Below are 72089 nucleotides of genomic sequence, written 5' to 3'. Positions count from 1 at the left end.
GGTCACTTGCAGATTTTTGACAGCAACACCGCGGTTGCTTGTTTTAATCATAACTCTTCAAATATTAATCCAAAACTAGCAAACTAGGATTTTCTGGAAACCTTAAAAAGTGTTCTACAACTTTGGTATTGTCATCACAACATGATTCAGCACTTAGCAAGGTCAAAACATGCTAATACAAAAGTGCTGTCCAGATTTTTACAGATTCAGACTTGCAAATTAAAAAATTCACAACTAAAGATTCAGACATCCAAACAGAGTGATCTTAGACTTTCTGGAAAGCTAATTAAATGTTCTTCAAATTATTTATAAACATCCCTAGCTGGTTTAATGTGTATCAAGGCTAAAATACACTATGAAGGCTGTGCGGTCTAGAACTGGACAGATTCAGTCTTCACAATTTAAGCATCCATAACTTAATCTTCAGACCACCAAAAAGAGCAATCCAAGACTTTTTGGAAAGCTTGGCAAAAGAACTACATAACTTTTATAATCACCAAGAAGTGATTCTATGTTGAACTGAATCAAACAATTTAGTTTTCGAAATCTGTTCTATCAGTGGACAGAACACAGCAACCATTTTGTAAAATTCATAACTATTAAACTATCTGACCTATGATTATGAAATCTTAACACAAGCAAGCTAAGAAAAGCATCTACAACTTTCTTATAGTGACCATGAACAGATTGTAACATTAACTTAAGCAAACAAGGCAGTTTCTGAAATCTGTACAGAATTTGGACAGATTCAGTTACTGAATTTGTAAAAAGCATAACTCCTAAACGATCAGATTTATACCTGTCAAATTTTGACACAAGTAAGATAATAGAGTTATCTACAACTTTCTTGTGACCACCAATAACTGATTTCAATATTAACTTAAGAAACCATTGCAATTTCTAAAATCTGTTCAGAAATTCGACAGATTCAGGGGCTGGGCTTGTGAAAAGTACAACTTCTAAATGATCAGGTTTATCTACAAATCTTCTATATGACTTTTCTACAGAAAACAATATTTAGTTCATCAAACATACAGCACGACAAAAACAGTGCGTGCAGCCCAAAACAGCAATTAATAAATTTTCAGCTCCTATATAATTCAAGAATTGCCGCGCTTTAGAGACTTGAATTATTCTAACACTTTACCATTCGTTAGAGTTAAATTAAACAAATGAGGACTAACAAGTAGACTTACAAATTTTTATACAAGTTATTTCGTGCGCTAGAACTACCATACACAATTAATCAACGCATTCACCACAATCATCAAATCCGGCATATATGTATATCGAAACGCTTTTCACCCACTAGTTCGTATTTTAGCTTAGACACCACATGAGCACTACTAATTTTTACTCTTGACCATAACCATGCGCATCTAGACTACAACAAGCATTTCATCGTGATTACGAGCTTAACCAAACTATCTAACAATTCGGCTAACTAGAGCAATGACATAGCCCGCTAAATAACATACACGTCGGCTTGCCTATTATTATCGCAATCCGAGACACAACATATACATATAACAATCACTTAACGCAATCGACTCCTACTTAATATGAGTTGGCTAATCACAACATAAGACTTAGCAAACCATTTTAGACATTACGACTCAAAACATGGGTGGGAGCAGAATAATTAGTGTTTCTTAACCATTGCTCAACTTAAATTAGTTAACCCACAAGTCACCTAAAATAGCACATTTTAGGGGGTCTAACATAGAGGCATTAACACATGACATAAAACTCCATAAGACTTACATTGGCTACTGAGGGACCTAAAGCACTTATGTGCATATCTTATTGGATTGTTTTTCAATTTTAACAAGGACTGACTTATGAACGCTACCCGCCTCCAATAATTATTGGGCTGCGATCACGCTCATATAAGACCTCTAATCAATCAACAAGATTTTTATTTACCCAATGGGAATGGAATGCAATACTTGACCAAGCAAGGCATCGATCTGCCATACAACAGAAAGCATGACGACATCGATAGATGCTATCAGCTAACTGTTTAAAAATACTAAACTTACTTCTCGCTTTGCCACTATACCACTCCTCAATCACACGACCATCATGAGCATCCTTCACACGATTATATAATAGCGACCTAAGCGTCGTGTTACACAATACATACATCTATCCTCCTCGCGAGTATAACCATATTACGGCATATACCCGCACACCTTAATCAAATATCTTACGCCACCACCACTGTAATACACCACGGCACACACGCACATACGTGTCCCCATATTACGCAGAAGACATCAACCACACCAGTGACTCCAACAGGATTAATCATATTCCCCATTCGCCTCGACTATCACAATCGCCGATCATATGCATAAAACAAATACACTTTTCACGTAGACACATATGGATGTATTCCCCAACACATAATCCACATTTTAAAAAGTTATCCTCACCGCAAACCACACATCAAATACATTATTACCGAAACTTAAAAACATCCGAGCCCTCTTTCTAACTCGTTTTCTTTCGCCACAAACTTCAATCCATACCTATACATTTTTACACATATACATACACATGCACAACATCGACCAAAGCTTAAATAGATTAATCCACAAAATACCAAGTGAACAACCTGGACGAATCGAGATTAGTCACATGGGTTGTCCACATGGCTCGATGTTTCGTTGAACGGGCAAAGCGCGAAGCGCGACGTCGACCACTAGCTGCGAAAACACACAAATTTGTTGGTGGCAGTTCATCGAACATCACACACATCAAAAAATAAACATCGAGGACAGCGAGGGGTTTCTCACCACGGGTTTCGACGGTGTCGCGGATGGGCTGCGCACACCCGGTTGGAGGTCGACGACGAGTGCGACGAGGAAACCCCGCAGCAGTGCTGCTGCACTGGAGAAAGGGCACGAAATCTGGATGGGAATAGGCGCGACGGGCATGAGGAGAGCTCGACCAAGAAGGAGCTCGGCTGGCGAGGCGAGGGAGGATGTCGGCGAGAGATGCTCGCTGCACGCGACCAGCGAGGACAGGCAGCAAGTTTGGATGAGGAGATTTTTGGCGAAGTGGAAGACGCCAGCCGTTTCAAGGCACCATGGGGGCTCCTGCGCCGAACAGAGAGCAGGGAGGAGGGGTGCTTGCGGTAGAGAGAAGAGGAGCAGGGGGCGTCGGCATGGAGCAGGGGCCAGCGCAATGGCTACCAGCGGCCGAGAGCAGAGAGAAAAAGGAAAAAATGGAGCAGGGAGGGGCACCGAGCTAGAGGAGGGCGCCGACATGGGCTCATCCCTGGAGACGAGGGCAGGCCAGGGAACATCTGCGCGCCCCCACCATGGCTAGGGAAAGGAGCTTAGGGAGGCGCTGCCAGGGAGGAGACAACCTATACCAACGTTGAGGGAGTAGGGCGCCATGGTTGGGCTTGGCGGCCAAGGAAGATGAGAGAGCAGAAAGGGGCTTCAGCTGCTGGTTCCCCTGGCCGACATCCTATGCTCCACGGGTCTGCCGGAGTGGAGGGAGGCGACGCCCATGGAGCAGTCCTGCTGCCGAGCGCCATGGAGCAAGGAGGAGAGATGGAGTGGAGAAAAAGTGGAGTTGGTTGGTGGCGGCTAGGGGGGTAGGTAAAAAATAGCCAAGTGCAAGTGAGGGGGTCCGTATTTATAGAGAAACCCTAGGGTTAGGGTTTTTAGTGGGCTGGGCTAGGTTGGGCTGGCCCAAAACACGTAATCGGGTCGCGCTAAATTATTTTCCGGAGTGAAAATGCTCCTGCGGAATTCGTCTCTACGGAGAGCAGAGCGAAATAGAGTTCGGACGAACAGAAGATTGAGCGAGTAACTCAACCAAGAGTTTGATTTGATCTCGCTTGAAAATAATTCCTCGCACTCAATTAGGAACAAAATGAATTGAGACCTATTGGTTTTGGATTCGTGAACGAGGTCAATCGGGTCGGTTAATAAGAATTATTGCCGGTGTTGATTTTTGAATTCGAATCAAACACATAGGTATTAAGCTGAGTCGGATAAGAATTAATTAGAGGGCGACATACGGAGTATCCCGTTTGAGAATACGGACCCGGATAAAATAGTCGAACCTAGATCAAAGTTCGAGGATGTGGCAGAACTGTCCAAATTATTCCAGCTTAAGTGCCTAAGTCACGCCTCAAGGGCCGCAACACACTTAAATCGGAATAACCCGTCAGTCCCTCAGATCTAGTCTGATAAAGCCACCTAACCAGGATCAAATACCACATACTCACTCGAAGGTGAGTCACAGAAGAAATACAATAAAACAGGAAACCTCAAATTTAAGTACTGAATTATTACATAAATCGGAGTTTTTCAAGTTGCTGGTAAGAGTTCATAAAATACGATGCAACGGATAATTGATATCGTCGATAGCGAGGAAATGGGCAAGGCCTAGCCCACTACTCCTCTTGCTCCTCTCCTGCCGGAGCAGTATCCCACTCGACCGTCCAACCCGGTGGTAGGGTGGTAGGCCAAGTCACATCATCAACTATATCCTGAAGCGTACCTGCAAAAATTATGCCACAAGCAAGGCTGAGCATACTAATACTCAGCTAGACTTACCCGGTGTGAGGAAACTACTCCTCTACCTCTAGACCATGCAGCTGTTTGGTTGAGGGGTTTGGTTTGCCAAAAGCACTAGCTGTTTCTAAAATCAATTCTTAGCTTTTCAAATTCTAGTATCATTATCTTAGCTAAGTTTGCTCCTTCTAAGCATACATGGTAACAAGCATTTAGTTCAATCAACAAATTGTCTCATGTAACCACATTTCACTTCTTACTCAATGTAGTACAAGGGGTCAAGCAGTCTCATTAGCTGCGAGAAGCAGACGATTCGAATTGAGTTTTTATCCTTGCAAGGTAAACCTAAACACACGACATGTCAGGGTACTCTGACCCCACACATGTCAACCGTCCCCATCGATTACACGTTCGCGTCCAGGCCTCACCGCCTTGGCATACAATGCTCCACTGACCCCGGCTGCCGCCGTGCAGTGACCGCACTTGTACCCACCATAGCTAGCATGGGAGACCCAGTCTCAGGTCGCATGAGAGATAAAGTCTGCGCCCGGCTTCACTCAGGTACTAGGTTTACCGGTTACCATATTTCCCGACATGTGCTTAGTACGTTCAAAAGCTCGACTCAGGTATCCACACATTAATCCTTAATTCCTTTTTCTCGTCTCATGGACAAGGCATCCTCCCTGGATCCAAGTCTATAGACTAACATAGATCCCGTTATCAAGATGAATACAATCAATTCCTGACCTCGCACGAGTGCTAGAAAAATCACTCGACTTCTACCGAGATCCTGATTAGCAAAGCAGCTACTCGACCTAGCATACTAGTATCCATCTCAAAAAGGAATCCTAAGTTCATGCAACTAGAGGTGTCAAGCAACTCCTACACTTAAGTGCACATTACAATCCTAGAAGCATTAAGTGTAGTAAAGTAGCATATAATAATACGATTATGCATAAACCGGGGCTTGCCTTCAATAGCTAGGGCTGCGGGGAGATCCTCGATGGCAGCCTCGGGAGCTTGCTCCTGTTCTTCTTCTTGGACAGTTCCTTGCTCGGGGATGAGCACGTACTCTCCGTCAGCGAGATTACAATCTAATGAATGTAATGAGTAAGATACATGCATGATATGATATGTGCTTTAGCAATTAAACTTTGATGGTGAATGATCCACTTAAATCAGATAGAGTTTAATCTTGCTACAAAAGATTTTTGGTGGTATACTTAGTAATTTAGATCACACACAGTTAAACTAAGTGGTAAGTCCATTTTGGTGTTCCACTGAATTCTTTTTAAAGCCTTAGCGAGAATTGTCAAGATTTCAAGTTGAACTTATTGGGGCGAGGTTTATCTTTCCTTTCCTTCCCTCTATTTCTTTTATGTTTTTAGAGTGGGTTTGAACTACAAGTTGTCTTAATAAATTTCCAAAAATTATGTAAAAATTACAGTGGCTTCTTACTGGTGTATTATTCTTTGTCCTAAAATTTGGGGCTTAAAAAGTGAATAGTTCTTTCTAGATAAAATTATCAAATGTTAGGGAAGAAGGGTTGTTTTGAACTACAACTACCATTTAACAGTAGGTTATTCTCTAAGACTCATTTTTGCTGGCATTTAGATGTTATAACATGACTTTGCACAAATTTCTAGCCATTAATATCCTTTAGTCATTTTACTATGATCTTCTAAAGTTCCTAGCAAAATGGGTGCTTTCTACTACCACTATATTTGAAAAATATCAAACAACAGATTTCTAATTTTTCCTAGCTTCTTCTTTGTGCAAGAGCAATCATTCTGAAGTTTGGCATCTTTTTGCTTAAAGGAAGGGGTGGTAGGAATTATTTGGATTAAATGGCCTTTTTCATGAAGTATTGGCAATAGGTATTATTTTGCATTTTTCTCTGGTGGCCTATCTCATTATTGATCTAGCAAAATTTTATTTGCCCATTATTGCATTATGCTTGGGTTACTCATGATTTGTTTGAGATATGACTCATTATCAAGTTTTATTTGTTTACCCTACTTAAAATGATGGGCTGGGGTGGTTATCATTTTTGTAGTGGGGATCTAGTGGTTACAAGTCCACTGGATTTTTATTAGCAATTTTGGATTTGCTTTTATAATTCCAATAATTGTTTTCTAGTTGGAATAATGCTAAATAAACATTTCACTTTAATTCTGTTCTGGACTAGTGGTCTTTTTATTTTTCCTAGGTTCTTTGTTACTTAAGTAGGCTAGGAAAAATAATTGCACTGACTGTTCATTAATTCCTAATGCCTTTCTGATTTTTCCTAAGTTTTGGGCAAAAATGGCTTTTAATATATATCCCTACTTAAATTCTCAATACTAGGGTTCCCACTATTTTTAAACAGTGTTTAAATGGGGTTTGAACATCTACAAATTTTCTTAGGTTCAGCACAAAAGCATAACTAATTTTCTTTAATTAAATAAAGTTTGGTCAGTTTCTGTATTTAATTCTAAACTCTAAAATTTAGAACAGAAAGTATGGGGTTCAGTATTTTTAATTGGTAGTCCATAATATTTAGAATCCAGCAAAATTGGTTTGACAATTTTTGGTTAAGTATTTCTCAAGTTATGAATTTCCTAAGTTCTCAGTTCATCAAAAAGATTAAACAGAAATGATTAAAAGGAAAACTACTTTGCAACGGGGTCCCTGGCGGATGTTTTTAAGTTTCCTTACAGACTAGTCCTTAGATCACTATTCAAATGTGTCGCTAACAGTTCAGAAAACCCCCTGGGGTTCCTCTAATCCTAACCCGAGGTCCTTCCCCCAAATTAAACAGTACCCGCGGCGGAGGAAAGGGCAGAGGGGCTTACCGGCGGCGAGACTGCTCCGGTGAGGTGGCTGAGGGTGTAGAGGAGGTCCTGAGGGTCACGGCGATGTGCGGGTCGCCGTCGGGGATGGTCGGAGTCGACCGGTCCACGTGCGCGGGCAGGGGAGCTCGTCGGCGGCGAGGAGTCCGGCCTATCTAGGGCACAATTGATCAATCAAATGGGTCAGAAGGCTTCACCAGGGATCAAGGAAGGTGTGTGCGTGAGGAATTGAAGAACGGCTCACCGGATCGCTCGGTCTACGCGCGCAAGCGGGCGGCCGAAGTCCGGCGAGGACGATCTTGGTTCTCCGGTGAAGTTCTGTCGAGTCTGAGGGCTGGGGAAGCTTCACAAGCTCTTAGCGAAGCTATCCGAGTGGCTGGCGTGGCTTGGAAGCGACTGGAGTGGGCTGGCCACGGTGGTCGAGGCTCGGGTGGCAATGGCGGGCGGAAAAGAGCTCGCCGGAGCTAAGGAGGGGCGTCTGGCCGGCAATGGTGAGCACGAGGTGAGGTAAGGCGTGCTCGGGGAGGCTTTATAGGCGCGGGCGAGCACGGCCGAGGGCGGGGCTCTGACAAGCGCTCGGGGCGTGCGCAGGCGAACGCCAGTGCGCGCTCTAGCGCCTGGCACGGCGTCGAGCATGAGGTAGCGTAGAGAGAGGTCGAGTTCAAGCGTGAATTGGCTCCAAATATGAGATTATGGCCATGATCCTGTTGAGAGATCTCTTCCTCTGACATTCCTTTGTCGTCTATGTGTGGAGGCTTGCAGGTTTTGCTGACTGGATCAAGAGATAGAGAGGGGAGAAATCTGGTTTGTCTCACTGCTGCGCACAGAGAGAAGATCGCGGGTTTGACGTGTCCAAGGAACGCGTCCCGATGCCATCTTCTGACATGAGATAGAGGGGTTAGTTAGGCACAATTTTGTCAATGGGGTCATTAGGAATTGAGCCAGGGATCAAGGTGAACACGCTTGGTCTTTAGCTCAAGGGCTGAAATTGAGAATTCTGAATTCTGAATTTCAGAAATCCCTATTGAACCCTCACTTGAGAAGCTTATTTGGAGTTTTTATTAAACTATTTTGGCCAAGCTTCCATAATCTTTATTGTAGCTTATTTAGTATAATTTAATGTTTATAATTGGCCTAGGCCATGTTTTTATATCTTTCATGGTCTTTTACCCTTTTTCTTCAATTCTACTTAATTAGCTCACTTAGGGTTGGTATTAGGGTTTCAACATTTCTCCCTTTTTGAAAACTTTATTTTCTTGGAACATGATTCTTTAGACATACACTTGGTAGATCTTTTATTCTTAAGTTAATTTGGTGCTCATGCTTAATTTGGCTCACATGAAATGTTAATTCTTGGGTTAGCCCTTAGAGAAACCCTAGGTGACATTGGGTGTCACAGAGGAATTAGACTCGGGCTCAGATCAGAAAAAACCGTCGAGAGTTTGATTTAATGAGCTTCAGATGAGATTTATAATACGAGAATGATTTTCGAATTTGCATTCGTTCCGAGAAATAAAAGTTTTAACATGCTCCAAAATTGGTTGTTTCTCGCGATCGAATAACTCCGACTTCGGTGAGCTTCCATGAATAATCCTAATAAATTGAGATAGACACGATCGAGAAATAAGAAATTTTCACTGAGCATTCAAGTTATGGACAAATCTCCTGAGATACCACGAAACTGACACCTGGGGTGTCACAGCCTTCCCCCCTTAAAAGAATCTCGTCCCGAGATTCGAATGAGGATCTTTAAGGGTGGAGAAGCATGTAACTCCCACGATAGAGGTAGATGCAAATTTATAAGATGGGATCTGACAAGATAATGAAGATAGATTTGGATAGAATATCGCGACATGTTTAGACAAAATGCAGCGATCACTTTGATAGAATGTTCACAAAAGACAGCACATCAGTATTGTCTCGCAATGGATCACGACTATTAACCGCGATACCAGCGCGTGCCGAGCAGCTCAACCATGTGTGCGCGCCCACAGGAGGCTCTCGGTTTCGTCGCGACACCATCAGTCGTTTAGTCATAATACCATTACCAAACGCAACCAATGAGAAATCCACATAGCACATATAGATGGAGCCTATGAGAATACGGCACAGAAAATGTGACTAAAGTTGAAACATAGAATTGTTGGCAAAAAGAGCAATACATGAGAATTTTCTTCAACTCAGAGAACTATTTTATGATCCTCACGGGATTATCCGCCAAAGATTGATACGATATTTGATATGAGGAGGAACCAACCATGAGATCCAGATTTATAGGCTTTTAGAGACATGAGAGATCCAAAGATAACAGCAACATCCATTAATCCACATGGATATGTCGTTCAGAGATAAGTTGATAAAATGACGCCATGATCCTTAGAGAAGGGGGTATGAGAATGACCAGAAATGAGAGATTTAGGCAAGATCAACATCCGATACTTGAGAACGAGTTATAGCAGATAACCAGATTACGGTGCAGAATCATTAAGGGTTCCAGAGATTCGGATGATAAAGCCACAACATGATTCACAAGGAAAGAGATCACCAGATCCATGCGAAAGGAGAGGTAGGCAACAAGATCAGCTGGATGATCAACAGGAATGCTATGAAGTTTTAGGGGCAAGGATTTATGGAAAGAAACATGGCCTTGATAGGGTTTGTGCAACTAGACACCAACAACAAAAAAAATTTGACACTACAAGTGCACAAGGAAGCTTTAGTCGATTTAGGGGTCAAGCTATGGGAATCTACAAGTTGTGTAGGTGTAAATTCAAGTGTAAAACACACAAGGGCTAGAAACACCGAAACAAGCACATGATAATTTTTTTAGGTTTTACTAGTGAACCACTAGGTTGTTTGGAGAAGGGGGTCTTTTATGGGCAAAACAGGCAACAATTTTTATTGGCAAAGAGGGTTGAACAATTACAATACCACCTAGCTAGCAAGACAAGAGAAACACATAGCACGACCTAACAAGACTTACCAATCTGACACGAGGTAAGGCATTTCTAACATAGCAGTACATCACATTATTCACAAGTTTTTATTATTGGAATAAAGGTGAGAGAAGCATGTTGATGCGCAAGAGACAATTATAATGTGACAATCATGATGCATGCTCATTCTAGTTGTCTTCTCAGACCTAACTAATATTTCGGATGCTTCTACAACATCCTTATTAATAGTAGTAGTAGTCTTTATGGCCTATATAAATAGCCACCTAGCTACCCATCTATTTTCCTAAGGCTTCACGTCCTAGGTCTATCCTGATCATCCTGATGATCTATCCAGCATTGGTTTCTAGCAAGTTTTACTTTTAAAAAGTTGGTATTACTGACTTATTGACTTCTCTGTAATGGTATTCGCTCTGATACCAGCTGTGGCAGAACCGCCTGAATTATTCCAGCTTAAGTGCCCAAGTCGCACCTTTAAGGGCAGCAACACACTTAAACAGGAATAACCCGTCAGTCCCTCGGATCTAGTCCGATAAAGCCACTTATCCAGGATCGAATACCACTAGCTCACTCGAAGGTGAGGCACAGAGAAATACAATAAAGCATAATACCACAATTTAAGAAGTACAATTAGTGATTACATTATCGGAGTTTCAGAAATAATAACCATAAATTTTTAATGCAGTAGAAATAACTAACGGAGAAAACTGAGTAACATGGTGAAGCCTGGCCACGCTACTCCTCCTGGTCCTCTCCTGCGAAAGTAGTAACCCACTTGACCGTCTATCCCGGTGGCAGGGATGGAGGCCAAGTCACAACATCAACCAAATCAAGGAGGTACCTGCAAAAATTATGCCACAAGCAAGGCTGAGTATACTAATACTCAGCTAGACTTACCCGGTGTGATGAGTCTACTCGTCTACCTCTAGACATGTAGGAGTTTGGTTGAGGGGTTTGGTTTGCCAAAAGCACTAGCTGAGTCTAAAATCAAGTTTTAGCCTTTCAAGTTTTAGTATGATCCTTTTAAAACTAGATGTGTACCTAGCTATTCATACATGGTATCAAACATTTTATCAATCAACATCTTTTGCCAGTCACCTCATTTCCACTTATTACTCAGTGTAGCAGCATGGATCAAGTAGTCTCATTAGCTGCGAGAAGTAGACGATTCGAATTGAGTTTTAACCTTGCAAGGTAAACCTAAACACACGACATGGCGAGGCACTCCGTCCCCACATACATCAACCGTCTCCATCGATTCCCGTCAATAGAACAGGGCTCACCGCCTTGGCGTACAATGCCTCACTGACCCAGACTGTCGTCGTGCAGTGACCGCACTTGTACCCACCATAACCGGAATGGGAGACCACGTCTCAGGTCGCGTGAGGGGTAAAGTCTGCGGGCAGGTTCACTTATGTACTAGGCTTACCGATTTACCATATTTCTCGGCATGTGCTTAGTACGTTCAAACGCTTGACACACGGTACCACACCTTAATCCTTATTCCGATTTCCGTCTCGTAGACAACCAATCCCCATGGATCGTTGTCCACAGACCATCATCATTACGATATAAAAAAAGATACAACCAATTCCGGACCTCGAGCGAGTGCTAGAAAAATCACTCGACTTCTACCGAGATCCCTAATTAGTAAAGCAGCTACTCGACCTAGCATACTAGTATCCATCTCAAAAGGAATCCTGAGTTCATGCAACTAAGGTTCCAGTCAACTCCTATACTTAAGTGCACAGTACAAGCCTACAAACATTAAGTGCAGTAAAATAGCATATAGAATTGGTTATGCATAAAACCGGGGCTTGCCTTTTCTTTAACACTTAGATAGTGTTTGCTGGGTGGCACTCGCTTGGCGAGCATCCACTGATCTTGTCCATCGTTCTTCAGGTCACCCACCAACTGCATCTTGTGGTTGGCACCACATCACTAGCTCGATCATCATCTCTCGATCCTAAATGAGATGCAAGATGCATATGTATGAATATAATGAAAATATCACAAGATACTTTAAGTACATGCTAGCGAATTAAACACTAAGTAGCGAGACATCATAAGCAACCACACACACTAGCGTTAGCTAACTATCTGTCATCGAGCGCACAAACATTAACACCACTAAAAAGACGACAAACATTTTGTATATTTACGCAACACAAATACGACCTCATAAGTACGAGCATTTATTTAATTTGCTACGACTTTTCATTAGTTCTTTTATTTATCCCACAAAAGCATCCCAAGCACAAGTTCAACAGAGGAGGAATTCCTATCCACAACCAACTACTCAAGCAAGCACATTAATCATGGAACGCATGTTAACCTATGTTTAGACATTACAAGTCTATGTCCGTTAAGTGCTAACTAAGCATTTTTAGCCAAAAGGGTGAACTCAACCATCAAATGTCACTTGCAGATTTTTGGAGAGCAACACATCAGTTGCTTGTTTTAATCATAAGTCTTCAAATATTAACCCAAAACTAGCAAACTAGGATTTTCTGGAAAGCTTAAAAAGTGCTCTACAACTTTGGTATTGTCATCACAACATGATTCAGCACTTAGCGAGGTCAAAACGTGCTAATACAACAGCGCTGTCCAGATTTGGACAGATTCAGACTTGCAAATTAAAAAATTCACAACTAAAGATTCAGACATCCAAACAGAGTGATCTTAGACTTTATGGAAAGCTAATTAAATGTTCTTCAAATTATTTATAAACATCCCTGGCTGGTTTAATATGTATCAAGGGTAAAATACACTATGAAGGCTGTGCTGTCCAGAACTGGACAGATTCAGTCTTCACAGTTTAAACATCCATAACTTAATCTTCAGACCACCAAAAAGAGCGATCCAAGACATTTTGGAAAGCTTGGAAAAAGCACTACATAACTTTTATAATCACCAAGAAGTGATTCTATGTTTAACTGAATCAAACAATTCAGTTTTTGAAATCTATTCTATCAGTGGACAGAACACAGCTTCTAGTTTGTAAAATTCATAACTCTTAAACTATCAGACCTATGGTTATGAAAATTTTAACACAAGTGAGATAAGAAAAGCATCTACAACTTTCTTATAATGACCATGAACAGATTTTAACATTAACATAAGCAAACAAGGCAGTGTCTGAAATCTGTACAGAATTTGGACAGATTCAGTTACTGAATTTGTAAAAAGCATAACTCCTAAACGTTCAGGCTTATGCCTGTCAACTTTTGACACAAGTAAGATAATAGAGTCATCTACAACTTTCTTGTGACCACCAATAACTGATTTCAATATTAACTTAAGCAACCATTGCAATTTCTTAAATCTGTTCAGAAATTCGACAGATTCAGGGACTGGGCTTGTGAAAAGTACAACTTCTAAACGATCAGGTTTATGGTTGTCATATTTTAGTACAAGCAAGATAATAAGGTTATGTACAACTCTTTTATATGACGTTTCTACAGAAAACATGATTTAGTTCATCAAACATACAGCACGACAAAAACAGCGCGTGCAGCCCAAAACTGCAATTAATAAATTTTCAGCTTCTATATAATTCAAGAATTGCCGCGCTTTAGAGACTTGAATTATTTTAACACTTTACCATTCGTTAGAGTTAAATTAATAAAATGAGGACTAACAAGTAGACTTACAAATTTTTATACAAGTTATTTCGTGCGCTAGAACTACCATACACAATTAATCAACGCATTCACCACAATCATCAAATCCGGCATATATGTATATCGAAACGCTTTTCACCCACTAGTTCGCATTTTAGCTTAGACACCACATGAGCACTACTAATTTTTACTCACGACCATAACCATGCGCATCTAGACTACAACAAGCATTTTATCGTAATTACGAGCTTAACCAAACTATCTAACAATTCAGCTAACTAGAGCAATGACATACCCGCTAAATAACATGCACGTCGGCTTGCCTATTATTATCGCAATCCGAGACACAACATATACATATAACAATCACTTAATGCAATCGACTCCTACTTAATATGAGTTGGCTAATCACAGCATAAGACTTAGCAAACCATTTTAGACATTACGACTCAAAACATGGGTGGGAGCAGAATAATTAGTGTTTCTTAACCATTGCTCAACTTAAATTAGTTAACCCACAAGTCACCTAAAATAGCACATTTTAGGGGGTCTAACATAGAGGCATTAACACATGACATAAAACTCCATAAGACTTACATTGGCTACTGAGGGACCTAAAGCACTTATGTGCATATCTTATCGGATTGTTTTTCAATTTTAACAAGGACCGACTTATGAACATTACCCGACTCCAATAATTATTGGGCTGCGATCACACTCATATAAGACCTCTAATCAATCAATAAGATATTTATTTACCCAATGGGAATGGAATGCAATACTTGACCAAGCAAGGCATCGATCGGTCATACAACAGAAAGCATGACGACACCGATAGATGCTATCAGCTAACCGTTTAAAAATACTAAACTTACTTCTCGCTTTGCCACTACACCACTCCTCAATCACACGACCATCATGAGCATCCTTCACACAATTATATAATAGCGACCTAAGCGTCGTGTTACACAATACATACATCTTTCCTCGTCGTGAGTATAACCATATTACGGCATATACCCGCACACCTTAATCAAATATCTTACGCCACCACCACTATAATACACCAAGGCACACACGCACATACGTGTCCCCATATTACGCAGAAGACATCAACCACACCAGTGACTCCAACAGGATTAATCATATTCCCCATTCACCTCGACTATCACAATCGCCGATCATATGCATAAAACAAATACACTTTTCACGTAGACACCTATCGATGCATTCCCCAACACATAATCCGCATTTTAAAAATTTATCCTCGCCGCAAACCACACATCAAATACATTATTACCGAAACTTAAAAACATCCGAGCCCTCTTTCTAACTCGTTTTCTTTCGCCACAAACTTCATTCCATACCAATACATTTTTTACACATATACATACACATGCACAACATCGACCATAGCTTAAATAGATTAATCCACAAAATACCAAGTGAACAACCTGGACGAATCGAGATTAGTCACATGGGTTGTCCACACGGCTCGGCGTTTTGTTGAACGGGCAAAGCGCGAAGCGCGACGTCGAACACTAGCTGCCAAAACACACAAATTTGTTGGCGGCAGTTCATCGAACATCACACACATCGGAAAATAATCATCGAGGACAGTGGGGGTTTCTCACCACGGGTTTCGACGGCGTCGTGGATGGGCTGCACACACCCGGTTGGAGGCCGACGACGAGTGTGACACCCCAGTATCACCTAGGGTTTCTTCCTTAAGCTAACCCAAACCATTATCACATCTGAACCAAATGAAGGGATGAACATAAAAAAATTTAATAACAAAGGTTGAAGTAAGTCTTTTTATCTGAAGAAATTCTCCTTAATCATGTCATGAACCTCAAGGTAAGAAGAACTCTCAAACCCTAATTAACCATAAGTGGACCATTTAAGCACATAAAGGGCATTTGGGAAAAGACTTGGGAGAAAAATACAAATTTTGGTAAAAAACCAAATAACAAAGTTTTAATACACTAAATAACCAACAAAATATAGTAAGAAAGTTTTGCCATTTGAACTTTTCAAAATCCCTAAATTAGCCCCTGAACTAATGCACTTGGGAAAAATTCAGAAATTCAGAAATCTGAATTTCAGCCCCTTTCCAAAGATCGACTGCGTTCTCTGTTTTTCAAAACATAAATCAAACAAGTCCAAATAGCAAAGTGGCGCCAAATTTCCTGGAACCCACCATGACAAAGTTTGGAAACCTCTCTCCACCATTTGACACGATCTTGACATGGATTTACCTCGGGACTCGACCTTGTGACACTGCCACCTTAGCGACACGACAACTCTCTATACACAGCCCCAAACCGCTCGACTTCCACACATAAATGACAAAGCTCTGTCGGGAGAGCAAATCTTGTGCAGTGATCATGCCCAAATACGCGAAGATCTCCAACCTATGAGCGTTTAAACTCGGGCAGAAGCAAAGAGCCACGTGCTCGACGCCGTGTCAGGCCAGCCGAGCGCGGACTGGCTGCGGTAGCGCGCGCCCCGTGCGTCTGCACCTCGCCCTCGCCTATAAATTCCCCCAGAGGCCTTAGCCGTTTGCACTCGCGCAACCAAAGTCCCGCTCGAGCCAGAAATCACCGGAGTTCGCCGTGGAAAGCAAGCACCACTGCCCGCCATCACTGCCCGAGCACGGCCGTTGTGGCCAGCCCCTTCTGTTGACCCCCAGCCTTGCCCCAGCCCCTGGACCACTTCCCCGTGAAGCCATGAAGCTTCTCCAAGCTTGAGCCGAGGCATTGCCTCACCGGAGAGGCGGATTCACCCTCGCCGGACTTTGGTAGCCTGCCGCTGTGGCAGAACCGCCCGAATTATTCCAGCTTAAGTGCCTCAGTCATGCCTCAAGGGCCGTAACACACTTCAATCGGAATAACCCGTCAGTCCCTCAGATCTAGTCTAATAAAAGCCACTTAACCAGGATCAAATACCACATACTCACTCGATGGTGAGTCACAGAAGAAATACAATAAAACAGGAAAACCTCAAATTAAAGTACTGAATTATTACATAAATCAGAGTTTTCAAGTAAACTGAGATAGTTCATAAGATAAAATGCAGCGGATAATCGATGTCGTCGGTAGCGAGGAATTGGGCAAGGCCTAGCCCACTACTCCTCTTGCTCCTCTCCTACTGGAGCAGCATCCCACTCGACCGTCCAACCCGGTGGCAGAGTGGTAGGCCAAGTCACACCATCAACCATATCCTGAAGCGTACCTGCAAAAATTATGCCACTAGCAAGGCTGAGTATACTAATATTCAGCTAGACTTACCCGGTGTGAGGAATCTACTCCTCTACCTCTATACCATGCAGCTGTTTGGCTGAGGGTTTTGGTTTGCCAAAAGCACTAGCTGTTTCTAAAATCAATTCTTAGCTTTTCAAATTCTAGTATCATTATCTTAGCTAAGTTTGCTCCTTCTAAGCATACATGGTAACAAGCATTTAGTTCAATCAACAAATTGTCTCATGTAACCTCATTTCACTTCTTACTCAATGTAGTACAAGGGGTCAAGCAGTCTCATTAGCCGCGAGAAGCGGACGATTCGAATCGAGTTTTTATCCTTGCAAGGTAAACCTAAACACATGACATGTCAGGGTACTCCGACCCCACACATGTCAACCGTCCCCATCGATTCCCCGTTCACGTCCAGGCCTTATCGCCTTGGCATACAATGCTCCACTGACCCCGGCTGCCGTCGTGCAGTGACCGCACTTGTACCCACCATAGCTAGCATGGGAGACCCAGTCTCAGGTCTCGTGAGGGATAAAGTCCGCGCCCAGCTTCACTCAGGTACTAGGTTTACCGGTTACCATATTTCCCGACATGTGCTTAGTACGTTCAAAAGCTTGACTCAGGTATCCACACATTAATCCTTAATTCCTTTTTCCCGTCTTATGGACAAGGAATCCTCCCTGGATCTGAGTCCATAGATTAACATAGATCCCGTTATCGAGATGAATACAATCAATTCCTGACCTCGCGTGAGTCTTAGAAAAATCACTCGACTTCTACCGAGATCCTGATTAGCAAAGCAGCTACTCGACCTGGCATACTAGTATCCATCAAAAAGGAATCCTAAGTTCATGCAACTAGAGGTTTCAAGCAACTCCTACACTTAAGTGCACATTACAATCCTACAAGCATTAAGTGTAGTAAAGTAGCATATATAATTGGTTATGCATAAAACCAGGGCTTGCCTTCAATAGCTGGGGCTTCGGGTAGATCCTAGATGGCAGTCTCGGGAGCTTGCTCCTAGTCTTCCTCGTGGACAGCTCCTTGCTCGGGGATGAGCACGTACTCTCCATCAGCGAGATTACAATCTAATAAATGCAATGAGTAAGATATGTGCATGGTATGATATGCAATTCAACAATTAAACTTGGATGGTGAATGATCATTTTAATAAGTTAGGGCTAAATCTTGCTACTCGAAGATCCTTAGGGCATATTTTAGCAATTTAGGGTCAAGCTTAGTTAAACTAAGTGGTAAATATATTTTGGTGTTCCACTGAATTACTTTTAATGTCTTAGTGAGAATTTATCAAGATTTCTGGTTGAACTTATTGGAGCGAGGTTTTTTCTTTCATTTCTTTCCTTCTATTTCGCTTATGCTTTTAAGGTGGGTTTGAACTACAAATTAACTTAATAAATTTCCAAAAATTCTGCAAAAATTACAGGGGCTTCTTACTGGTGTATAACTCCCTATCCCAAAATTTGGGGTTCAAAAAGTGAGGGGTTCTCACTATATAAAATTATCAAATATTAGGGCAGCAGGGGGTGTTTTGAACTACAACTCTTTTTTAACAGAGGGTTATTCTCTAAGACATATTTTTGCTGGCATCTAGATGTTATAATATGACCTTGTACAAATTTCTAGCCACTAATACTTATTTGTTATTTTGCCATGATTTTCTAAAGTTTCTAGCCAAAGGGGTGCTTTCTACTACCACTATACATGAAAAACATCAAACAACAGATTTCTAATTTTTCCTATCTTCTTTGTGCAAGAGCAACCATTCTGAAGTTTGGCATCTTTTTGCTTAAGGGAAGGGTGGTAGGAATTATTTGGATTAAATGGCCTTTTTCATGAAGTATTGACAATGGATATTATTTTGCAACTTTTAATTGGGTTTTGTACTTTTCTCTGGTGGCCTATCTCATTATTGATCTAGTAAAATTTTATTTGCCCATCATTGTACTATTTTTGGATTGCTCATGATTTATTTAAAATAGGACCCAATATCCAATTCTATTTGTTTACCCTAATTAAAATGATGGGCTGGGGTGGTTATCATTTTTGTAGTGGTGTCTTAGTGGTTACAATGTCCACTAAATTTTTATTAACAATTTTGAAATTGTTTTCATAATTCTAATAATTGTTTTTCTGGTTTGATTAATGCCTAATAAAACATTTCACTTTGAATCTGTTCTGGACTAGAGGTCCATTTATTTTTTCTAGGTTCTCTGTTACTTAAGTAGACTAGGAAAAATAATTGCATTCACTGTTCACTATTTTCTAATGCCTTTCTGATTTTCCTAAGTTTTGGGCTAAAATGGCCTTTAATAGATATCCCTACTTAAATCTTCAATACTGGGGTGATTATTATTTTTAAACAGTGCCTAAATGGGGTTTGAACATCTACAAATTTTCTTAAGCCTAGCACAGAAGCATAACAAATTTTTTTAATTAAATAAGGTTTGGTCAGTTTCTCTAATTAATTTCAAACTCTGAAATTTAAAACAGAAAGCATGGGGTTTAGTATTTTTAATTGATAGTCTATAATATTTTGAATCCAGCCAAATTGGTTTGACAACTGTTGGGGGCCTTCGTCCTCCGAAGGTCCTCAAAAACGTGATTTAACAATATCTTCCAAGTGTAACATATGTACAGGTACCGTCGAACTCGGAATAAAACTGTACACAATATGAAAAGCATGGTCGAGATGAAGGATGATGCAGCTCCGAAGTTACGCGCAAGGGAGCTTCGGCTCAGCGGCACGAAAAGGAACCGACTTAAAGGGGAAAGGCTATTTAGTCCTTGCTGGATTGTCCTTAAGTCAATGATAAATGTAAAGGGCATGAATGTAATTTTACACAGGTTGCGCCCTGTGCCTATAAATAGATGAACAGTACCCCCGTACTGTTCACACTGACTTGTATTCACTCGCACGTCACGCCTGTACTTTTACCTTCTATCAAGATAAAGGTAACCTTTGTAATTCAATATTATTTCTGTCTCTCTAAAATAATATAATGAGAATGAATTAATAATGTTTTATGATTGTTTATGTTGTTTCTTATGTTCATATACTTCTACTTAGATTAACATATATTACATTGATGAAGGTATGTCCTTCTTAACCTTCGTCTGAAGATCATTATATCTTAAGGGAAATAATGCTTCGAAGGACGAAGGGCTTTAACCTTTAACATTTTATGTTGCCTTGTTCTTAATTCATAGTATTTGAGAATAAGTTCCCAACATTGGTGCCCACCTCCGGTGAACTCTTTCGACCATCTTCGGCAAGCATTGACCTTCGTCATGCCGCCGAAGAAAGCTTCAGCACCAGGGACCGCTGCACTGCAGCCCCTAACCCAAATCAGGAAACTCTTTCTCTTCGAGAGACTCGAAGCCAGAAGAGGAAAGCCACCAGTCCAACACTCTAGGAGGAGGAGTTGGACCAAGAGATCAGGGACATGGAAATAATCCATCAGCAAGTACAAAGGAAGAAGGAGAAGATGGCGCGGCTGGCTAATCTTCAAAGAAGATCGATGAAGCCACTGAGGAAGTGCATCATCTTGCTCAAGATGAACAGGATCGAAGACCCCAACACAGGGAGCTTCGTCAAGGAGGCTTGTTCAATGAAGATGGATGGTATGATGATTTTAATCATGATGCCTTTACTTTTGATGATGCTTCTCCCTTGGCAGCAGAACTGCAGGCTACCCCATGGCCCCCGTCATACAAGCCACCTCAGCTTCCCATGTTTGATGGGCATTCAGATCCAAAGCAGTTTCTGATGAGCTACGAAGCAACTATATCTTCGTATGGAGGCAATACTACAGTTATGGCGAAGTCCTTCGTCATGGCAGTCCGGAATGTAGCCCAAACATGGTATTCTTCTCTTCGGCCAGGGACTATCACGTCGTGGCAGAAGCTTAAGGACATGTTGGTTACCAGCTTCCAAGGCTTTCAAACGAAGCCGGTCACATCTCAGGCTCTGTTCCAATGCACGCAAGACCACGAAGAATACTTTCAGGCATATGTACGAAGGTTCTTGCGATGGAGGGCACAAGCGCCTACGGTGCCCAATGAGATTGTCATTGAGGGCATGATCAAGGGTCTTCGCCCAGGACCTACTGCCCAATATTTCGCCAGGAAGCCCCCACAAACTCTGGAGAAGCTGCTTCAGAAGATGGATGAATACATCCGGGCTGACAACGACTTCCGCCAAAGAAGGGAGGAAGCTTACAGATTCTCGGAAATGACCAGGGGCTTCGGAGGAAGAATCCACCCGAGGCACGTCAGGTCAATCCATAATTCCACTCAGAGTGACGACAAAGGAAGTCAGCCTCAGAGGTCACAATACACCTCACAATCTTCGGGGCAACAACAGAGCTCTTTCAGACCACCAGCTCCAAGGGGCAGAGGCGCCAGGGGCTTCGGGGGAAGATTTGGGGATCAGCCTCGAAAGATCTACTGCTTATTCTGTGGTGAGGACAAGGGCCATACTACAAGAATGTGCCAAATCACCATTCAGAAGCAAAAGGAGATAGCAGAAGCCGAAGCTCGGCAGAACCAGCCGAAGCAGGTTTTGCACACTACTTCGTGCCACTCTCCCTAAATACCAGAGTATGTGGGCAATCATCCCACAGCTTCTGTGGCTTCGGCTAGTGTCACTCACAGGCTTCTTGGCCACAACTCCCACCCCTGCCACCACTACAGCCGACCTATTCTCGAGGCCAGCCAGAAGGGCGCCAGTACCCTTAGCAGCAACGTGAAGTCTGGGAGGAATCCGAAGCTCGCACAGTCAATAGCACTGTGCCAGAATCAAAGCACATTTATTGAGCGATATCCTTACTTTTGTGTTCTATGTCATTTTGTTTTTTAATAAGGAACAAACAATGCGGAACTAGTTTTAATTTCTTGTAATAGTTTCACTTTTATCAGAATGAAATATATCTTCTTCAAATATTTACGAAGCTAAAAAAACTGAAGCTCAAAAGTCGTTCCTAAGGGAATGCAGAGCTAAAAATCGCAGTGTAAATTTCGCCGAAGCTACAAAAAGTCGTTCCTAAGGAGCGCAGCGTAAGTTTCGCCGAAGCTACAAAAAGTCGTTCCTAAGGGAGCGCAGTGTAAGTTTTCTGCTCAAAAGTCGTTCTAAAGGGAATGCAGAGCCAAATACCGCCGAAATATAAGGCGAAGAAGTTCAAAAGACGTTCCTAAGGGGATGCAGAACTTACACCGAAAAGTCAACGGTGATACCGCCGAAATAAAAGGCGAAGAAGTTCAAAAGCCGTTCCTAAGGGGATGCAGAACTTACACCGAAAAATAAGCGGTGAAGCCGAAAAATAAACGGCAAAGAGACTTCGATCGTTCCTAAGGGGACGTAGAGATGGTGTGTTCCAGAATGGGCGTGTGGGTGCGTATCTTCGACATTAGCATCATTCGCATCATATCGTCACATCATCCCGCATAGCATCACATCATACATCATATTGCACTGATGACATGAATTGAATATGAAGTCGACCTTCGGAGACTGCTTTATAAAAAATGAAAATGTGCTAAGGCACAAAGTTAGCTGAGAAATACAGCTTCGTCAGCTCTATTGCAAAAGAAGGGATCCTTTGTTTACGAAGCTGGGAGGTTCTTACGAAGCATGGATATTTTCACGAAGCACGGATTTTCTTCTTTGTGAAGCATGAAAAGAAGGGAAGGTATTTTTTCGCCGAAGGCTCAAAAATGGTATGTATATAAAGTTTCATGCATCGCAAAGAACTGAGTTACAAATAATTTACACATTAGATTAAAAAATATGCACACCGAATATTACAGTCTTGATATAGCGAAGCTACATTGATCGACTAAAAATGTTTTTACAATATCAGTCCTCTTTCAGGACCTTTTCCGCAATTTCATTCAACAACTTGTTAACAACTTCGTCGGCTATGTTGATGATTTCTATTGCTTTCTTCGTTTCTGGGTCCGCCAGGGGGTCGAACGGCGCCGGTGGAGGAGATAATTCAGCTGCGGTAGAAAAAATCAATCAGTTCGAAGTCACGAAAACAAATGATGAAGCTAAAGGCCATTAAACGATACCTATTCGTCTCTCGCGTTCAGCAACTTCCTCAGCTTTTTCGCTGCTTCTCGAGCGTCATGAATATCTTTTTCACTTTTCTTCATTATTTCATGAGCCATTTCTCGGCCGCCATTTGCCCTGATGTCAGTGTAAAATTTTCCGCCCACTAATCTTGCTTCGGCCAAGGGATCCTTCGTGTCATCCACGGAGAAGGCAGCTTTGGCCTGGGCCAGGGTTTTGACATGATTGCAACCCGCCTTCTCCAAGATGGCTTAAATTCCTCTCGCACCAGAGAACGCGCAGACATCCCCGCGATCACTTAAAATTTCTTAAAAAGCTTCGGCTTCTCCGCTTATCCACTCGATAACACCTTCAGGGTCGCCTCGTATGAAGTTATCTTCGTTTGATTAGGCGCCCACGTTGGCGAAGCTAGCCTTTATCTTCTCCACGCAGCCCAATGATTTTTCAAAACATCTTTCCTTGGATGCGTGAAGTTCTTCAACTATTTTTTCTAAATAGTTTTTCCAATATTCGCTGGCCTCTCGGTTAGCTTCTGCGAGAGCGCATTTTTCTTTGGCCTCTGCCAATTGTTTCTGAAGCTCTTCGATATCATTCTTTTGAATCTCAGCTTGAGCTTTGGAACTAGCTTCATCTTTTTTACTTTGTTTACCAATGAAATTAATATTTTGTCTTTTTCGAGACCTTCGTTCCTTAATTCGATCACCTCTGAACGAAGGTTGTTCAGAGCCATTGTATACCCTTCATCTTCAATGTTTTTCTGTGCTCTAAGGGCATTGCTAAGGATCAAGCCCTGCAAGAGGAAGACAAGATTAAGTATAAACAAATGAAATATTTCGTTTTCAAATACAAAATTGACTTTTATACCTTTATGCTATTATATGCTAAACTGTCAGCCAGTTCATCCTTTGATAATATTGAAAGGCCATCTTCCAACTTCGGAAATCCGAAGCTTCTACCTATCTCCCGGCAGACGGATATCTCTTTATTATCCGGGAGACAGTACAAAAAATCTTCTTCCCCACTGCCATTGAACACTAATGCCCCCTTCGGGTATTTCAATTTTTGGGCATAATGTTGAGCTTCTCGTTCTTCTTCCTGAGAAAGTCTCTTTCCCGAAGCATGGCGGATGATGTAATCAATGCTCTCTTTTAAAGATTCGGGAGCAGGAGTGGCAACCTTTTCAAACGAAATTTGCTCTATGGCCTTTTCTTCTGTTGCCTTTTCTTCAAATTCCGCATGCTTCATCTCAGCAGGCACTGAGGGCCCCGCCTTGGTTGCAGCCTGGGTTGTTGTAGCTTCAATATCTATTTGCTTAGGGTTGCGTTTTGTCAGCTTCAGCAACCTTCCCTTTGGGAGTAAGACTTATGGAGTCGGTTGTTTCCAGTACATCTAATATATTTACCATCCTTCTTCTCCTAGGAGTTATGGCAGAACTCTTTTGTGCCCTCAGCGCTATTGCTTATGTTGAAGGACTTAAAGTCCCTGGAATATTTGTTACCTCTTCAGTTGTTGACCTTTCAGCCTTATCTTTGTCAACCTTCGTTTCAACTAGCTCAACCGAAGGTGCCTTCGGCATTATAGCCGGTTCTTTAGCCCTCTGCCTCGGAGGAGCAGTTTCTCTTGATTCAGCAGCTGAAGAGGCCTCCCCGCCAAACTCAGGCACCACGGCCGGTTCAATATAATGTGGTCGGGTAAGTACCTTCATCTTTTTGCCTGTAGCCTTCGGCACAGGTTCAGCCGAGGTGGCCAGAGCAGTAGCTTTCCTCTTCTTCCCTTACCCCCGCAGCGGGTAGCGGTAGTCGGGGTAGACGAAGCCAATAGCGTCAAAAACTCTATTCAATCTCTTCTTTCCTCGACTTCCGAAGGCTGTGGATAATGCATTATCTTCTGCCTTGGAATATGATCCAAGCACTTCATCACTTGTAACTTCGATGCATTTTAGCCAGTCATCGTTTGGTTCATCGAATTTATCCCCATATCTGAATGTATACTTCAGCCGGACCAGTTCATCTTCGCTAGAATTGGTGATGGTCTCCTTCGGCATTTCCCAGCTCTCTACAAGCGGCCATACTCTAAATGCTATGTGCTCTTGAATTAAATCTCTCGTACCAATAAAGAAGCAGACAGTACCAAATGCCTTCTGGCATGCTTCGGCGGCTTCATCGATTTCAACCTTCGGCTTTCGGAGGCCGAAGCGGGACCATATGGGGCGCATAATAACCTCCTTGATGTCGTCCCTCGTTATCAAGTCATTCTTCACATAAAACCATTCTTCCATCCAATTTCCCGGCCATCTCTTCCGAAATGTTGGCACTGGGTGGCTTGCGTTGGGACAGGCGATAAATCCATAACAACTGAAGTTGTTGTGATATTGTTCTTTCCCCGAGGCCTTCGTCTCATACAGAAGTTCGTGCATGCTGCAGAAGCATTTTGCGCTTGGCTCTATCCCTTGGCTTCTTATTGCCCAAACGAAGACTCCCATCCTTAATATGGCTTCAGGGGTCAATTGATGAAGGAAAATTTGGAAGGTTTTCAACACTTCAACCACAAACCTGCTCAATGGGAACCGAAGCCCAGCCTTGAAGAAGCTTCAGAAAATCACAACTTCCTTCTCCTCAGGTGCAGTAACGTTGTTGTCTCCGCTAGCCCTCACAATAGACATATCCCAAAAGTACCTTCCCCTCATGTTTTCGAGGTGACTTTTCTTGATGGTCGATTTTCTGAAAATTGCATGACTTGGTCTCCAGGGTCGATCCTCGGAATCTTCGCCTCCACTTTCTGCATCATAACTGTCACTAGTATCTTCAGACAGTCCCTCTAGTATCTCTTTAGTAATCTTCTCTGTATTTGATTTTGCCATTGACTCGATAAACCCAGCTATGTAAGGATTCGCAACCTTTTTCTCCTCAAAATGCTTCTCCTCTTCAGTTAGCTTCGTCTCAGCAGCAACCTTCTTGTCTTGAGACATTTTTTCCTTCAGAAGATGGCGAAAATGTGTCTTTCTAACCGAAGCTCAGGAAGCTTGAGAAACTAGCAAGCGTTAGTGAGCAAGAGCTATAAAATTAAGAAAATAAAGCAAATGCCACAAGCAGCATACCAAATGTGGTTGGTGCGAGTTCTTATTTATACGCTCGGCACGCTCCATATCGGGGGGCCCCGTCTGTCATTGACTGTTGCTATTCTAGCAAAGGGAAGGTGTTTTTTCGGACCTTCGGCTTAAGGCCTTCGTCCATGTCGCAGCCTGAATTCGTTATCTTAAACAAATTAATACTGCGAGGGGCTACTGTTGGGGGCCTTCGTCCTCCGAAGGTCCTCAAAAATGTGATTTAACAATATCTTCCAAGTGTAACATATGTACAGGTACCTTCGGACTCAGAATAAAACTGTACACAATATGAAAAGCATGGTCGAGACGAAGGATGATGCAGCTCCGAAGCTACGCGCAAGGGAGCTTCGGCTCAGCAGCAGGAAAAGGAACCGACTTAAAGGGGAAAAGGCTATTTAGTCCTTGCTGGATTGTCCTTAAGTCAATGATAAATATAAAGGGCATGAATGTAATTTTACACAGGCTGCACCCTGTGCCTATAAATAGATGAACAGTACCCACGTACGGTTCACGCTGACTTGTAATCACTCGCACGTCACGCTTGTACTTTTACCTTCTATCAATACAAAGGTAACCTTTGTAATTCAATATTATTTCTGTCTCTCTAAAATAATATAATGAGAATGAATTAATAATGTTTTATGATTGTTTATGTTGTTTCTTATGTTCATATACTTCTACTTATATTAACATATATTGCATTGATGAAGGTATGTCCTTCTTAACCTTCGTATGAAGATCATTATATCTTAAGGGAAATAATGATTCGAAGGACGAAGGGCATTAACCTTTAACATTTTGTGTTGCCTTGTTCTTAATTCATAGTATTTGAGAACAAGTCCTCAACAATAACTTTTGGTTAAAGATTTCTCAAGTTATGAATTTCCTAAGTTCTCTATTCATTAAAAAGAATAAACATAAAATGATTAAATGGAAAAAGACTTTGCAAAGGGGTCCCTGGCGTGTGTTTTCAAATTTTCTTACAGACTAATCCTTGGGTTACTATTCAAATGTGCCACTGACAATTCAAAAAAACCCCTGAGGTTTTACTAAATCTAACCCGAGGTCCTTCCCCCAATTAAACAGTACCCGCGGTGGAGGAAAGGGCGGAGGGGCTTACCGGCGGCGAGACTGCTCTGGTGAGGTGGTCGAGGGTGTAGGGGAGGTCTAAAGGGTCACTAAGATGTGCGGGTCGCCGTCGGGGATGGTCGGAGTCGGCCGGTCCACGTGCGCAGGCGGGGGAGCTCATCGGCGGCGAGGAGTCTGGCCTAACCAGGGCACGATTGTTCAATCAAATGGGTCAGTTAGCTTCACCAGAGATCAAGGAAGGTGTGTGTGCAAGGAATCAGAGAATGACTCACTGGATTGCTCGGTCCACGCGCGCAGGCGGGCGACCGAAGTCCGGCGAGGACGATCTTGGGTCTCCGGTGAAGTTCTGTCGGGTCCGAGCGCTTGGAAAGCTTCACAGGCCACCGGCGAAGCTAACTGAAGGGCAGGCGTGGCTTAGAAGTGACTAGAGTCTGCTGGCCACGGTGGCCGAGGCTTGGGCAGTGATGGCGGGCGGAAGAGAGCTCGTCGGAGCTAAGGAGGGGCGTCTGGCCAGCGAGGGTAAGCACGGGGTGAGGTGAGGCGTGCCCGGGGAGGCTTTAAAGGTGCGGGCGGGCACGACCGAGGGCGAGGGCACGCGGTGGACTTGACCGAACGCTGGGGCGAGTGCGCGTGCGGGTTGGGCGAACACTGGCGTGCCGACCAGGGTCGAACACGTGTGCGCGTTCATTCTGCCCAAGTTCCGGTACGTGTGGTCATTCATCCGAGCCTGCTCTCGCCTTGGTCAGTGCACAAAACCTCTTCTCCTCCCTATAAGCTACTGATCTTGTGTGGGGGTCATAGGGTTTTGCCTACTGGTTTCAAAGATTTGGAGCCCTGAAGTCTGGTCTGTCTCCCTGCCCGAGCCCGAGGCAAATCCTTGGTTTTGTCGTGTCTAGGGCTCATGTCCCAATGCCATCTTCTGGCATGTGACAGAGGGGTTAGTTAGACACGTTTTTGTTAATGGGAGCACTAGGATTAGAGCTAAGGATCAAGGTGAACACACTCGGTTTTGGTTCAAGGGCTGAAAATTTAGAAATCTGAATTTCAGAAATCCCCATTGAACCTCCACTTGAATGGCTTGTTTGGAGTTTTTAATTAACTATTTTGGACAAGCTTTCCTAATCTTTATTCTAGCTTATTTAGTGTATTTCAATGTTTATAATTGGCCTAAGCCATGATTTTATGTTTTTCATGGTCTTTCATCCCTTTTCTTCTTCTCTACTTAAATGGCTTATGGTTGGTATTAGGGTTTCAACATTTCCCCTTTTTGAAAACCTCAATTGTTTTGAACATGATTCTTTTAGATGTAAACTTAGTGGATCTTTTATTCTCAAGTTAATTTGGTGCTTCTTGCTCAAATTTGCTTACATGAAGTGATGGTTCTTGGGTTAGCACTGAGAAAACCCTAAGTGACACTAGGGTGTCACAGCCTTCCCCCCTTAAAGGAATCTTGTCCCGAGATTCAGATTGGAATCCTCCTGGGGTGAAGCGAAGGGTGAGACTTACACGAAGTGGGTGCTTTATTTATTAGGGCAACTACTCTTCGAATGTCATTCTCTTTGCAACTTCACAAGGAAGTCCTTTTTTAACTTTAGTTTTATAATTAACTTACTCTATTTTAAGATCATTTTTCTTAAATTTAGATTCAAAGGGCAGGGGAGGGGTTGGGCATGATCACGTACCAATTTCCTTAGGTAGGCAATCGGGGAAGTTGGAACGCAGGAACTCTTCAGTCTCCCAAGTAGCCTCTTCCTCTAAGTGATTACTCCACTGGACCTTATACATCTTGATCGATTTAGCCCGAGTTGATCTTTCTTTGCAATCCAGAACCTTGGAAGGGTACTCTTGGTACGATAGATCTGGCTCTATCTCCAATTCTGGTTCTGCTATAATCTCTGTCGGCAATCGAAAACACTTCTTCAGCTAGGATACATGGAACACATTGTGGATGGCAAACATTTTTGGAGGTAACTTCAATTTGTATGCCACGGGTCCACATGCTTCTATGATCTCATAAGGTCCAATGTAACGAGGGGCTAACTTGCCTTTGATTCCAAACCTCTACACTCCCTTGGTGGGTGATACCTTCAGATACACGAAATCTCCCACCTCAAACTGGAGAGGTTTCCTCCTCTTATCATGGTAACTCTTCTGTTTGGCCTGAGCAGCTTCTAGATTCTTCCTGATTAGTTTGACCTTCCTTTCGGCTTCAGTCACTAAGTCAGGTCCAAAAACTTTTCTTTCTCCAGGCTGAGACCAATTGAGAGGTGCCATCCTTAGGCTTGATTGATAACTGTTGTTATAAGCAAACTCTGCCAAGGAGAGGTGCTTATCCCAGTTCTTACCATAATCGATTACACAAGCTCTCAGCATATCTTCAAGAATTTGATTTACCCTCTCGGTCTGAACATCAGTCTGTGGGTGGTAAGCTGAACTCCTGATTAGCTTGGTTCCCAAAGACTCTTGCAGTTGTTCCCAAAATCTGGCAACAAATTGGGCTCCTCGGTCAGAAACAATGGTGTGGCTATCATAAATGACCCTTTTGTGTGATAGAAAGGCAGTTGACATTTAGCACTAAACTTTTGGCTAATGAAACTATGAGATGCACCAGAATCAAATAGAATTAAAGTAGGTTGATTATAAAATGAAAAGATACCAGTCATGATGGGGGCTCCCTCAGGTAACTCCTCCAGAGTAGTGAAGTTGAGCTTCCCTTGCCTGACTTGTACCTTCTGCTTTCTTCCCTTGTCTTGATTTGGTGCTGGCATCTGCCTCTGCTGATTTCTTGGGCAATTCTTGGCATAGTGGCCCACATTGCCACAAGTGAAGCACTTGTTCCCATTGCTCTGGCAGAACTGATGCTGCTGCAGAGGCTGATTGTTCCTTGGAGCGAAAGCTGGTAAACGAGTGGGTGCCGGCTGCTGTTGCTGAGGTGGCCTGATCACCCATTTGCCTGCCTGCTGCTGAAATCCCCTGCTCTGATTGTGAGAAACAATACAGAACCTCTGGGCCTGAGCGGATGGTGCTGCCATTGGTGCCTTTCTCTTCTTCTCTGCCTAGTGAGCTACAATACAATCCTCCTGGGAGATGGCCAGGTTGACCAACTCATTGAAGCTATCAGCACAGACAGTGTTTAGACGTTCCCGCAGCTTGGTGTTGAGACCCCTATGAAAGCGGTCTCTCTTCTTCTCATCAGAATCTGCATGATAACCTGCATACTGGCACAGGTCGTTGAAGGCCTGAGCGTACTGCAATACCGTGCGGGTTCCTTGATTGAGTGCCAGAAACTCATTCAACTTGCGATCAAGAATTCCAGCTGGGATGTGGTGCCCTCTGAAGGCAGTCTTGAATTCCTCCCAAGACACTTCACGATCAGCGGGTAACATAGCACGGAAGTGGTCCCACCAAGTCCGAGCAGGGCCACGAAGCTGCTGCACGGCAAAGCGAGCCTTGATCTCATCAGGTCAGTCTCCCGTGAGGAGGGGAAACTTGGACTCAACGACGTGGAGCCACACGTCGGCATCCAACGGATCCTCTTCCTTGGTGAACAAGGGCGGCTGCGTGCTCTGGAACTCCTGGTACATTGCCACTGCCAGAGGTCGCTGCGGCTGGCCTCCACCATACTGCTGAGGGTGGGGCTGGCGCTACAAGAGCTGTCGCAGAATCTCGTTCTACTGGGCCATCAGCTCCTGCACTGTGGGAGCTGGAGGAGGTGGCGGGGGAACTTGCTCGTTTTGCCCACGACGCTGCCTAGCTGCCATCCGAAACCAGAGATTGTCGCCATTGTTATCTCAATTCACAATTTCGAACGATATGCTATGATCTCATATGGAAAGAAATTGCCATAATCCTAATATTCGGTTCGAAAGAAGATAACATGGTTACAAACATCCCATAGATCTCAAAAGTTCTCAAGGGTTACATCAATTAGGGGAAAGTACCCATAAGCCTAGTCCAAAATCTGACATTAACTAAGCTCGCATAGGTTTCTATTCTCCTAAGACGTCAAAATGACTGATCAACCCTGAGCGGTGGAAGCGACACTGGATGCGGGTGAACGGGGCATCGCGGAGGTAGTCTCGTTGGCACCAGGGGCTGGTCCTAACTCCTTGGGAGCCTCTTCTTCCTCGCTTCCGGCCTCATTGGTCTCCATCTCCAAGTGGTGCATGTCCAGGTCATTAGCTTCTTCGAGTTCTCGCTGCACATCGTGGAGCTGGTTCTCCAAGACATCAATAGTGTTGTCTCGGATCTCTACCTGCTGCTCCAAGGTGGTAATGCACTGGCTCAGCCTTTCTACCTGTAGCCAGGGTCAGTGCGGCATTGTATGCCAAGGCGGTGAGCCCTGGCCACGAACGGGGAATCGATGGGGACAATTGACGTCTGTGGGGACGGAGCGCCCTTACATGTCGTGTGTTTAGGTTTACCTTGCAAGGATAAAAACTCGATACGAATCGTCTGCTTCTCGCAGCTAATGAGACTGCTTGACCCCTTGTACTACATTGAGTAAGAAGTGAAATGAGGTTTACTTGAGATAACTTGTTGATTGTACTAAATGCTTGTTACCATGTATGCTTAGAAGGAGCAAACTTAGCTAAGATAATGATGCTAGAAATTGAAAAGCAAAAATTTGATTTTAGACTCAGCTAGTGCTTTTGGCAAACCAAACCCCTCAGCCAAACAACTGCATGGTATAGAGGTAGAGGAGTAGTTTCTTCACACCGGGTAAGTCTAGCTGAGTATGAGTATACTCAGCCTTGCTTGTGGCATAATTTTTGAAGGTACGCTTCAGGATATGGTTGATGGTGTGACTTGGCCTACCACCCTGCCACCGGATTGAACGGTCGAGTGGGATGCTGCTCCGACAGGAATGGAGCAGGAGGAGTAGTGGGCTATGCCTTGCCCATTTCCTCACTTTCGACGATATCGATTATCCGCTGCAACTTATTTTGTGAACTTATATCAGCTACTTGAAAAACTCTGACATATGTAATAATTCAGTACTTTAATTTGAGGTTTTCCTGTTTTATTGTATTTCTTCTGTGACTCGCCTTCGAGTGGGTTTGTGGTATTTGATCCTGGTTAAGTGGCTTAATCAAACTAGATCTGAGGGACTGGCGGGTTATTCCGATTTAAGTGTGTTACGGCCCCTGAGGCGTGACTTGGGCACTTAAACTGGAATAATTCGAGCGGTTCTGCCACAGCTGGTATCGGAGCAAATACCACCATAGAGAAGCACAATAAACCATGAATACCAATTTTCGAAAATCTAAAACTTGCTTAGAAACTAGCATTACTCGTCAGGACAAGACCGCTAGACCTAGGACGAAAGGCCTTAGGAATAGAGGGAGAAATAGGTGGCCAAGTAAGTAGGCCATGTGGGCCAGTCCTTAGCTTTTTAAAGGATGCCCTAGGAGCACACTTTATTTCGGAGAGGAGACGTTATTTTCAGCATGCATGCATTATAAAAACTAAAAGGGATTAGACACTAAAGAAGTAAAAATTTGAGCTAACCCGCTTCCTTTTAAACCATCCGGGCTCTTTTATCTTCTTCCTTCCACCATAATCTTTACATCTGATCCCCTTCCGCAGATGACTTCACCCACCCCCTCCAGTGGAGGAGACACTCGTTTCAGCTCTGACTTCCTATCTCACGATGGCTTTCCTTCCATCTTGTGGGAAGTGCTTAACTCCGCCGGTTACCCTACGCCCCTTTGTACACGGTGCAGCTGTACGAGGAGCATCGGGTACCATGTTGCCGAGTCTGGCTGACTTTGGAGGCTCATCCCCTTCAGCCGGGTTGGCGTTCTCTTGACTCTGAGACGATTGGATTCAGGACGGACGACACCACTGAAGCAGCAGCCATGAAGACTCTAACGACCTTCTGTGGCTACCATCCCCTAGAGGTGGTGATGCACCCCTTGGGACTCTTCCCTGCTGAGAAGAAGGATGACCCCATGTGGTGCAACCATGTGAGCCATGTGAAGGACGTCTGGGCGATGTATCCCAACTTGGTTGGGAGGGTCACTATTCAGGGTATGAGTGCGTTGTACCGCCTTCAGGCTCAGCAGAGCGACGCTATGGCACATCTTGCTAACCTCGCTCAAACCACCAAGCTCCCCCTCGACAGCCGAGAAGACTTTGTGGTCGACTTGTCCTCCGAGTTGGTGGAGAAGGACCTGCGGGTGGAAAGGCTGAGCCAGTGCATCACCACCTGGGAGCAGCAGGTGGAGATCCGAGACAACACTATTAATGTCTTGGAGAACAAGCTCCATGATGTGCAGCGGGAACTTGAAGAAGCTAATGACCACCTTGACATGCATCACCTGGAGATAGAGGCCAATGAGGCCGGAAGCGAGGGAGAAGAGGCTCCTGAGGAGTTAGGACCAGCCCCTGGAACCAATGTGGCTGCCTCCGCGATGCCCCCTTCACCCGCATCTAGTGTCGCTTCCACCGCTCAGGGTTGATCAGTCGCTTAGGCGCCTTAGGCGGACAGAAACCTACGCAAGCTTAGTGATGGCAGATTTTGGACTAGGCTTACGGGTACTTTCCCCTAAATGATGTAATCCTTATGAATTTTTGAGATCTGTGGGATGTTTGTAACCATGTTATCTTCATTCAAACCGAATATTAGGATTATGGCAATTTCTTTCCATATGAGATCATAGCATATCGTTCGAAATTGTGAATTGAGATAACAATGGCGGCAATCTCTGTTTTCAGATGGCAGCTAGGCAGCGTCGCAGGCAAAACGAGCAAGTTCCCCCGCCACCTCCTCCAGCTCCCACAGTGCAGGAGCTGATGGCCCAGCAGAACGAGATTCTGCGACAGCTCTTGTAGCGCCAGCCCCACCCTCAGCAGTATGGTGGAGGCCAGCCGCAGCGACCTCCGGCAGTGGCAACCTACCAGGAGTTCCTGAGTACGCAACCGCCCTTGTTCACCAAGGCAGAGGATCCGTTAGATGCCGACGTGTGGCTACCCGTCATGGAATCCAAGTTTCCCCTCCTCACGGGAGACTGCCCTGATGATACCAAGACTCGCTTCGCCATGTAGCAGCTTCATGGCCCTGCTCAGACTTGGTGGGACCACTTCCGTGCTAAGCTACCTGCTGATCGTGAAGTGTCTTGGGAGGAATTCAAGACTGCTTTCAGAGGACACCATATCCCAGCTGGAATTCTTGATCGCAAGTTGAATGAATTTCTGGCACTCAATCAAGGAACTCACACGGTATTGCAGTATGCTCAGGCCTTCAATGACATGTGCTAGTACGCAGGTTATCATGTTGATTCCGATGAGAAGAAGAGAGACCGCTTCCGCAGGGGTCTCAGCACCAAGCTGCGGGAACATCTCAACATTGTCTGGGCTGATAGCTTCAATGAGTTGGTCAACCTGGCCATCTCCCATAAGGACTGTATTGTAGCTCACCGGGCAGAGAAGAAGAGAAAGGCACCAATGGCAGCACCATCTGCTCAGGCCCAGAGGTTCAGGATTGTTTCTCACAACCAGAGTAGGGGATTTCAGCAGCAGGCAGGCAGATGGGTGATCAGGCCACCTCAGTAGCAGCACCAGCCGACACCCACTCGTTTTCCAGCTCCCGCTCCAAGGAACAATTAGCCTCCGCAGCAGCAGCAGTTCCGCCAGGGCAATGGGAACATGTGCTTCACTTGTGGCAATGTGGGCCACTATGCCAAGAATTGCCCAAGAAATCAGCAGAGGCAGATGCCAGCACCAAATCAAGACAAGGGAAGAAAGCAGAAGGTGCAAGTCAGGCAAGGGAAGCTCAACTTCACTACTCTGGAGGAGTGACATGAGGGAGCCCCCATCATGACTCGTATCTTTTCAGTTTTTAATCACCCTGCATTAATTTTGTTTGATTCTGGTGCATCTCATAGTTTCATTAGCCAGAAGTTCAGTGCTAGATGTCAATTGCCTTTCTATCATACAAAAGGGTCATTTATGATAGCCACACCTAGGGGTAAAATTGCCACCAACCAATTAAACCGAAGTGTGCCTATCTCCATGGGAAGTAGAATCTTCAAAACCACACTCCTGATTTTGGGATTAGAGGGTATGGACATCATTCTCAGAGCCGACTGGATGACTCATCATCGAGTAGTGATGGATGTAGTTGCCAGAGCTCTGGAGATTCGTTCCCCTACATCCGTAGACCTGGTGTTATATCTACCCAGCCAAGATTCTACTCAATCATGTGCTTTTGCTATGATGGAGTCACCTGTGAAGAAGATTCCAGTGGTCTGTGAGTATGCAAATGATTTTCCTGATGAATTACCAGGAATGCCACCAGACCGGGACATCGAATTCGCCATCGAGTTGCAACCGGGAACAACACCTATTTCCAAGAGGCCTTACCAGATGCCACCCGCTGAGTTGGCAGAATTGAAGAAACAATTGCAAGAATTGCTGGACAAGGGTTTTATTCGCCCAAGTAATTCGCCTTGGGAATGTCCAGCCCTGTTTGTAAAAAAGAAGGATGAAAGCTTGAGGTTGTGCATAGATTACCGCCCCCTTAATGCGGTAACTATCAAGAACAAGTATCCTTTGCCTCGTATTGATGTTCTTTTCGATCAGTTGGTCGGAGCCAAAGTGTTCTCCAAGATAGACCTCCGCTCCGGCTATCATCAGATCAAGATATGAGCAAGTGATATTCCGAAGACTGCCTTCTCGACCAGATCTGGGCTGTATGAATTCTTGGTGATGTCATCTAGGCTGACCAATGCACCAGCATATTTCATGTATCTGATGAATTCTGTTTTCATGCCCGAACTAGACAAATTCATAGTGGTTTTCATCGATGATATCCTGGTGTACTCAAAGAACGAAGAAGAGCATGTCGGGCATTTGCATGTAGTGCTTCAACGTCTGCGAGAGCACCGTATTTATGCCAAATTGTCAAAATGTGATTTTTGGCTAAAGGAAATCAAATTCTTGGGTCACACTATCTCTCAGGCAGGCATAGCTGTTGATCCTGATAAGGTGCAAGAGGTGATGAACTGGAAGCCACCAACGACTATCCGTCAGATTCGGAGTTTTCTGGGATTGGCTGGTTATTACTGAAGATTCATTCCGGATTTATCTCGAATTGTGAAGCTCATAACTGAGTTGCTGAAGAAAGAAGCCAAGTTTGTTTGGGGTCAGAAGTGCGAAGTTGTCTTCCATACATTGAGGCAACATCTGACCACCGCACCAGTGTTAGCGCAACCCGACAGCAGCAAGCCATTTGATGTGTATTGTGATGCCTCTGGCACTAAACTGGGTTGTGTCTTGATGCAAGACAACTGAGTCATTGCTTACGCATCAAGAGCCCTCATACCTCATGAGCAGAATTATCCCACTCATGACCTGGAGTTGTCAGCCATGGTCCATGCATTGAAAATGTGGAGACACTATTTGATGGGAACCCACTGCAACATCTTCACTGATCATAAGAGCCTTAAGTATATCTTTACTCAGGATGATATCAACATGAGGCAGAGAAGATGGCTAGAGCTGATCAAGGATTATGACCTGGAGGTACATTATCACCCAAGGAAAGCCAATGTGGTTGCAGATGCCTTGAGTCGGAAATTGCAATGCGACTGTGTTATGATGGATTCTCGCATTAACACCTTGTGTGATGAGTTGAGCAAAATGAAGATCGAAGTGATTCCTTCTGGTGCTTTGTCTCACATTTCTGTTGAGCCAGCTTTGCAAGTCCAGATCATCATGGCCTAGCTCAGTGACAAGGGAGTGCAAATTATTAAGGAGAACCTCCATCAGAAGACCGAGAAGTATAAATGTTTCCGCCAAGATGGAAAAGGTATGTTGTGGTTTGAAAGCAGATTGGTGGTTCCTAAAAATAAGGATCTCAAGATGAAAATCTTGGATGAGGCCCATCTCTCCAAATTCTCCATGCATCTAGGGAGCACCAAAATGTACCACGATCTGAAGCCCCTGTATTGGTGGACCAAAATGAAGAAGGAGATAGCCCAATATGTATCAGAATGTGACACATGTCAGAGGATAAAGGCAAGCCACTTGAAATCAGCTGGAGCTTTGCAACCCCTATCTATACCTTCATGGAAATGGGATGACATCAGCATGGATTTCATTGTGGGTCTGCCCAACACCTCTCGTCATCATAATTCGATTTGGGTTATTGTGGACCGACTAACGAAAGTGGCACATTTTCTCCCAGTGCACACCACTGATAAGGCTCAAAGGTATGCAGAGTTGTACATTGACCGAATCGTGTGTTTGCACGGTTTGCCCCGGACCATCGTCTCTGACCGAGGAGCCCCATTTGTTGCCAGATTTTGGGAAAAACTACAAGAGTCTTTGGGAACCAAGCTAATAAGAAGTTCAGCTTACCACCCGCAGACTGATGGTCAGACCGAGAGGGTAAATCAAATTCTTGAAGATATGCTGAGAGCTTGTGCGATCGATTGTGGCAAGAACTGGGATAAGCACCTCTCCTTGGCAGAGTTTGCTTATAACAACAGTTATCAATCCAGCCTAAGGATGGCACCCTTCGAAGCTCTCTATGGAAGAAGGTGTAGAACACCCCTCAATTGGTCTTAGCCTGGAGAAAGAGAAGTTTTCGGACCTGACTTAGTGACTGAAGCCAAAAGGAAGGTCAAACTAATCAGGAAGAATCTAGAATCTGCTCAGGCGAGGCAGAAGAGTTACCATGATAAGAGAAAGAAACCTCTCCAATTTGAAGTGGGAGATTTCGTGTATTTGAAGGTATCACCCACCAAAGGAGTGCAGAGGTTTGGAATCAAAGGCAAGTTAGCCCCTCATTACATTGGACCTTATGAGATCATAGAAGGATGTGGACCGTGGCATACAAGTTGAAGTTACCTCCAAAAATGTCTGCCATCCACAATGTGTTCCATGTATCCCAACTAAAGAAGTGTGTTCGATTGCCGACCGAGATCATAGCAGAACCAGAATTGGAGATAAGAGCTAGATCTATCGTACCAAGAGTACCCTTCCAAGTTTCTGGATTGCAAAGAAAGATCAACTCGGGCTAAATCGATCAAGATGTATAAGATCCAATGGAGTAATCACTCAGAGGAAGAGGCTACTTGGGAGACTGAGCAATTTCTGCGTTCCAACTTCCCTGATTGTCTACCTAAGGGAATTGGTACGTAATCATGCCCAACCCCTCCCCTGCCCTTTGAATCAAAACATAAGAAAAATGATCTTAAAACAGAATAAGTTAATGATAAGATTAAAATTAAAAGGGCTTCCTTCTGAAGTTGCAAAGAGGATGACATTCGAAGAGCAGTTTGCCAAGAAGGATTTTAATGAATAAATCACCCACATCAAGAAAGCTTTAACCCTTACTTCACCCCGGGAGGACTCCGACCCGAATCTCGGGACGAGATTCCTTTAAGGGGGAATGTTGTGACACCCCAGTATCACCTAGGGTTTCTTCCTTAAGCTAACCCAAACCATTATCACATGTGAACCAAATGAAGGGATGAACATCAAACAAAAAAAATTTAATAACAAAGGTTGAAGTAAGTCTTTTTATCTTAAGAAATTCTCCTTAATCATGTGATGAACCTCAAGGTAAGAAGAACTCTCAAACCCTAATTAACCTTAAGTGGACCATTTAAGCACATAAAGGGCATTTGGGAAAAGACTTGGGAGAAAAATACAAATTTTGGTAAAACCCAAATAACAAAGTTTTAGTACACTAAATAACCAACAAAATATAGTAAGAAAGTTTTGCCATTTGAACTTTTCAAAATCCCTAAATCAGCCCCTGAACTAATGCACTTTGGGAAAAAATCAGAAATTCAGAAATCTGAATTTCAGCCCCTTTCCAAAGATCGACCGCGTTCTATGTTTTTCAAAACTTAAATCAAACAAGTCCAAATAGCAAAGTGGCGCCAAATTTCCTAGAACCCACCATGACAAAGTTTGGAAACCTCTCTCCACCATTTGACATGATCTTGACATGGATTTACCTCGGGACTCGACCTTGTGGCACTTCCACCTTAGCGACGCGACAACTCTCTGTACACAGCCCCAAACCGCTCGACTTCCACACATAAACGACAAAGCCCTGTCGGGAGAGCAAATCTTGTGCAGTGATCATGCCCAAATACACGAAGATCTCCAACCTATGAGCGTTTAAACTCGGGCAGGAGCAAAGAGCCACTTGCTCGACGCCGTGTCAGGCCGGCCGAGCACGGACTGGCCGCGGCAGCGCGTGCCCCGCGCGTGGTCGCCCTGCCTCGCGCGTCTGCTCGTCGCCCTCGCCTATAAATGCCCCCAGAGGCCTTAGCTGTTTGCACTCGCGCACCCAAAGCTCCGCCCGAGCCAGAGATCACCGGAGTTCGCCGTGGAAAGCAAGCACCACCGCCCGCCATCACTGCTCGAGCACGACCGTTGTGGCCAGCCCCTTATGTTGACCCCCAACCTTGCCCCAGCCCCTGGACCGCTTCCCCGTGAAGCCGTGAAGCTTCTCCAAGCTTGAGCCAAGGTATTGCCTCACTAGAGAGGCGGATTCACCATCGCCGAACTTCGGTCGCCCGCCGCCGCGCGTGGACCGAGCAATCCGGTGATCCATTGTCTAATTCCTTGCACCCCTGTCCTTCTTGACCTCTGGCGAAGCTCTCTGACCGGTTCACTTGGACAATCGCGCCGTGAGCAGGCCGAATTCCTCGCCGCCGATGAGCATCTCCGCCTGCGCACGTGGACCGGCCGACTCCGACCATTCCCGACGGCGACCCGCACATCACCGTGACCCTCAGGACCTCCCCTACATCCTCGACCACCTCACCGGAGCAGTCTCGCCGCCGGTAAGCCCCTCCGCCCTTTTCTTCCTCCAAGGCCACTGTTCCATTGGGAAGGACTGCGGGTTCGATTTTGCAAAACCCTAGGGTGTATTCTGCAGAGCCTTAGACTCATGTGAATAGTGTACCGAGGACCTGTCTGTAATTCATTCAAAACCTTTCGCCAGGGACCCCAGTGCAAAACAGTTTTTCCTTTAACCATTTCTAATTAATTTTTTTAAATGCAGCAAAGAACTTAGAAAATTTATATCTTGAGTTATATTCAACCAAATTTAACTAAACCAATTTTGCTGGATTCAAAATATTATGAACTATCACATAAAAATATTGAACCCTGTGCTTTCTGTTTTAAATTTTAGAGTTTGGAATTAATTAAGGAAACTGACCAAACCATATTAAACTAAGAAAAATTAGTTATGCTTCTGTGCTGAACCTAAGAAAATTTGTAGAAGTGTAAACCCCAAATAAGCACTCTTTAAAAATAATGAGCACCCTAGTATTGAAGATTTAGACAAGGTTACTTATTAAAAGCCATATGTGCCCAAAACTTAGGAAAATGAGAAAGGCACTAGAAAATAATGAGTAGTGAATGCAATTATTTTTCCTAGTTTACTAAGGTAATAGAAAATTTAGGAAAAATAAAGGGAACCCTAGTCCAGAACAAATTCTAGGTGAAATGTTTTATTAAGCATTAATCAAACTAGAAAAACAATTATTAGAATTATGAAAACAATTTCAAAATTGTTAAGAAAAATCCAGTGGACTTGTAACCACTAGAACCCCACTACAAAAATGATAAACACCCCAGTCCATCATTTTAAATAGGGTAAACAAATAGAACATGATATTAAGCCATATTTCAATTAAATCATAAGCAAGCCAAAAAGTGTGCAACAGTGGGCAAATAAATTTTTACCAGGTTAATAAAGAAATAGGCCACTAGAGAAAAATGCAAAACCCAATTGAAAGCTACAAGTAACACCCATTGCTAATACTTCATGAAAAAGGCCATCTAGTTCAAGAATTTCCTACCACCTTTCCCTTAAGCAAAAAGTTGCCAAATTTCAGAATGATTGCTCTTGCACAAAGAAGAAGATAGGAAAAAATTAGAAATTGGTTGTTTGATATTTTCAAATATAGTGGTAGTAGAAAGCACCCCTTTGGCTAGAAACTTTAGAAAATCATAGTAAAATAACTAATGAGTAATAGTGGCTAAACATTTGTACAAAATCATGTTATAGCCTCTGAATGCCAACAAAAATAAGTCTTAGAGAATAACTCACTGTAAAAAGAAGGTCGTAGTTCAAAACACCCCCTCTGCCCTAATATTTGATAATTTTATACAGAGCGAACCACTCACTTTTTAAACCCCAAATTTTGAGATAGAGGCTTATACACCAGTAAGAAGCCACTGTAATTTTTGCAGAATTGTTGGAAATTTATTAAGCTATCTTGTAGTTCAAACCCACCTTAAAAGCATAAAAGAAATAAGAATTAAGAGAGGGAATAATAAATCTCACTCTAATGATTCAGCTAGAAACCTTAATAAACACTCACTAAGACATTAAAGGGAAATCAGTAGAACACCAAAATAAACTTACCAATTAGCTTAACCAAGCTTGACCCTCATTTGCTAAGTATACCACAAGAATCTTCAGTAGCAAGATTAAGCTCTACCTTATTAATTTGATCATTCACCATCAAAGTTTAATTGCTAAATTGCATATCATACCATGCATGTATCTTACTCATTGCATTCATTAGATTGCAATCTCACTGACGGAGAGTACGTGCTCATCCCCGAGCAAGGAGCTGTCCACGAGGAAGACCAGGAGCAAGCTCCCGAGACTGCCATCGAGGATCTCCCTGCAGCCCCAGCTATTGAAGGCAAACCCCGGTTTTATGCATAACCGTTTATATATGCTACTTTACTACACTTAATATTGTAGGCTTGTAATGTGCACTTAAGTATAGGAGTTGTTTGAAACCTTTAGTTGCATGAACTCAGGATTCCTTTTTGAGATGGATACTAGTATGCTAGGTCGAGTAGCTGCTATGCTAATTAGGATCTCGGTAGAAGTCGAGTGATTTCTCTAGCACTCGCGCGAGGTAAGGAATTGATTCTATTCATCTTGATAACGGGATCTATGATGGTCCATGGACTCGGATCCAGGGAGGATGCCTTGTCCATGAGACGGGAAAAGGAATTAAGGATTAATGTGTGGATACCTGAGTCAAGCGTTTGAACGTACTAAACACATATCGGGAAATATGGTAACCGGTAAACCTAGTACCTGAGTGAAGCTGGGCGTGGACTTTTCCCCTCACTTGTCCTGAGACTGGGTCTCCCATGCTAGCTATGGTGGGTACAAGTGCGGTCACTGCACGGCGGCAGCCGGGGTCAGTGGAGCATTGTATGCCAAGGCGGTGAGCCCTGGCCGCGAACGGGGAATCGATGGGGACAGTTGACGTGTGTGGGGACGGGGCGGCCTTACATGTCGTGTGTTTAGGTTTACCTTACAAGGATAAAAACTCGATTCAAATCGTCTGCTTCTCGCAGCTAATGAGACTGCTTGACCCCTTGTACTACATTGAGTAAGAAGTGAAATGAGGCTTACTTGAGATAACTTGTTGATTGTACTAAATGCTTGTTACCATGTGTGCTTAGAAGGAGCAAACTTAGCTAAGATAATGATGCTAGAAATTGAAAAGCTAAAATTTGATTTTAGACTCAGCTAGTGCTTTTGGCAAACCAAATCCCTCAGCCAAACAGCTCCATGGTCTAGAGGTAGAGGAGTAGTTTCCTCACACCGGGTAAGTCTAGCTGAGTATTAGTATACTCAGCCATGCTTGTGGCATAGTTTTTGTAGGTACGCTTCAGGATATGGTTGATGGTGTGACTTGGCCTACCACCCTGCCACCGGGTTGGACGGTCGAGTGGGATGCTGCTCCGGCAGGAAAGGAGGAGGAGGAGGAGTGGGCTAGGCCTTGCCCATTTCCTCACTTTCGACGATATCGATTATCCGCTGCAACTTATTTTGTGATCTTATATCAGCTACTTGAAAAACTCTGATTTATGTAATAATTCAGTACTTTAATTTGAGGTTTTCCTGTTTCATTGTATTTCTTCTGTGACTCGCCTTCGAGTGGGTTTGTGGTATTTGATCCTGGTAAAGTGGCTTAATCAGACTAGATCTGAGGGACTGGAGGGTTATTCCGATTTAAGTGTGTTATGGCCTCTGTGGCGTGACTTGGGCACTTAAACTAGAATAATTCGGGTGGTTCTGCCACAACGAGTGCGACGAGGAAACCCCGCAGCAGTGCTGCTACACTGGAGAAAGGGCACGGAATCTGGATGGGAATAGGCGCGACGGGCATGAGGAGAGCTCGGCCAAGAAGGAGCTCGGCTGGCGAGGCGAGGGAGGATGTCGGCGAGGGATGCTCGCTGCACACGACCAGCGAGGACAGGCAGCAAGTTTGGATGAGGAGATTTCCGGCCAAGTGGAAGACGCCAGCCGTTTCAAGGCACCATAGGGGCTCCTGCGCCGAACAGAGAGCAGGGAGGAGGGGTGCTTGCGGTAGAGAGAAGAGGAGCAGGGGGCATCGGCATGGAGCAGGTGCCAGCGCCATGGCTGCCAGCGGCCGAGAGTAGAGAGAAAAAGGAAAAAAATTGAGCAGGGAGACGAGGGCAGGCCAGTGGCTGAGCTAGAGGAGGGCGCCGACATGGGCTCATCCCTAGAGACGAGGGCAGGCCAAGGAACATCTGCGCGCTCCCACCATGGCTGGGGAAAGGAGCTTAGGGAGGCGCTGCTAGGGAGGAGACAACCTGTACCAGCGTTGAGGGAGTAGGGCGCCATGGCTGGGCTTGGCGGCCAAGGAAGATGAGAGAGCAGAGAGGGGCTTCAGCTGCTGGTTACCCTGGCCAGCATCCTGTGCTCCATGAGTCTGCCGGAGTGGAGGGAGGCGACGCCCATGGAGCAGTCCTGCTGCCGAGCGCCATGGAGCAAGGAGGAGAGATGGCATGGAGAAAAAGTGGAGTTGGCTGGTGGCGGCTAGGGGGGTAGGTGAAAATAGCCAAGTGCAAGTGAGGGGTCCGTATTTATAGAGAAACCATAGGGTTAGGGTTTTTAGTGGGCTGGGCTGGGTTGGGCTTGCCCAAAACACTTAATCGGGTCGCGCTAAATTATTTTCCGAAGTGAAAATGCTCCTGCGGAATTCATCTCTACGGAGAGTAGAGCGAAATAGAGTTCGGATGAACGAAAGATTGAGCGAGTAACTCGACCAAGAGTTTGATTTGATCTCACTCGAAAATAATTCCTCGCACTCAATTAGGAACAAAATGAATTGAGACCGATTGGTTCGGATTCGTGATCGAGGTCAATCAGGTCGGGTTAATAAAAATCATTGCCGGTGTTGATTTTTGAATTCGAATCAAACACAGAGGTATTAAGCTGAGTTGGATAAGAATTAATTAGAGGGCGACATACTGAGTATCCCGTTTGAGAATACGGACCCGAATAAAATAGTTGAACATAGATCAAAGTTCGAGGAATTAGACTCGGGCTCAAATCAGATAACAACCGTCGAGAGTTTGATTTAATGAGCTTAAGATGAGATTTATAATTCGAGAATGATTTTAGAGTTTGCATTCGTTCCAAGAAATAAAAGTTTTAACATGCTCCAAAATTGGTTGTTTCTCGCGATCGAATAACTCCGACTTTGGTGAGCTTCCATGAATAATCCTGATAAACTAAGATAGACACGATCGAGAAATAGGAAATTTTCACTGAGCATTCAAGTTAGGGACAAATCTCTCGACATAACACGAAACTGACACCTAGGATGTCACATGAACCCAGGGATATTTCAGTTATTGTACCATCACGGAGTCATTCAGAGCATCTGACAGCACGGTTTGCAGCGCCCTAATCTCAGATTTTTGTGTGAGAATGTGTTAACCTCTCTGTAACAAAGTTGTAGCCCTATAATCCAGCTACAATCTTGCTATAGTAACTATACTCAATTGATCAATAGATCCCACTCCAATTCGACCTCAAAGTCCTGCCAATGTCACTAGTAACCATAATTCAGTTATTAGTGCAACTGACAGCTCAACTTTGTGCTCATTTTACTCCAAACTTTGTATGTGATGAAAGCTTAGTTACTTAAGCAAAGTTGCAATCCTATTATAGCTCTACAAGTTTGATGTGTTGACCCTAGGCAAATTCCTTGTATTTTTAGAAATACAGAGCTCCAAAGTCAGCCTTATGCAACTGAATTGAGACTTAGACACATGGATGTATGGGGTGTCCTTTTTGCAAATAAATCCAAACTTCATCATTTGGCTTGGAAATCCTCAAATGCGAGAAACACATAGTTTGTGGTGTTGTATTCCTTTGATATTTGCACTTGGGTCCAAAAGTGCACAAATTTTACACTTAGCCCCCAAGGGTTCAAATTTAGGGTTTTCCAGGGGTCTTTTTCGGGTTTTTAGTACATTAGGGTTTTGATGCCACTTAAGTCCTTCCAAGGGGATATCTTGGGGTCATTTCTCATATCTTTTGAAGTTTTCTCATGCTTGTATCCATAACCCAGATTTAGGGTTAAGTACTTTACACTAGAGTTAACCACACATCAAGTCATATCAGTACAACATATTTGAAATTTTTACCTAGTGAATGCACTCTAGGTGTGACAAACACATGAAATGTTAATGCTCATGATGTTATGCTCAAGTTTTAGTGACAGTAACACCAGGGGTGTTACATTAATTTTGCCTATACCATGTTTGTTTGTATTGCTACGAATAGCAGGGAGGTTATGAGTCACTTGAAGACCAAGTTGGTACATGGGAATCTAGAGTCTAAGGCAAGTTGTGCCCTTTACGACGTTTCTCTTTACCCAATAATGTTTCTATCAATCACTGTGACATGCTCAGGTTAATTTGATGCGACCTAATAGGTTTCCCTAGTCTTGTTTACTCCACCCCTTGCAGACAAATGAACTATTGGGTAGTTTTGCTATTGCTCTACCTGGTTTTGAGAAATTAATGTTATATTATGATCATGTTCCAGTTATGCTGTTGTTTTAATTATTGTTCATGACAAGATCTGATGAGGACATCACTATGAGTACGACTACACCAGTAGCACCTGCACATCAAGCGTCACTTCCTTAATTAGCTGGGTCAATCACTAGGGCCCGTGCCAGAGATCTTAACTTCGTCATGCTACTGAAGAATGAGGGCCCAGAAGAATAGACGACCAGCCCAACTGCGGCCCATAGTGGACGACCTAGGGTTGGCCGCCCCTAGGGGCTGTGCCCCCTCTCTATTTATCGAGGAGCTGCGCCTCCTTTGTTCTTCGAGTTTTGTTTTTCGTTAGCTTTAGCTACTCTCGAACACGCGCAAATCAACGCTGTCTTCGTTTATTCAGAACTCCGCCCTTGAGTAATAGATTAGATTGCTCGCATCTTTTTCTTGTTCGTTCTTCGATTGGGCACATGAAACGATCTTCGTGATCAGGCCGATCTCGCATCAGCAAGGTCGGTAACCACAGGGAGTTGGTTCAGCTATTGCATTGGCGCCTCGGGCTTGCTCGTCGTAGTCGGATCGCAAGGGTCATCTTCCGCCAAATCAGAATTATCTCTACTCGCCGAAAGATCGGGCACCTCAGATATATCAAGTGGTATCAGATTTCCAGGTTGATCGGTGAGTTTATCGAGTGTTTTTTTCTCCTACAGTCCACAAAACCACATAAAAATTCAGGTTAGACCTTATCCCAGCACCCTTTTGAGCCTCGCACTTTCTTTCAATAATCTGCATTGTTGAATTTGTGTGCTTTCACGTCATTTGTTGCTGGTCGCATTGTGTTTTCCACCATTCAAACCCTATCGTGCCGCCACCATCTCCCGTTTGATCACGCCACAAACCGAGTCAACACCGTTTCCTTGTTTTTCTCCTTCGGTTACGTAAAAAAACAGAAACAAAAAAAAGAAAGAAAAAAAAAAGAAAACGAAAGAGAAAGGATAGAACGAGAGAACAAACAAAAAAATAGGGAAAGGAAACAAAGCGGTTGTCTCATCTCGGTCGTTTTTAACCATAACTTGAGGTACCTTCCTTAAACCGGGCATAACTTTTCGCTCGGTTGTTCAAAAAATCTGAAATTTTTACAGGAGCTTGTTGACATCATTCTGAGGCCAGCTTGGTGTAGCTCCTATTCGGGAAAATAAAGAAAAAAATTCGTCAAAGTTCTTGCACGCTTTTCAGAGAACTTGTTCTTTTTCTGTAGACCACATCTGATCTCTGTTTTAGGTGAAACTTGGTGTAGCTCCTATTTTGTTGCTTCTTGTACTGAGAAAAATATCAAAAAAATCATACAAAAAAGAAAAACAAAATCACCTGTGATTCCTACTAGTGCCTTTTTGGCCTCGCTAGTACAATATTTACGGTACTGCCATTCTGCTAGTTCCATCCGTCCATTGTACCTGTGGCCAGCAATATAGTTTCGTGTTTTGCACTATAATTCAACTTTGCATTATTGTTTGATCGTGCTAATCCTTGACTTGAGTACAGCCTACCCAGAACTACACATATTTCTACGACGAGCAGGTTTCTGTTTCTCCAGGCAATCGCTCATCCAATCTTTCACCGGTTCCACCTGTTGGTTGCAGTTCACCAATATGGCTTGGTAAGAACGGATAAGAATTTGATAACAGCATTCCATTGAGCGAGTTGTCACCACCATTCCCCTGTTGTCGTCGGTTTTTCTCCTTTTGGTGTTTTGGTGTTTGCGCTAACTATGGCAGGAGCACACGACACGGTGGATGCCCAGTTGCAGGAAGTAAGGGGACAAGTTGATGGACTTGCTGCTGACATTAGGACGATGCATGAACGCATTGATTCAACGGTCACTTCGACGACCCCTCGTTTCAACCAGCTTGACCTTGCTCAAACGGCGACTCGCACCACACTCGACACCATCCTGGCACGCCTTGATGCGTTGACCACAAGGATGGAGCAGGACTACGGCGGTGACACTGAGCAAGAAGATGGAGATCGCCGTGGTTGTGCACGCCGTGTGGTTCATCATCCCCATAATGACTTATTTGCTAAGATTAAATTTAAAATTCCATCTTTTAATGGTAAATATGATCCTGCTGCATATCTTGATTGGGAATTGGAGGTAGAACAGAAAATTTCATGCCATGATATTCCTGCTAATAGCCAAGTGAAGGTTGCCATTAGTGAATTTACTGATTTTGCTTTAATTTGGTGGCGTGAGTATAAACAAAAACTTCCCATTAACAGTGTCATTACTTGGACCCAATTAAAAACTGCCATGCGCCACAGATTTGTTCCTTCCTATTATGCCCGTGATTTGCTTAACAAAATGCAGCGTTTTCAACAAGGTTCACAATCTGTTGAGGAATATTACCAGGAGTTACAAAAGGGTATGCTTCGTTGTGGTTTGGTTGAGTCGGATGACGCTGTTATGGCGCGTTTTCATGGTGGTTTGAACAGGGAAATTCAGGATATACTTGATTATAAGGATTATTTTGATATAACCACATTGTTTGAATATGCTTGCAAAGCTGAACGTGAAGTGCAGGGATGACGATCAAAGACATATAATAACTCTTTTGCAGGCCAGGGTTCGACCCACAGCTCAACTCCTCCCAGCCCTGCACCTTCTACGCCTAGCACTACACCGCGCACAGGGACGGCCAAGCCAGCGGCGCCCCCTGCCAAAGGTGTCGTTTTTCCACAGGACGTACATGGGATATTCAGTGCCATCGTTGTAGAGGGTTTGGGCACATGATTCGGGACTGCCCAAACAAGCGTACCTTGCTTATAAGTGACAATGGTGAGTACTCTCAGCCAGTGATTCCGAGGAAACTAGTCATGCTATGATTGCCACTAACCATGCAGAAAATGCGGAAGTCCACATTGATCCCATCGACGCCGATAGGTATGAGAGTCTTGTTGTGCAGCGTGTTCTCAGCACACAGGTTGCCCAGGCCGAAAAAAATCAGCGACACACTCTATTCCATACCAAGGGCATTGTGCACGAACGGTCGATTCGCATCATCATCGATAGTGGCAGCTGCAACAATTTGGCAAGTATAGCTTTGGTAGAGAAATTATCCTTGCCCACTCGCGCACACCCACATCCGTATCACATTCAATGGCTTAATGATGGTGGTAAAATAAAGGTAACACGTTCGGTACGTGTCCCCTTTTCGCTGGGTTCTTATTCTGATTATGCTGATTGCGATGTTATTCCTTTGGAAGCATGCTCTTTGTTATTGGGTCGACCTTGGCAATATGATGCTGATAGTTTACATCATGGTCGTTCAAATCATTATTATTTCATGTTTAAAGGCCAGAAAATAATTATACATCCAAAACCCCTGACCAAATTTTGAAAGATGATCTTACTAGGCCTGCTAAAACTGCACAACAAGTGAAATCGACTTCAGCCGCACCTATTAAATCTGAAATCAAGTTGCACTCTCCTGTTTTACTTGCTACACGTGTTGATTTTGATGATCTCCATGAAGCTGCTGTGCCCTGTTATGCACTTGTATGCTCGTGCATGCTTGTTCCGCTTGATGATGCACCGTCTTTGGATATACCCCCTACTGTTGTTAACCTTTTGCAGGAGTATGCTGATGTTTTTCGAACGGACTTACCACTGGGTCTTCCTCCGCTCCGTGGCATTGAGCATCAGATCGATCTCATCCCCAGCACTTCTCTTCCGAACCGCGCCCCATACCACACAAATCCAGATGAGACGAAGGATATCCAGCGCTAGGTGCAGACGCTGCTTGATAAAGGTTACATTCGTGAGTCTCTTAGCCCTTGCTCGGTTCCTGTTTTACTCGTTCCAAGGAAAGATGGGTCATGGCGTATGTGCGTAGATTGTCGTGCTATTAATAACATCACAGTTCGTTATCGATATCCTATTCCACACCTTGATGATATGTTAGATGAGCTTAGTGGTGCCATTATTTTCTCTAAGGTTGATTTGCATAGCGGTTACCATCAGATTAGAATGAAACTCGGTGATGAATGGAAAACGGCTTTTATAACGAAATTTGGTTTATATGAATGGTTGGTTATGCCATTTGGATTGACTAATGCTCCCAGCACCTTTATGCGCTTAATGAACGAAGTTCTACGGGCCTTCATAGGTTTGTTTATTGTTGTTTATTTCGATGATATCCTTATTTACAGCAAGTCTATAGAGGAGCATTTAGAACATTTGCGTGCTATTTTTGATGCTTTGTGTGCTGCTCGCTTGTTTGGTAACATGGAAAAGTGCACATTTTGCACGCAACGTGTCTCGATTCTTGGTTATGTTTTTACTCCGCAGGGCATTGAGGTGGATAGCAGCAAGGTTGAAGCCATTCAGGACTGGCCTACACCAATGACGGTCACGCAAATTCGGAGTTTTCTTGGACTTGCAGGATTTTACCGCCGTTTTGTGCGTGATTTTAGCTCCATCGCTGCCCCTTTGCACGAACTCACAAAGAAAGGTGTGTCTTTTGCTTGGGACCCCCACAAGAAGAGGCGTTCAACACTTTGAAAGATAAGTTAACCCATGCTCCACTCTTACAATTGCCCGACTTTCAGAAAGTGTTTGAACTTGAATGTGATGCTAGTGGTATTGGGTTAGGTGTTGTTTTGTTACAAGAAGGAAAACCGGTTGCTTATTTCAGTGAAAAATTAAGCGGTGCTAGCTTGAGATATTCTACTTATGATAAGGAACTTTATACTTTAGTTCGCACTTTGCAAACATGGCAACACTACCTTTGGCCTCGTGAGTTTATAATTCATTCTGATCATAAGGCTTTAAAACATATTCGTACCCAAACAAATCTAAACCGTCGTCATGCTAGTTGGGTAGAATTCATCGAGTCCTTTCCTTACATCATTAAACACAAGAACGGGAAGGAAAACGTCATTGCTGATGTGTTGTCCCGTAGATATACCATGCTTTCACAGTTAGAATTTAGAATCTTTGGCTTGCAAACTGTGAAAGATCAATATGTGGATGATGATGATTTTAAAGATTTCTATATACATTGTGAGGATGGCAAACCCTTGGGAAAATTTCACATACAGGATGGATTTTTGTTCCGCGCTAACAAGCTGTGTATTCCAGCAAGCTCGGTTCGTCTTTTGTTGCTGCAGGAAGCTCATGGAGGCGGTCTCATGGGGCACTTTGGCGTTTACAAGACGCATGAGGTGCTGGCCGCACACTTCTTTTGGCCTCGGATGCGCCGTGATGTTGAGCGTCTTGTTGCACGTTGCACTACTTGCCAGAAAGCTAAGTCACGTTTGGGCAACCATGGTTTGTATATGCCTTTGCCTGTCCCTTCTTCTCCTTGGCTTGATATTTCTATGGACTTTGTTTTGGGCTTGCCTAGAACTAAGAAGGGGAGGGATAGTATTTTTGTGGTTGTTGATAGATTCTCTAAAATGGCTCACTTTATACCTTGTCATAAAACTGATGATGCTAGCATTATTGCTGAATTGTTCTTTAGAGAAATTATTCATTTACATGGTATTCCAAAAACAATAGTCTCTAATCGCGATGCTAAGTTTCTAAGCCATTTTTGGAGATCTCTTTGGAATAAATTGGGAACTAAATTGCTGTTTAGCACTACTTGTCACCCTCAGACTGATGGACAAACTGAGGTAGTAAATAGAACTTATCTACCATGCTTAGGGCTGTTTTAGACAAGAATTTGAGACGTTGGGAGGATTGTTTGCCTCATGTTGAATTTGCTTACAATCATGCCACACATTCTTCTACAAAGATGTGCCCTTTCCAGATTGTTTATGGTTACATCCCTAGGGCACCTATTGATTTGATTTCACTTAATGCTGCGAACGCCCCACATGTAGATGCTGCTGCACATGTTGAACAAATGATTACCATACATGAACAAACGAAACAGAACATTGCTGCTACTAATGCAAAAAATTGGGTTGCTGGTAGTAAAGGAAGAAAACTTGTTACTTTTTAGCCAGGTGATATGGTTTGGTTGCACTTGAGAAAGGATCGGTTTCCTACTTTGCACCGTTCTAAATTAATGCCTCGTGCTGCTGGTCTTTTAAGGTGCTAACAAAGATTAATGATAATGCTTATATCCTTGACCTGCCTGTGGAATTTAGTGTTTCCACTAGTTTTAATGTTGCAGATTTGAAACCATATATGGCCAAGGATGAGGAGTTGCCATCGAGGACAACTTCACTTCAAGAAGGGGAGGATGATGAGGACATCACTATGAGTACGACTACACCAGCAGCACCTGCATATCAAACGCCACTTCCTTCATTAGCTGGGCCAATCACTCGGGCCCGTGCCAGAGATCTTAACTTCGTCATGCTACTGAAGAATGAGGGCCCAGAAGAATAGACGACCAGCCCAACTGTGGCCCATAGTGGACGACCTAGGGTTGGCCGCCCCTAGGGGCTGCACCCCCTCTCTATTTATCCAGGAGCTGCGCCTCCTTTGTTCTTCAAGTTTTGTTTTACGTTGGCTTTAGCTACTCTCGAACACGCGCAAATCAGCGCTGTCTTCGTTTATTCAGAACTCCACCCTCGAGTAATAGATTAGATTGCTCGCATCTTTTTCTTGTTCGTTCTTCGATTGTGCACAAGAAACGATCTTCGTGATCAGGCCGATCTTGCATCAGCATGGTCGGTAACCACAGGGAGTTGGTTCAGCGATTGCATTGGCGCCTCGGGCTTGCTCGTTGTAGTCGGATCGCAAGGGTCATCTTCCGCCAAATCGGAATTATCTCTACTCGCCGAAAGATCGGGCACCTCAGCTATATCAAGATCATTGTGTTAATTGGAACATGGATCTTAACTTGAGATATCTGTGCTACCACAAGGGTGGAATGGGACGCCCTTAGCTGACTAATTAATAGAGCTAGTGGATGACTACCTTACTCGAAAGGAGCAAGGGTGGTAGAGGAGCTGCATATTGGGAGCTTCTCGGGTCGATCATGCTGTGATGGCTTTTCGGACGAGGGATTCCTATATTGCCCTTCTTAGAAACCGTAGCGGGTTTTCTGAAGCTAGTGTAACGTTGTAAAGGCCTCGTAGTGGATCCCTGACCATTCACCTCGGAAGTGTCTAAGGGCCTTGCAAACCTTGGCTAGACGGGATACATGACTTGTAGGTAAAGGGTGCAACCTCTGCAAAGTGTAAAACTGGTATATCAGTCGTGCTCATAGTCAAGAGCAACATAGGACTCTCGCATGATTAACTTATGGAATTAAATTCAATACGCCATATGCATTGCATTTTGTGTTTTATTATTAATTGTGATCTCTTATTTATTTGGATTAGTATCTACTTATACTTAGTAACTGCTAATAAAATTTTGACCAACTTTAAAAGCAATGCTCAGCTTTAACCATACTCTTTGGTAAGCCTTACACTTCACATGAGCTCCCACCTTTGGTGAGTTCATGCACATTATTCCCCACAACTTGCTTAGCGATGAATGTATGTGAGCTCACCCTTGTTGTACTCACATCCCCCTAGGTTAAGAACAGGTACCATAGGATGAGATGCGTGAAGGATGTTGTGATGAGTTCGTGAGTGGTCTAGGCCATCGTCTCCCAGTCAACTATGGTTGTTGGATCGTTATCTTCATATGATGTAATTACTGATCTATTTTGTACAGAACTCCGTTATATATTAAAGATGAGCGTCACAGAAGGTGCGTAAATAAAGATCTTCTATGATGAAATATCATAAATTTTGATGTTCCTAAGGCGAAATATTTCTAGGAACGTCATAATTTATTATGTTCCTTAATAAGAACGTTATAGAAGACCTTTACTTACGTATCTTCTACGGCACTTATATTACCATCAGAATGTCATAAAAGGTAAATATTATTGTAGTAGAAGAATCCAAAAGTTTTAGCCAACGCGACACTATGGAGGAAAAGACAACATTACCCTACATGATTTGTAGTTCACATCTATAGAATTTGTGGGTATGTTTGTATTTTCACACGAAGTTGTATCCTTCCACTATAAATATAGGTAGAAAACCATGTATAGGGGACGACGGTTGAGAACTAGGAGGATTAAGACTTCTCTGCCTCCAAAAGTGTTTTACCCTATCTTCGTGCTCTTGTTTGTAAAGGCGAACGTATATCTGTAATCATTCATAATGAAATGAGATGGAGTCAAATCAAGCGTTCAAAATGGATTGTCATATCACACTTTTATTTCTGAACATTTCTAGATATTGTTTATCTCTTTAACCTTCTTCCTTTAATAAATCTCTCAAAAGAGGGATTTATTAAAGGAAGAAGTAAAGAATAATTCATTTATGTTGTCTTGTTTTTGCTTTCTCTCATGAATCAAAAGCAAGTGGCCAACATCATCATGTTGTATATTTGTGAATGGAGGGAGAGCTCCAACCACCACTTAGAAGGATGTCAACAGTTAGTCTGATAATGTAACACCCCAGGTGTTTATCGTCTGCTCGACCATGAGTGCGGACTTTAACACATGATAGCGGTCAATAAAATGGACACTAAATTTTAATCATCTTCGTCTATCACGATTTTGATATCATGTATGTCTCCATCTGTCTAAATTGTCACTATTTTTTTTTTGCAAAATTGAGACTTTAGTATTCTTTCGAAACATCGAATCCAATATTGTTTGGGTTGAGCCATCGACGTCTTGCCCAAACTCTAATTCTTTAAATTGGATCTGGTTCCTAAACTGTGTTTCAAATTCTTTCACGCTTGCGTTGCACGTGTCTTTCTGTGGCCTGGCATCATAGCGCGTGGCAGGTGCTAACCGGTGTCTGGACAGTGCACAGGCTTTCGCCCACATAAAAGTTGTGTGACGTGGATTCCGAAAGGATCGCAATTTCGCGTATTTATTTCGCGAAATGTCAAGTCTGGGGTCCGTTTAAAATTTATGGATTAAGAGAATATGAATTTGGAATTTCGACCCACTCTTGTGAATTTTGACCCGAGTAAATTTTATTAGAGGCTCGGTGACACGAGTATTGATGCGAGATTAGATTGGACCGCGATAATTAGAACCAAACCGAGTATTCATATTTAATATGTTTCCCTGTTTAGACTGCACATGAATTATCAGGTTTCAAATTAAATCGAATCAAATCTGGTGCAAATTTTGTCGCCGATTTTGTTTGATTCGACCTGTTCATACCTCTTTTAGACCCAGATTTCAGAACCCCAAAATATCTACATCCAAAATATCTACATGTTTATTTTGTTAATGGTTTGAAAAAAGGAAAAATATCTCATGGAGACATATCCTCCCCACCGCCTAAACTTCAGCCATATCCAAATTATCGTAGCAAGTCTCCATTTTCCTTACGCACCTTATCTTCCTTATCCTCTCCAGCCGCGCGTGCCCAGGTGCACTCGTTTCTCTCTGCCTCTCGCGCTGGGCTCCCGGTCTTGCCGGCGGCCAAGTTCTCCAGCCAAGCTCCTCCCTGCGGCAGCCACCACATGGGCGCTCATCTCCCTACTCCATGGCGGCACCTCCTACTCCGTGGTAGCGAGCTCGCCCCTGTATTCCTGCTCGCCCAGCCCTCCTCTGCTGATAGCCGGTGGCCGCCGACGTCGATTTCAGCTCCCTGGACGTGCGCCCCTGATCCCCATGTCCCAGCTCCTCCCCACCTCCTAGATGGTCGGCGCCATCCCCAGCGCTCCCTGCTCCAGCACGTCTCCATGGCCGTCAAGTCCCTCCCATGGTCGAGCACGTCCCTGCGTTCCGATGTTGGACACCGGACTGCGCTGCTCGTCCTCAACCTCGCTGATGCTATTTTCCTGGTGCATGTCCTCGCCCTAGGCCATTGAACAACAACAGCCATGAAGCCCTTCGTGTCGCGCCCTCGACGTGTTCGACAGAATATTACAGTGTGCTACACCCGATCTGTGCAGCCCTATCGCGACCTCGTCGAACCCCGATGAGGACCCGTTTTCCCTATGTTCATTCCTCGCCAGTACTAATACCCAAAATCAAGTTATTAGATGCTAATGTATGTATATGTGTGTGTGCAATGTGCGAGATGTGAGGAATTTCATATTGGTGAGGCCAGGCAAGCCGTGCGACAAGTGCTAGATGTTCGATGAAATGATTGAATCGGAGAGTGTCACTGTTTGTGTGGATTATCAAGTTAGGCAAATAACAGTGAGCCAAATCATTATTTCAGATAGTGGTTGATAGATGAATTGAGTAGTGTTGGGGGTCTTTTTCTCCGCCGAAGGTTCCCTAAGCAAAAACACCTTCGGCAAGACAGTACAAAGGCAGGTGCGACTTGAAGATATAAGCCAAAGATGATGCGGACAAAGTCGAAGCTACGATTGAAAGGGCTTCGGCTTGGTATTATGTTAAAGGTGAAGCACGATACCGATTTAAAGAGGAAAAGACTGTATAGCCCTAGATAGTCTGTATTATGATCATAATTATTTATCAGGGACATTGATTTAATTTCGTCCGGGTTGCGTCACATGCCTATAAATAGATGAACAGTACCTCTGTACTATTCACGTTGCATTGTTATCACTCCCGCGTCCCCCACATTATCACATTCTGTCGAGCCGAAGGTATCAATAAAATACAAATACTATGAGCATTTATCCATGTTTGTAAAATGAAATGAGAATGTAAATGATCTATCTCTATGTTGTCAATATTTACATTCTTATATCTCTTATGTTTCTTTATTTATATTCATTTACCGAGATGATGAAGGTATGCCCTTCATGACCTTCGTCCGAAAATCATTATATTCGAAGGGAGATAATGTTTCAAAGGACGAAGGTCCTTATCCATTAACAACTGTGTTGTTTTGTTTTTGGTGTATAGCATTCGAGAACAAGGACCAACATTGGCGCCCACCTCCGGTGAACTCACTTCCACAGTTGTGACGATGGCTTCGCACAACAGCCAAGCTGTAGCACATTCGACCACAAATCTGGTGCTCCCAATCACAGGCGGTTCAAGTTCTAAACCAGCCAACAAGAAGCAGAAGAAGGAAGCACAAAGAAGGGTACAACATGTTGGGGTGCAAGGACCCTTCATCAAATCCAAGTGGTCTCACATTCCAATTACCTTCTCTCAGGAAGACCTTCAGCTCAAGGATTATCCTCACAATGATGCAATGATTATATATTGTGTCATCAAGGTATTTCTGGTCCATAATGTCCTGGTTGACACAGGAAGTGCAGCAGGCATCATCTTTACAAAGGCTTTCAGGCAAATGCAAGAGCCAAAGGATTAGATACATGATGCAACACACCCTCTTTATGGCTTCGGAGGAAGACATATTGTGGCACTTGGCAAGATAACAATGTCAGTTACCTTCGGCTATGTCCATAACACAAGAACAAAACAGGTTGTCTTTGACATTGTTGATATGGAGTATCCATACAATGCAATTATTGGTCGAGGAACACTCAATGCCTTCGAAGCAATACTTCATCCAACATATCTATGCATGAAGATACCTTCAGAATAAGGGCCCATCTCTGTACATGGGAGTCAAGAAGCTGCCAGGAGGGCTGAAGGGAGTTGGACGGATTCGAAGGCTATTCATAATATAGATGAACCCGAAGCTTATCAGCAGTATAAGCATAAAATAGAGAAGGCTGCTTCAGCAGATCAACCGAAGCCTATGCTTCTCTGTGAAGACATAGCAGAGCAAAAAGTATTTTTGGGATCTCAGCTATCTAATGAACAGGAAAAAACTTTGTTAAGATTCCTGTTTAATAAAAAAGATGTTTTTGCTTGGACAGCCAATGACCTTTGTGGCGTCAATAGAGATGTTATTGAGCATTCACTCAATGTAGACCCATTCTTCAGACCAAGAAAGCAGAGGCTACGGAAAATGTCCAATAATAAAGCCGAAGGTGCACAAAATGAATTAAAGAGACTTCTCAGTACCGGCGTTATCAGAGAAGTAACATATCCAGAATGGCTGCCTAACACCGTTATGGTGAAAAAAGCTAATGGGAAATAGAGAATGTGCATTGATTTCACATATCTCAACAAGGCATGTCCCAAGGATGAGTTCCCTTTACCGAGAATAGATTCCCTTATAGATGTAGCAGCTTCTTTAGAACTCATGATCCTATTGGACTGCTACTCGGGTTATCACCAAATTTGGAAGAAGAAAGAGGATGAGCCAAAGACAAGCTTCATAACTGCTAGTGGTACCTATTGCTACCTTCGGATGCCTGAGGGGCTCAAAAATGCTGGAGGAAGCTTCAGCAGAATGACTGCCAAGGTCTTCACTCTCAAACAGGTAGGAATGTGCTGACTTATGTCGGTGACATCATAGTGAAAAGCACAAAACAAGAAAATCATGTTGCCGATTTGCAAGAGATTTTTGCCAATTTCAGACAAGCTGGTCTCAAGTTGAACCTAGAAAAATGTGTTTTTGGAGTGAAGAAGGGCAAGTTTCTTGGTTGCCTGGTATCAACAAAAGGCATCGAAGCTAATCCAAGCAAGATCGAAGCTATCCTTCGGATGGAGCCACCAAATTCAAAGAAGGGGGCTCAACGGTTGGCAGGAAGGCTAGCATCGTTGAATAGATTTATATCAAAATCAGCAAAGAGGAATTTACCATTCTTTGAAATACTAAAGTCAGTCGAAGTCTTCTAGTGGGGTCCGGCTCAACAGAAAGCCTTTGAAGAGTTAAAGCAATATTTGATAGATTTGACAACTCTAACCCCACCTTCATCAGGAACTCCACTACTTGTGTATGTGGCTGCTTCCCATGTTGCGGTTAGTGCGGCACTTGTACAGGAGAAGCAAGATGGCTAAATAAAAAAGCAAGCGCCGGTATACTTCGTCTCCGAAGTACTCAGTCTGTCAAAGAAAAATTACACAGAATTGGAGAAGGTACTGTATGCTGTATTGATGGCCTCCAGGAAGCTTCGACACTACTTTCAAGCATATCATATAATAGTGCCTTCATCGCAACCCCTGAAAGACATAATGAGGAACAGAGAAGCTACATGAAGGATCGAAAAATGGGCCGCAGAACTTAACGAATTCACCATTGATTGTGTGCACAGATCCTCAATTTAATCTCAGGCGTTAGCAGACTTCATTGATGATTGGACGCCAGGGGCTCAGGGTGAAGAAGCGACAAAAGATGCCGAAGCTTGGACACTATTTTGTGACGGATCTTGGGGGACCTTTGGTGCAGGAGCAGCTGTTGTCCTAGTTGCACCATCTAAAGTTAGAACATGTTATGCAATAAAGTTAGACTTCAGTTGTATGAATAACATTGCCGAGTACGAAGCTCTTCTTTTGGGGCTTCAGAAACTAAAGGCAATGGGAATAAGAAGGGAAATCCTCAAAACTGATTCGCAAGTTATTTCCGGTCATGTGGATAAGAGTAGCAAGGCAAGAGATCCGAAGCTTGAGAAGTATTTGGATGCAGTCCGAAGATTGAAAGCTTCTTTCGAGGGATTTTCTGTAAAAAAAATATCCCAAGGGGAGAAAATGAGCATGCAGATTTATTAGCTAAGTCAGCGGCACAGGGGCTCCCTTTACCTTCGGAAGTATTCTTAGAAACCATAAAAGCACCCTCAATCGAGCTCATGGAAAGAACAGTGCTCATAATCTCACCTGTACATAGTGAAGACTAGAGGACCGCAATAATATCCTTCCTCCAAGGCAACTGCCTCTCAGAAGATGAAGTTTATAACAAGAGAATGGAAGCAAGAACAAGACCTTACGTAATAATTGAAGGGGAGTTATACAAGCACAGAGTTTGTTCCCCATTGCTCAAATGCCTTTCCGGAAATGAAGGAAATACATGCAGGACTGTGTGGAGCCCACATTGGATCCAGGCCTTTACTGGGAAAGGTTTTTAGACAAGGTTTTTATTGGCCGAAGGCAGCTTTGGATGCAGCGGACTTGGTCCAGAAATGCGAAAACTGTCAGAAATGTGCCAGAGACCAGAAACAACCTTCGTCTTTAACATAATTGATTCAACCTACTTGTCCATTGCAGAGATGGGGCCTAGATTTGTTAGGGCCGCTTCCGCCAGCATAAGTAAACTTAAAATATGTTGTAGTAGCGGTGGAATATTTCTCAAAGTGGATCGAAGCTAAGCCCCTAGCTACCATAACTTTAGCAACAGTTCAGAAGTTCTTTTGGAAAAATATTGTTTGTCGCTTCGGTGTGTCGAAGGCTATTACAGTTGAAAATGGAACTCAATTTGATGCTGAAACGTTCAAGGTTTTTTGTGACCGGATTGGTACAAGAATACATTTTGCATCAGTAAGGCATCCAGAATCAATTGGGTTAGTAGAGAGAGCAAATGGAATTATAATGACAGGAATAATGAAGTTAATCATCAATCAGCCTAGAGGAAAGTGGTCAGATGAGTTGATAAAAGTGGTGTGGAGCCACAACACTGCTATCTCAAGGTCAACAGGTTTTACTTCATTCAAGCTTCAGTTCGGTGATGAAGCAGTAACACCAGAAGAAGCAAGAACAGGATCAATAAGAACCATAGCTTCAGCGGAGGACGAAACTGATTGTCAAATAACAAAAGACACCATAGAAGGGACCAGACATCAGGCCATACAACACATCAACAAGTATCAGGCCGAAACAATAAAATGGCGTGATAGAAAAGTTCGATTGAAAAATATCAAGCCAGGCCATTTGGTGCTTCGAAGGATAGCCAACCCAGATACAGTGGGGAAGCTACATCTGAAATGGGAAGGTCCTTTTCTGGTAGTATCTTCGTCAAGACCCGGTTCTAACAGATTGAAGGATATGGACGGCAACGACATACCCAGATCTTGGAATGCGGATGAGCTTCGGCGATATTATGTGTAATTGATGTAATCTTTTTATATTTTCTATGGCACTCTTTTCTTTTCAGGAGGGGAGAAAGGTTTTTAATGGGGCCATAGTTTGTAATTTTCATTCTTGTCTAGCCCTATGCAATACAAGGGCCAAATTCCCCCAAAAATGTAACATGTAATATCAAAATCCACACCATCGAGTGCAAAGAGAACAGGGAAAAGCTCAAGAGACGTCCCTAAGCGGATGCAGAGCTGTAATCACTCCGCGGGTGACGAAGCTACAAAAGTCGTTCCTAAGGGAGCGCAGAGTAAGTTCCGAAGCTACAAAAGTTGTTCCTAAGGGAGCGCAGATTAAGTCCCGAAGCTCAAAAGACATTCGTAAGGGAATGCAGAGCCAAATACCACCGAAATAGAAGGTGAAGAAGCTCCAAAGTCGTTCCTAAGGGAATGCAGAGCTTAAATGCCACCGAAATAGAAGGTGAAGAAGCTCCAAAGTCGTTCCTAAGGGAATGCAGAGCTTAAATGCCACCGAAATAGAATGTGAAGAGACTCCAAAGTCGTTCCTAAGGGGATGCAGAGTCTGGGTATGGTTTCGTGTGTGTTCGGGTCATACATTGGCATATTTCATCGCATCATTCTTTGCATTCATACAAACATTCATTAGACATTTGTAGGATCATCATCATCACGACCCGAAGCACGGACACTAATATGAATAGAAAGAGTTGTACGGCTTCAGCGACAAAATGCTTCGTTGAATACAAAGAAGCTTCGTCTCAGACAAGAACACAGGCATTTTATGCAATGAAATGCTTCGATGTGCACGAAAAGAAGGGAAGGTGTTTTTCTCCTTCGGCTCAAAAGTTATACTTATGGGTTTCGTCCACAGCAAAGCAATTCACACATGGATGGAAAGGTAAAATATATTACAAGGTATGGACACAATATTGAGTTCAGCCCTCAATTACAATCTTTTGCAAAAATAATGCAAATATATCCTAAGCTCTATGCAGGAAGTCATAAAAGGAAGCTTCAGCACAGCGACCTTCGGAATGTGCTTTGGCTTATTGACCTTCGGCGGCACCATCCTCCACACAAACAACGGTATAAGGTAGATGCGATGGTAATAAAAAATCAAAGCAAACAAGTACAAGTTTCGTACCGAATTAAGCAAATTCCGAGCTTCGTCTCCAGCTAACTCTCGTCCGCCTTTAGCCCAAATCTAAGTAATAAATCTATTTCCAATACTTCAGGCTTCACCAGAAATATTGACCAAGTCTGATGGTGACAGGCTGAAGTTTGGCTTGTTTACTGTTTTAGCGTGTGTGCACCCGGCCTTAAAAAATGCAGCAACCGTGCCACGAGAAGCTAACAGAGCACAGAAATCACCATGCCCAGTTATTACTTCATCGAGTGCATCAACTTCATTCTCGATATGCTCGAAGGTTTTTGGTATATTTCAGCCGAAGGGGCAATTTCTTCAGAGCTGGCCCCAACTGAGCTGAAGATTCCTTTTTAACCGATGCACGCAGCAAGTAGCAAACTCCGAGCATTTATTCCGAAGGTCCCTCAGCGATTCCTGCAGCTTCGTGTTCTTATTAGCTTCGGCTTCGGATTTCGCTTGCAATTGTTTTTTTCTCTTGCTCAAAGCACTCTGATTTCTCCTTTAAGGTTGTTTGAGCTTTGAGAAGCTCCTCGTTTAATTTGGCATTTTCAGCTTGCAATTCCGCAAGGGAACCTTCGGTTGCTTGAAGCAAGAAATCTTTCTTTACAAGAGAAGCTTCACAATCTTTGATCTTGTTTTCTAAGCCTTCAATTATTATCTCATTTTTCTTATCTTCGAGATCTTGCTGCATTCTTAACGCTTTGCTTAGCAGCATGCTCTACGAAAAATAAGCCAAGTTTAGAATATTTTAACCCATCACAAAGATAACAAGCATCTAGGCAAAGATTTTACCTTGCAATTGGAATAGAATAAGCTGCCGACGATATGTTGACGTCGGTAACCACTTATGTCAGATTCTAGCTTCGGGAAACCAACACTCTTTGACATAGTGCCGATTATTTTTGCTCTGGCGCGGTCGCGGATACATCCCAGAATTTCTTCGTCAACACCGCCGAAAAGCATAGAACCTGGCTGATAGCCACAAGATATTCTATATTCTTTTAGCTCCTCTTTATCCGCCTCGGACAATTCCTGACCTCCCAGGTGCCGAAGGTCAAAACTTTTCTTTCTGACGAAGCATCAACAATTTCTTTCCCCTTGCCAGGCACTGCGGCCATGTTTTCCTTTATGGTCGCAACTGTCTCTTCTGTGACCATATCTGGTATGAGCTTGTCAATTCCTGACATTATGCTCACAAGATTAGTAGCTTCGGCAGTGGCTTCAGCTTCGGAACTTGCAGCAGGTACCATTCTGGATGCCGAGGCTAGAGGCGGTGTTCACTCAATAGCTTGCATGACATTGACAATCCTTTGTCTCTTTTGACCTTCAGTCTTCTCCTTTACGGCCGAAGGTTGATCCTTCTTCTGTAAAAGTTTTGTCAGTTCCGGTCCCAGAGGACTTAGAATCTTGACGAGCAGCAGGGGGCGTTGAAGGAGCTTCTTCTCTTGCCTCAGCTACATTCGACTCAGCTGAGGGAGTCATGTCAAGCTTCTGCTTTTTGGAGATTGCCGCCTTCGGCTCAGGAGCTGATTTTGCTTTCTTCGAATTATTCTCATCCTCCTTTACTAGCCTGGCAGCTTATCTATTTAAAATACTAACAATCCTTTTCCTTTTCAAACCTTCGGCACCCTTGTCAAACCTTTCATAGTCTAGATATTCAAAATTTAGCGCGTCCATCACGCGACTCAGCCTTCGTTTTGGCCGGGTGCTGAAGGTAGTAGCCATTAACTGGTCCTCCTTGGTGTAGTTGCCAAGGATTTCATTACACATAGTTTCAATCATTTCTAACCATTCTTGGCATGGCTTCTTAAACTCTTTCTCAAACTTGAAACGGTAAGGGAGCCGAACAAGTTCATGCTTTTTGCCCCCATCCTTCTTCTTGGGCATCCACCAACCACTAGAGGTCGGAAATACTCTATTTGCCAAGAATTGTTGCACCAGATCTCTAGTGCTGACTTCGGCCACTACCACTCTAAACTCCATTTCGGCTACTTGGCATGGGGAGCCAGGCAGCATATGGCACAAGGGCCTTGTCATTCCGAAGCTCAATATCAGTGGACTCAAGACTATAGTCATCAGCTTCTCCCTCTTTTTCTCGTCTGCCTTCATATAAAACCATTCACTTTTCCAACCAGTTGGCCACTTAGTACGGCAGATAAGAACCGGTGCCTTCGTATCCTTTCGATACGCAAAATTGTAGCAACCAAAATTCTCATGAAGGCCATCTGCCCTGGCCTTCGTCTGGTAATGCAGCTCGTGCACTCGATAGAAAGCTTCGACATTAGGACTCATCCCTTGGCTCCGGAGGGCCCAGATGTAGACACTAAGTCTAACAATTACATTGGGTGTCAGTTGATGAAGGTATATTTCAAAGTTCTTTAAAACCTCACCTATTATATTATATAGAGGGAACCGAAGCCCTGCTCTAAAGAAGCTTTTAAACACAACAACTTCATCATCCTTAGGTTCTGGAACCAGTTCCTCACCAGCAAAATGAACAAGTTTACTCTCAGCCTCCCCAAAGTAGCCCAATTTTTTCATTATAATCATATCATTTGCCATCACAGTAGATCTACCAAATTCATGGTGGCTAGGTTTTGCTAGGCTTAGGATGGTGTAATCCTCTTCATCTTCGTTATCGCTCCCCTCTCCAACTGCGATTTGCTAAGCTTCAACAGTCAAAGTACCTTCAGCAATAGGCCCCTCTGGCACAACAAGACCCAACTGTCTCATCACCTCTGATATTGGTGCCGTCTCAGTTGCTTCAGCTTCATCTCCCTCACGAGATACTCTAGCAGTAGATCGTACTCTGGCAATTTCAATGTTCACACTTGTTGGGGACTTGTTCTCAAATGATATGAATTAAGAACAAGGCAACACAAAAATAGGTTAATGGTTAATGCCCTTCGTCCTTCGAAGCATTATTTCCCCAAGGATATAACGATCTTCGGACGAAGGTTATGAAGGACGTACCTTCATCATCACATCATATATCAATAAAAGATGAAACATATGAAACATGGGAAATAACATGGATAATCATATGACATCATAATATATCTTTCATTATATAATTATGAATGAATAAGAACAATATTGAATTACATTTGTACCTTTGGCTTGACAGAAGGCAAAAGTACAAGCGTGATGCACAAGCGAGTACAAGTTAGCGTGAACAGTATGGGGGTACTGTTCATCTATTTATAGGCACAAGTCGCAGCTTGTGCGAAATTACATTCATGTCCTTTACAACTAGTTATAATCATGACACAAGTTATCATGGGTCGATCGGTCTTTTCATCTTTAAGTAGGTGCAACCCTTCGTCTCAAGGCATGTCGTGATGCCGAAGCTCCCTGGATCTTAGCTTCGGTGTTACTTCTGTGTTGATCTTCCGAAGGTGTTTCTTCTTACAGGACCTTCGGCGGCGAAGCAGACCCCCAACAGTAGCCCCTTCGTAGTGCTAGATCGTTTTTCGTAACGAGCTTGATCTGTGAAAAAATTCTCCAGGGCTTCGGAATGCCTAAGGTCCGAAAAACACCTTCCCTGAGCTCGTTGCCGAGAAACGATTAAAATATTCTGAACGCGAGGTGGCCCACCATGCAGCGGGTACGCGCGATCTCAAGATTCACCTCCCACGCACCGAGTGGTCCACCATTCAGTGGGTGCAGGTAACTGTGCAGCGGGTGCAGGCAACTTGACGATTCACCTTCACACCTGCAGCACTATATAAACAGACGGGTAGGTGTGAAGTTACCACATCATTCATTGTCATTGCACTGTTGTGCTGCTAAAAAATTTAACCATAGCCGAAGCTTTTTCATCGCATTCTCGATCAAAACATCATTTTGATTTAGCTTTGGCATAAGAGGGAGCTTCGTCAAAACTGTAAAAATCATCAACTTCGTAAGAACTGTAAGAGATTCAACATCAGATGGCCAGAGTACGTTCAACTGCAAGAGTGACCCGTGACAGAGAGGAGGCCGAAGCTACCGAGACTGCCCCGATCTCCGAAGTGATGAGACAATCGAGACTAGCTGTGACAGAGAAAGCCATTGAACAAGGTGCACCTGCTGCCAAAACTGAACAAGATGTTGAGGAAGAAATTGCTGATGAAGAAGAATAGGATTATATCATTCTGATCCCATCGAAACCTAGCCACATAGATTTTGGTAAATCTAACATTTTTGAAGCTGATATGCCCATGGTGATAAAGTTGGGTTACTTCGGAGAAGCTGAGAAGAAGCAGATTCGTTTTGCCGGGGAAGAAACCACTCCGACATCGAAAAATGATGAGGTTGTAGTTTTCAAGAGTTTCTTCAGAGCGGGATTGCGGTTTCCCTTGAACGAGATGATTGGGGAAGTTTTGGATAATTACGAAATCTATCTTCATCAGCTGACCCCTAATGCTATTGTTAGGCTCAGCGTCTTCATCTGGGCCCTACAAAGCCAAGGAATGGACTCGAATGCTGAAGCTTTTTGCCGACTGCATGAGCTTCATTACCAGACGAAGGCCAGAGAAGACGGACTGCATGAGAACTTTGGCTGTTATAACTTCGCATATCGCAAGGATATGAAGGCCCCGGTGCTTAGCTATCGCACCAAGTGGCCAACCGGTTGGCAAAGTGAGTGGTTCTATGTCAAGGCCGATGAGAAGAAGAGGGAGAAGCTAAAGACGCTAGTACTGAGTCCGCTGAGCTTAAGCTTCGGGTTGACTAGGCCCCTGTGCCGCATGACATCGGGGTCACCATGCCAACAAGCTGTGGCAGAATTCAGGGTGGTAGCCGAGCAGATCAGCACCAGAGATTTAGTCCAAGAATATTTGGCTAACAAAACATCTCTGACTTTGTGCGAATTTAGCATGCCGAAGCTAAAAGGAACAAAGAAGGGACTTGAGCTTGTGCGACTTCCTTATCGGTTTAAATTTGAGAAACAATTTAAAGAACCTTGCCAAGAGTGGCTAGAAATGATTGAAACAGTATGTAATGAAGTGCTGGGAAATTACACCAAAAAAGAGGATCAATTGATGATTGCGGCCTTCGGCACCCGACCAAAGCAAAGGTTGAATCGGGTGATGGTTGCCTTGAACTTTGAATACCCTGACTATGAGCGATTGAATAAGGGTGTCGAAGGCCAAAAGAGAAAGGGGATTGTTAGTGTTCTGAGCAGAGCTGCTAGAATGGTGAAAGAAGATGAAGAAGCTATAAAAAAGAGAAAATGCAGCCCTGAGCCGAAGGTGGCTGCTTCGAAGAAAAGAAAGGCTACAGCTTCGAAGCCAAAAACAACTGATATAGAGGAAGAAACTCCTTCAACACCTTCTGCTCCTGATGTAGAAGAAATTTTAAAGGTAATGACCGAATCTTTACCTATCAAGCTGCTACGTCCACTGGGGCCGCATCTGACGAAGGATTTTTACTGTTATAAAAGCTATTGAGGAAACACCACCACCGGCCTCAGCGTCAAAAATAACACCAGCTGCTGAAGTTGATGCTTTTGACGAAGCTGCTCCTACCGAAGCTGCTACTGCCGAAGCTGCTACTGCTGAAGAAACCAATCTGAAGAGCACATTATCTGATATTGATAGAATGCTTTTGGATATGGCCGCGGAAGAAGCTGTTGTAGCCGCCAAAGAAACCCTGGCCACAGTGCCTGAAAAAGGGAAGGAAATCGCCGAAGATACTTCGGAGGAAAAAGGTTTCAATTTTCAAAATATAATTGGTCAAGAATTATCTAATGCTGAAAAAGAGGAGCTACAGGAGTATGCTATATCATGTGGCTACCAGCCAGGAGCGTTGCTCTTCGGTGCAATTAACGAAGAAAGCTTAGGATGCATCCGAGATCGAACTGGAGCGAAGGTTATCAGCACTCTATCGAAGAGTGTTGGTTTTCCGAAGCTTGAAGCTGACATCAGCCACTACCGACGATAGCATATCGTCGGCAGTTTATTCTATTCTAATTTCAAGGTAAAATTTTTCCTTCGGCTTTTCACTGTTTTACGATGAAGGTGAATGCTGATGAAGGTTATTTTGCACAGAGTATGCTACTAAGTAAGGCCTTGAGGATGCAACAGGACCTCAAAGATAAGCAAAATGAGGTTATAATTGAGGGCTTGGAGAGCAAGATCAAAGACCATGAAGCTTCTCTTGAAAAGAAAGATTTTGTTCTCCAAACAATGGAGGGTTCACTGGCGGAGGCCCAAGCCGAAATTGCGAAATTAAACAGTGAACTCCTCCTGAAGTCGGAAAGCTTCGAGCAAGAAAAGAAGAATTTTAATTCGAAGCTTGAGGCCGAAGCCGGAAAAAGTTTGAATTTGCAAAAATCCTTGAAGGAGCTCCAAGACAAATGTTTAAACTTTGGCAACCGGTGCGTGCAATGGCTGAAGCAGGTCTTCAACTCAGTTGGAGCCAGTTCTGAAAAATTTGAACCTTCAGTTGAAGACCTGCCAGGCACCTTCAAACATATTGAGGGCGAAGTTGATGCGCTTGACGAAGTTATAGCTGGGCACGGTGACTTCTGTGCCCTGCTAGCTTCTCGCCGCACAGCTGTTGCTTTCATGAAGACTGGTTGCGCGCATGGGAAGATCATGAACAAGCCTAACTTTAGCCTATCACCAGCGGATTTAACTGACATCTCCAGCCTGGCCCGAAGCATTGGAAATAGATTCATAACACAAATGTGGACGAAGGGTGGGCGAAACTTAGCTGGTGACGAAGCTCGAAGTCATCTCAAGCCGGTAATATACTCGTACCTGTTGCTTACCTTCTCCTTGAGATTTGTGTTTACCTTATACTGCTTTGCTACATACAAGATAATGGAGCCGAAGAGCAATGATCCGAAGCTTGACGGGTAATGATGAAGTGATGAAGCTGATGCAAAAAACTCTAGAGAAATTTTTGAATTAACTTTGTAAAAGATATTGTAATTTAGGAATCAAACACTGCTTTGTAAATTTGTCCATACCCTGTAATATATTTTTACCTTTCCATCCATGTATGAACTGCTTTGATGTGGACGAAACTTGTATTTTTTGAGCCGAAGGTGAAAAACACCTTCCCTTCTTTTCGTACACAACGAAGCATAACTTTTTATGCTCATCGAAGCCTTGCCATCAGAGCCGGAGCATCTGTTTGTACTCTGTGTTATGATGATGATGATCCTACGAATTTCAAAATGAATGTGTATGAATGTAATGAATGATGTGATGTAATTGTGCAAATAAATGTCCAAACACACGCTTACGAAGCCACACCCAGACTCTAAATCCCCTTAGGAATGACTTTGGAGTCTTCTTCACCGTTTATTTTTTGGTGCTCACCGTTTATTTTTCGGTGTAAGTTCTGCATCCCCTTAGGAACGTCTTTTGAACTTCTTCGCCTTCTATTTCGGCGGTATAAGTTTTGCATCCACTTAGGAACGTCTTTTGAACTTCTTTGCCTTATATTTCGGCGGTATTTGGCTCTGCATTCCCTTAGGAACAACTTTGGAGCAGAAAACTTACGCTACGCTCCCTTAGGAATGACTTTTTGTAGCTTCGTCGTGCTCTGCATCCCCTTGGGGATGACTATTGAGCTTCTCCCTGCTTTTTTTTCTTTTTCCTGCACTTGATGATGCATGCTCAGATTTTACATTTTACATTCTTTTGGGAGATTTGCTCTCGTGGAGCTAAATAAGAAAGAAAAAAAATTACAAGCTATGGCCCCATTAAAAACCTTTCTCCCCCTTCGGAAAGGAAAAGGGTGCCATAGGAAAGAATGAAAAAAAGATTACATCAAGTTACACTTAATATCGTTGAAGCTCATCCGCATTCCAAGATCTAGGAATGTCGTTGACGTCCATATCCTTCAATCTATAAGAACCGGGCCTCGACGAAGATACCACCAAAAAGGGTCCTTCCCACTTCAGCTGTAATTTGCCTACTCTGTCCGGATTGGCCACTCTCCGAAGCACCAAATGCCCTGGCTTAATATTTTTCAATCGAACCTTTCTGTCACGCCATTTTATTGTTTCGGCTTGATATTTATTGATGTTCTCCACAGCCTGAAGTCTGGTCCCTTATATAGTATCTTTTGTTATGTGATAATCATCTTCGTCTTCTACCGAAGTTGCCGTTCTTATTGACCCTGCTTTAGCTTCTTCTAGGGTTATAGCTTCATCACCAAATAATAATTTGAACGGTGTGAAACCTGTTGATCTTGATATAATTGTATTGTGGCTCCACACCACTTTAATCAACTCATATGGCCACTTTCCTCTGGGCTGATTGAAGATTAGCTTCATTATTCCCGTCATTATAATACCATTTGCTCTTTCGACCAGCCCATTTGACTCTGGATGCCTAACTGATGCAAAATGAATCTTCGTGCCAATCTGATCACAGAAATCCTTGAAAGTTTCGGCGTCAAACTGTGTTCCATTGTCCACAGTTATAGCCTTCAGCACGCCGAAGCGACAAACAATATTTTGCCAAAAGAATTTTTGGACTGTAACCGAAGTTATTGTAGCCAAAGGTTTCACTTCCATCCACTTAGAAAAATATTCTACAGCCACCACAACATATCTTAAATTGCCTTGCGCTGGTGGAAGTGGGCCTAACAAATCTAGGCCCCATCTTTGCAACGGCCAGGTGGGTTGTATTAGCTGAGTGAGAGATGAAGGTTGTTTCTGGTCACTTGCACATTTTTGACAATTTTCACATTTTTGAACTAGCTCTGCTGCATCCGAAGCTGCCTTCGGCCAGTAAAATCCTTGCCTAAACACTTTTCCTAGCAAGGGCCTAGACCCAATATGAGATCCACACAGACCTGCATGTATCTCATTCATTAATTCAATACCTTCAGCTCTTGATAAACACTTGAGGAGTGGAGAACAGACTCCATGTTTATATAATTCCCCTTCTATTATCACATACGGTCTTGCCCTTGCTTCCATTCTCCTATTATAAGCTTCATCATCCGAAAAATAATTACCTTGGAGGAAAGATATAATTTCAGTCCTCCAATCTTCACTATGTACTGGAGAAATAACAAGCACTGCTCTTTCCATGAGTTCAACCGAAGGTGCCTTTATTGTTTCAAAAAATACTTCCTAAGGTAGAGGGAGCCCCTGAGCCGCTGATTTAGCTAACATATCTGCATGCTCATTTTCGCCTCTTGGAATATTCTTGACAGAAAAACCATCAAAGGAAGCCTTCAACCTTCAGACTGTATCCAGATATTTTTCAAGCTTCAGGTCTCTTGCCTTGCTACTTTTGTCTACATGGCCAGAAATGACTTGAGAATCAGTTTTCAGGATGGCCCTTCTTATTCTCATTGCCCTTAACTTCTGAAGCCCCAACAGAAGTGCTTCGTATTCGGCAATATTATTTGTGCAATTGAAGTCAAGCCTTGCTGCATAACATGTTTTGACTTTCGAAGGCGCAACTAGGACAGCAGCCGCTCCTACACCGAAGGTTCCCCAAGAACCATCGCAGAACACTGTCCAAGCTTCGGCGTCTTTGTTTATTTCTTCTTCCTGAGCCCTTGGCGTCCAATCAGCGATGAAGTTCGCTAATGCCTGGGACTGAATTGAAGATCTATGTACATAGTCAATAGCAAATTCATTAAGCTCCGCAGCCCATTTTCCAATCCTTCCAGTAGCTTCTCTGTTCCTCATTATGTCCTTCAGAGGCTGTGACGAAGGAACAATTATGTGATATGCTTGAAAATAATGTCGAAGCTTCCTGGAGGCCATTAACACAGCATACAACACCTTCTCCAATTCTGTATAATTTTTCTTTG

The 72089-nt window shown here is 43.5% G+C and overlaps 1 protein-coding gene, 1 long non-coding RNA gene and 1 pseudogene across 2 annotated transcripts; 1 reads left to right on the top strand and 2 right to left on the bottom strand.

Moving 5' to 3' along the window:
• Positions 1-2547: 2547 nt before the first annotated feature.
• On the bottom strand, positions 2548-3330 carry LOC103641072 (uncharacterized). The gene is made up of 3 exons (XM_020545996.2): positions 3311-3330; positions 2802-3264; positions 2548-2711 (listed from the first exon to the last, which is right to left on the bottom strand). Exons 1-3 carry the CDS (start codon positions 3328-3330, stop codon positions 2640-2642), a joined length of 555 nt encoding a protein of 184 aa, XP_020401585.1. The 3' UTR covers positions 2548-2639.
• A 12042-nt stretch (positions 3331-15372) lies between these two features.
• LOC103641071 (uncharacterized) lies at positions 15373-44069 on the bottom strand (annotated as a pseudogene).
• An 11604-nt stretch (positions 44070-55673) lies between these two features.
• Positions 55674-57028, top strand: LOC111347719 (uncharacterized). The gene has a single exon (NR_151728.1). It is a non-coding gene; the product is annotated as an uncharacterized lncRNA (long non-coding RNA).
• Positions 57029-72089: the final 15061 nt, after the last annotated feature.

The sequence above is a fragment of the Zea mays genome, chromosome 10 (assembly GCF_902167145.1).
Source record: "Zea mays cultivar B73 chromosome 10, Zm-B73-REFERENCE-NAM-5.0, whole genome shotgun sequence".
NCBI lineage: Eukaryota > Viridiplantae > Streptophyta > Magnoliopsida > Poales > Poaceae > Zea > Zea mays.
The sequence above is the reverse complement of the archived record's forward strand: the minus strand, read 5'-3'. Positions and strand labels throughout refer to the sequence as shown.

Excerpts from the sequence above, each read along its gene's own strand:
- LOC103641072 (XM_020545996.2), bottom strand. The coding sequence starts at position 3,330 with ATGGTGGGGGCGCGCAGATG. Across the intron at positions 3,265-3,310 it reads ATGGTGGGGGCGCGCAGATG|CTCCTCTAGCTCGGTGCCCC; the intron begins TTCCCTGGCCTG and ends CATGTCGGCGCC. Across the intron at positions 2,712-2,801 it reads CGACACCGTCGAAACCCGTG|CTAGTGGTCGACGTCGCGCT; the intron begins GTGAGAAACCCC and ends GTGTTTTCGCAG.